Here is a 59,094-nt window from a genome sequence, read left to right as displayed (position 1 = left end):
CCAGGCAGGAAGCTAAGAAAGCCCATGTGGTCAGCCCCAGCAACTGTGAGTCCTCAGGGTGAGGGCAGGGCAACCCGGATCCCTGGGGCGCCAGGTGGGCTGCAGCTGGGCAGCACAGGCTGAGAGGTGAGGATGCCCCTGAGGGTAGCAGTCCACCTGTGCAGATGAGCTGTGAGTTGTGGTGCAGAGCCTGCAAAATCAGGAAAGTGTCAGTGGAACCCACACCCAGCTGGCCTTCGCTAACCAAAACCTTGGGTGAGCTTCCATGGGACACTGACTCAATCAGGCACCTGTCAGTCTGAGTTCATGATGAAATCAAACCCTGGATAGTGAACAGACTCATCAGTTGCAGGGGTCGGCTGGGTACCCTGCTTGTGAAGAAGACCGCCTTTGCCACAATCAACCTCATTTATGATTTCTGACCCTAGCTAGCCAAATAGGTACTTTTCTTAATGTGCATTTAATTGAAAAGTTTGCTTATCTGTGAGGCAGAGAGGGAAGTTGTTCATACCCTAACTCACACCCCCAGATGTGTGCTGCAGCTTAGGCTGGGCCAGATCGGAGCCAGAAGCCACAGACTCAGCCAGGTCTATCACGTGGGTGAAGGAAGGTGGGGACTCCATGTGGGGGCAACTGTCTCCAGCAGGCCAGGCTCCAGCTCCTCACCACCTCCTTGCAGCTGTGGTGGGAAGCGCAGGGCTTGTTTCTCTTCCTAAAGTCATCCCAATGAGTGAAATGCGGGTACAACCTGGTTCACTCCTGTGTTTGAGGGGAGCGCTTTCTGCCAAGGCTCCCTGGCCCTTACAATAAAATTGCTCACAAGTTCCCATGGGTCACAGGTGTCCAATGCACCCAGGGCGTTCAACCTGTTGGGACCAAACCAAGAGCCGGAACAAGGGCAGCCAGAGGTATCTACACGAGTGTTGCTGGGATCAGACACATAAGCTGCTGACCAGAGGAGCAGCCCCCGTCAGAAGGGTCACATGGGATCCCAGGGTAATACTAAACATGCTTCAAGATGCAGAGATGGGGAGCTGGCGCCGCGATGCAGCCATCAAAGCATCCACTGTTCACAGTGTGTGAATGCGTATCTGCATCTGTACCAATTTGTTTATTTAACAAAGATTGACTGGGGCCCGGCGACGTGGTCTAGTGGCTAAAGTCCTCACCTTGAACACCCCGGGATCCCATATGGTTACCGGTTCTGGTCCCAGCAGCCTCACTTCCCATCCAGCTCCCTGCTTGTGGCCTGGAAAAGTAGTCGAGGATGGCCCGAAGCCCTGGGATCCTGCACCCACGTGGGAGACCCGGAAAGAAGTTCCTGGTACCCAGCTTTGGATCGGTGCAGCACCAGCTGTTGCAGTCACTTCGGGAGTGAATCATCGGACAGAAGATGTTCCTCTCTGTCTACCCTCCTCTCTGTATATCTGACTTTTTAATAAAAATAAATAAATCTTTAAAAAAAAGAAATAGTCATGAAATATAAATTTATATTAAAAAAAAAAGATTGACTGGACATAAACTCTGTTCTAGAGCCTGGCAGGCCCCTAACCTTGGCCCTCGTGCTGCACAATGGCAGGACACTTTGGCCTTGGCCTGTCTAAGCCTGGCCTAGCTCCTCATCCTCACCAAGAAGCTGGGACCAGAGGGTGGCAGCCAACTGAGAAACACCAGCCTTGTGTGTCTCAGAAAAAGAGTGGGACCTGGCGCCATAGCCTAATGGCTAAATCCTCACCTTCCATGCACTGGGATCCCATGTTTGTGTCCTGGCTGCTTCACTTCCCACCAGCTCCCTGCTTGTGGCCTGGAAAGCAGTCGAGGATGGCCCGAAGCCCTGGGATCCTGCACCTTCAGATCAGCTTAGCTCCAGCCACTGCAGCCACTTGGAGAAGTGAACCATTAGATAAAAGATTTTCCTTTCTGTCTCTCTGTGTATCTGACTTTCCAAGAAAAATAATTAAATCTTTAAAGAAAAGCAAAGAAAAGGGGAGCAACACTCAGGAGTGTGAACTAAGGAATCCCAGGGGAATTGTACCTCAAGCCTGACACAGCTGGACCATACGTGTGGTTAATAGCACGTGGCTTCCTCTGAGCATCATTTCTGTAGCTGATGTGAGGCGGTGGGCAGAGCACAGGGTGTGCAAAGCCTCCAACATGGGTGATGTGGGGCAAGGCGCAGGGTGTACACAGCCCTCAATGTGGGTGATGTGGGGTTCTGGTCCTCAGTGATGTGGGCGGGGGGAGGCAGGGCCTGCAAACCTCCAGTGTGGATGATGTGGGGCAGGGTGTAGGGTGTGCAAAGCCCTCAGTTTGGCTGCACAGCTGAGAACTTTCTTCCCTCTCTCTTGTGCAGCTTGGACCTCCCTGACCGCCCTAACGTGGCACCAAGCCAGTGCAGGGTGGATCTCAGCACAGACCCTCAGGAAAGAGACAGTGCCAGCGCCTGTCCAGCACAGCCCAGGTTTCAGTCTCCAAGAATCCAGCACCCATTGCTGTGTATGGCCTAGAGAGCTACAGGCCCTGGGACCCTTCCTCTAGTCTTTCAAGGAAGTCAGGAGGACATGGCTAAGCACCTGCCTCGACTGGATCACCTGTGCCCCAACACTCAGTGTCAATTTCCTACTGATGTGTACCCTGGGAGGCAGCTGGGCACAGCTCAGCAACCTGCTTGCCTGCCACAATGTGGGAGGCCATATGGAGTTCCCATTTCTGCACTTGGGGTGTGAACTGTGGCTGGCAGTTCTTTGTTTTGGCCTCACAAACAAACATTTTTAAAGACATTGTTCATAGAAACACCACAGTTCACTGTAGATTCGTTTGTTGTAGCTGAAAACTGATAGCAGCCTTTGCTCCGCATCTCTGTGAGCAGGTGCTGCTATTGACTGAGAGGCGTGAGAGGAGGTAGCCGTGGGACCCAGGACCGGGGGTCTCTGATGCGAGGGCCGAGGCTGGGCTGTCAGGATGATGATGCTCATTGGATGAAGGTGTCCCTACTGAGAGAGAGCTGCTCACACTCGCTCTCACAGACACATACTGTCTGCTCCTCACCACTGCCCAAGTCTCTGCCACAGCCCCTGAATGAAAGCATCCTCTAGAAGGAGGGCATGTGGTATGTCTGTCTCAGCTGGGTTGTTCTCACTGCAGCCCCACTGGCCTCCGCCCTCCCTGGCAGGAAGGGTGTGACCTCCTGTTTTCTCACCTTGCCCAGGCACGCCCCTCTCTGGAAGTGGCCCCTTTTGGCCCAAGAGGAGGCTGAAGCTGAAAGAAACCACAGAGCTCATGGCAGGAAACCCCCTTGGCTAGACTGCTGTGGCTGCTCAGAGCCCGGTCCCGACAGGCCAGGCTCCTTCAGCACTAGTATGCCTTCTTCTCTTGCCCAGAAGTCCTTTCCCAGAGTTTTCTGGTCTCAGGTCCTTGTTCCCATTTCCCTCTAGCGGGATCCTGGTGGCCCTGCTGATGAGTGGCCCTACCGTGTCTTTGCCACCAGATGCCAGCCAGCACCAGGCAGGAAAGGAGTTGTAGGTGTTGACCCTGCTACTAACTGGTCTCCTTATTACAGAAGCCACAAAATAAACACAGTTATATCATGGCCCAACACACAGATATGTCAACACATAACACACACTCCAACACGTATACACACATCGACACACATGTCAACAAAACACATACATGCTGATGTGTCAACATACATACCAACATACACCTACCCATCAACACACATACACATGTCAGCCCACATGTCAACATACCACATACACGTTGGCACACATTGTCAATATACACATATATATCAACACATACAACACATCAACACATGCCTACACATCAACTCAGATAATATACATATCAATGTATTCCAACACACATAATACAGATACACACCAACACATGTGTATGTATCAGCACACATCACACACATATACATGTTGCCAAAAATTTCTTACCCTGAATAAACGATAGTCCAGTATTTTACATTCTATTTTAGCTTCACTTAGACTAATCTGGTTTAATTTTTAGAATAATGTTTTATTTGAACAACAAAGCAATAGTTTGTGTGAGAGGGAGAGAGAGGGGGAGACAGAGAGAGAATCTTCTATCTACTGATTTATTCCCCAAATTCATGCAACAGCCAGGACTGGGCTGAGCCAAAGCCAGGAGCCCAGAACTCCATCTAGGTCTCCTCAGGGGATCAGGGACCAGACCTTTGGGCCATCCTGCTCAGCTTTCCCAGGTCAATAGAACGGAGCTGGATCGGAAGTGGAACAGCCACAATTCCAATCTCCAATTGACATTCTGGTACAGGACGCTACCTAACCTGGGGCTTTTACCTGCGGTGTCCAGCCCCGGTTACACAAGGAAGTGTGGGCCCATGGGCCCCAGTCATGTACTGCTCAGGAATGTTTTTACCATGTTGTTTGTAAAATTAGTTGCGAGATGTTACAGAGTTTATCAAGTTGCCTAAGCCCACACCCTTGAGGTGCCAGATGTCTGATCTGGGAAGGGAAGTGGATGGGGTACTTTGGGGATTCTTGTCCAGCTTAGCTCCAGCTACCCACAAGTCACCACACCTGCCTGTTGTGCCGTGAGGACCAGGGACCCAGGGCGTGTTTCCCAGAGTCAGTCTGTAGGAAGCCCAGGGCCTCCACCAACGGCTACCAGGTTGGCGTCTGGGTGGGAGGCGCCCACCAAATCTCCTTCCACGGGTCTGTCCCTGTTGAAACACCCTCCCGCGCCACCCCAGCAGGTGCCCCCCCGCCCCGCACTCCCTGCACGGGGCAGAGGGCAGGCTCAGCTGTTTGCCTCTGCGTGGGCCCAGCAGAGCTGTGGGGCCCCATCCCAGCCCCGCCAGCTCCTGGGGAACTTGCAGTGCCTCTCGCGGGAGCCCCACCTAACAACTTCCCATCCAGAAGTTGTGCCTCCTCCCATACCAGCTTCAGCCTTGCAGGTGGGACCCCGCTCTTGCTCTAGCAATCCGTGTGACCCTGGTCCCGTGCCCTGGCCGAGACTCCGCTGCTTCCGGCCCCACCATCCCTCTCCAGCGCTTTTCTGCCCTCCTGTTAGCCGGGACCTGCCCTGTGACGCGCCCACACAAGCTGGATTTCCCTCAGTCACACGGAGGATGCCTTGGCCAGTTTTTCCTTGGGAACCAAGTTCTTGGAGAGGTTGCTAAATCCAACGAGTCATGAAAACGACGGGGCATTCAGCAGCGAGGACAGGTGCAACCTCCTGCCCGACTCTCCTTGCAGGTCTGCTGGCCCCACAAAAGCACCAGCACCACACATGTTAACATGGCCACTGGGTACCTATGCACACTCTGGAACCGAAGCTCAGGCTTTGTGTTCACGTTGTCTTGTGAACCCACATTCTTGACAGAATCACCAAGCCAGACGACAAGCTATGGACATCTGTTTGCTGGTGGTGTGGCACGTGTCAGGCACAATTTCTGAACCACTGACCTGAGTGGGAACAGCCAGCCTGTGCGGGTTCCAGAACTCTCTTCCAGTCTTAAGCTCTGGAGTTTTAACACATGTGTGAAAGAGCAGAACACCCGCTGCACCTCGTTTTCTGTGACTCCCAAGTTGATTTAAGGCACAAGGTTGGGATGTAAGCAGCAGAGGTAATGGTTCCACCCCATGTGGGAACCTAGGGCTGAAGCTTCGTCCTGACCTGCCACATTTGGGTATGAAAATGAATGTTCACCCCATTATGCTTAGGCACTCATGCGGATGTGTACCCCGCCATGCTCGGGCACTCACGCAGAGGTTTGCTCCACCATGCTCGGGCGCTCACGCGGAGGTTTGCTCCACCATGCTCGGGCGCCCATGGGTCGTTCACCCAGCCACACTCAGGCGTTCATGTGGATGTGTACCCAGCCACGCTCAGGCGCCCATGCAGATGTTCACCTCACCATACTCAGGCACCCACAGGACATTCACCCAGCCACGCTCGGGGCCTCATGTGGATGTTCACCCCACCACACTCAAGCGTTTACAAATCTCTTATTCAGGCCCGGCGCAATAGCGTAGTGGTTAAAGTTCTCACCTTGCATGCACCAGGATCCCATATGGGTGCTGATTCTAATCCCGGTGGCTCCACTTCCCAACCAGCTCTTTGCTTGTGACCTGGGAGGGCAGTCGAGGGTAGCCCAAAGCCTTGGGATCCTGCACCCACATGGGAGACCTGGAGGAAGTTCCTGGCTCCTGGCTTGGGATCGGCACAGCACCAACCATTGTGGTCACTTGGGGAGTGAATCATTGGACAGAAGATCTTTCTGTCTCTCCTCTTTGTATATCTGACTTTGCAATAAAAATAAATAATAAATCTTAAAAAAAAATCTCTTATTCAAAGTTCCCTTTTTAAAACCCAACCTTCCCGTGAGGCCTCAGAGCTGGTAGGGGAGGACAGCTCCGCCTAGAGTGATTTATACTTAACTCCCCAACACTGTGCTGACAGGCTTAATTCCAGGGTACGTTACCCGGATAAGCAGCCAGGCTGCTCATACTCCACAAGGTCTATGTGCCTGCTGATTCCCACGGTCATTCCCTTTACAGTGTACTGAGAAGGGAGGAATGACTGGCCTCCCGAGGCTGCCTGGGCAGCCAGGCCTGTAGAAAATGCAGGACATGAGGTCCTCCATGCCGTGAGGCTCATGCCACACACCTAGGCCTGCGTCTGCGGTATCTGCCTGCAGCAGTGCTCTTTCCTCTGCTGAGGGCGGCCCCAGACCCCTGCTGAGACCATGAAAGCCGACAGAGACTTCACAAGACAACACAGCATGGGGCTGACTTGGCAGCAGCCAAGAAACGGGGCAGCAACATGGCTCTAATTTGCCTATTTTCTCCCCAAGAAATAAGGAAGAAGACAACACTCTGGGGACACACACACTTCTGTGTCAGTGCATCCTCTGTCTGCTTCTCTTCCTGCAGCAGCTTGCCTCCAAGCAGAGACCACAGGGGAGACAGCCCCAGCCTCCCCAGGCATGTGCTTGCTCATCTCAATGCCACTGGGCTGAGCGCAGGTTCTTGCTAATTACACATTCCCACAACCATGTGCTGATCTATACCAGCTGTCTCCTCCTCATTGCTGGTGCCAGGATTTAACTGGGCCCAGCAGTGGGTGGGATCCCAGCCTGGAACCAACTGCAGCTCCCCAGATGCTGGGGTGCAGGACTGGCCAGGCCCTGCACCCTAGCTGTGCCACCTACGCCCATGAGGGCAAATGGCCAGTCCTACCCAGAGTCAGGCATGCCAGATACTGGACTCCAAGCAGTTTCTAGGTGACTCTTTGAAGTGTCAGGTTGAATGATTAGGGGAGTCCTAGAATGTGGACATTGGTTTTAAAACAGAAGTGGTCCTGGGTCCTGGGTCATGTGGAGCAGGTCCTCACTCCTGAGACACACACTGTGCTACAGCAGGGAGCAGCATCTGGTCTGGTGCATCCACCACAGTGGTAGGACTTGGGGTCCAACAGCTAGGCAGACCTTGGTGCCTCCACAGCAGACTTCCTCCCCCGAGATGCCAAACACTGGAGAGGTTGGGCATGAGGCCCAGCACTGCACCTGGCTTTTCCAGATTCATTCAGCTTTTTTGAGGGCTTGACAGGTTCCTCAGGAGGAAAAGAAGGTAGTACAGGCTCATGGACAAGATCAGCCTCCCCTCTGCTTCAGTGTCTGGTGAGGGTGAGAGTGGCAGAGCGCTGAGATCAGCCTGTTTGCGGTGTCTTTTCCCACCATGGCAGGGGCCATCTTGGCTCCAAGAGGTGTGGGGGATCCCTGTAGCCACTGGCTTCTTGGGCCATGGGCATCCCTCGCACCAGCTCTGTTTCATCTCGGTCAGTATAAACATAGTGCTGGCTCTGTCTGATCATGATTCATCTGTTAGCAATGAGCCCTCCCCAGACGGCGGGCTTATGAGAGGTTCATGGGGGCTATGCATAGGGGCATCAGGGCCAGGTCTGGCAAGCAGGAGCCCTCACGACAGTGGCCTCCCTGTTTCAGCTCCATGCTGTGGCCTGTCTCCCCAAGGTCTGCTCCCTGCCCCTTGGCTCATCTGTAGACAGTCCAGCTCTGGTTGTGCCAAAAGTCCTGAAGACACCCCCAGGGGCAGCCCCTGCCTCCCCTCAGGGACTCAGCACCCCTAAAGCAGTACCAGTGCCCTTCCCCTATCTGCTTCACCTGCCGGGGCCTCTGGAATCCAAAGGGACCAAAGTGTGTCTTTTTCATGTGTTTCTCTCTGCTTTGCCCAGCTTCCCCTGGAGGGACAAAGGGAGCAACAGCCCCTTCCCTGCCTTCTGACGTTGTACTGGCAGCTCTACCCGACCTGTTCCTCCTTCCTGTGGGTGCCCTGGCTGGGCCTGCTGCCCCGGCCTCAGCGGCCAACACTCTGATGACTCACCCTCTTCCTGCACTGGGAACACATCCCTGCTATTTTAAGTAATCGCTCACACTCTGTTTTTCCGCTGGAACTCCTATCAGGCGCTGGCTGCTCCACAAGCTGCCCGCTGCTCTCTCTTCTCCCCTCCCTGTTGTGCTACAAGTCTTCTTGGACCCCAAACTCTGTGTCCTGTATGGAGTTCAAGATCTTGGCTTATGCTTCAACTTTCTCTGCTGCTCTCAGTCATTTTCTTACGATGTTCTTATTCGTTTGAAAAATAACGTCATCAGGAGAAGAGAGAAACAGAGGAAGAGATCTTTTGTCTGCTGATGTATTCCCCAGATGGCTACAACAGCCAGGGCTGGGCCAGGCTCAACCAGGAGTCAGGAGTTTCATCTGGGCCTCTCACATCTGGGTTCCTCCTTCTTGTGTGAACAGGCTGTCCTCCCCTGCTTTCCCAGGTACATTAGCAGGATGCCGGAAGGGAAACAGAGCAGCCAGGTCCTAAACCAGTGCCCACAAGGGAGGGAAGTGTCACTACACCATGGTACCCACCCCTCTCGGCCATTTTTCAGGCTCCCACTCCCACAGTGTGGACGTACAACATTTTCAGTTTTTTGGAGGGAAGCGCTGAGGCCTGTGTTCTAATTTTCTCTTGTTTATCTGTCTTTGGTGTCCCCTTGAGGCCGTGGTCACCTGCAGGGCCTCCCTTGCTGCTTTGCTCATTTTCTCCTGAATCATGGAAATGGCTGTGTGTTTCTGAGAGCTGCAGGAGTCCATCGACTCCCCTGAGTGGAAGTGGGGGTCCATGTACTTCCTAGAGTGAAAGTGGGGGGTCATGGACTTCCCTGAATGGAAGTGGGGGGCCATGGACTCCCCTGAGTGGAAGTGGAAATCCATGGACTCCTTGCATTTAAGTCAGGGGTCTGTATACTCCCCTGAGTGGATGTGGGGGATCTGTGGACTCCCATCGCTTCCTTTCAAGCCTATCTCTTCCTACTTGCTTGTCATTGTCCGGCCCTGAGCCTGGGTTACATCACTCTTTGCACATGTGCAGAGCCCTGTGCATGGTGTTCATTGCCTCCCTGAAGCCCTCCTTCCGGGCTGGAGCTCAATGGTGTCCTGGTCCCAGTAGATGTTCTCAACCGGCCTTGGGCTCCCTGTATGACACAAGTGTTCAGCAAAGTCACTTGACTTAAACTTCTGCCACCAGCTCTGAGGCCCCTGAGCGCACGGTATCTACCCGGGGCAGAGAGATGCAGCTAGAGCATCCAGGCTGGGTCCAGACAGGGTCTCCTTGGGGCGGGAAGAGGCATCTCTGGGATCTAGGTGTGCTCCAAGCTGGTCTCACTGCCATGGCAGCTAGGCTGCAGGACCAGGTGTCCCAGGGAGGGTTATTCCTGGGTCAGGCTGGCTGTGGTGACTCTCCTAGAAGAGGCCCTGCATGTAGGTTTGGCTCTGACCTTTCTGGATGGCCGGTTGGATGGCAGTTGGTCTTATTCCTTAGCTGCTGTCTTACTGGCAGAACTCACCTGAACCTGGTGCCCAAATGCCTGGTCTTTTCCGGATGCACTTTCACCCTGTGAGGTGGAATGAACTCAAAATACAAGTCGTTTAGACTTTGTTCTAAATGTGAAGCCTCCTCTTCCATATGTAACAATAGAATCTGTGGAACACTGGGTGTCACCACCTCCTACAGTAAACCGAGGGCATCACCACGCCTCCCCTGGGAGCATCAAAACAAAGCAGGCAGCTGAGCTCCAACCACTGCAGCTGTCTAGGAAGTGAAGCCAGGGGTAGAAGCTCTCTGAAGGTCTGTCGTTCAAGTAAAAATAAATAAGTAAATGTTAAAAAATAAAGCAAAGCAAAACAGATTTCTTTCTTTATTTGAAAGAGTGGTGAAGAGAGATCTTTCATCCACTGATTCGCTCCCCAATGACTGCAACATAGGAAGATGGGCCTGCCTGAACCACATGGGTGTAGGACCCAAGGACCTGGGCAGTTCTGCTTCCCTGGGTATGTTAGCAGGGAGCTGGACTGAAATGGAGGACGCAGGACTCAAAGTGGCCCCATGTGGCATGCTGGCATGCTGAGCCATAATACAATGCTGGCCTGTCAAGGCATTTCTTTCTTTCTTTCTTTCTTTTTTTTTTTTAAAGATTTATTTATTTTTATTACAAAGTCAGATATACAGAGAGGATAAGAGACAGAGGGGAAAATCTTCCATCCGATGATTCACTCCCCAAATGACTGCAACAGTCGGTACTGCGCCGATGTGAAGCTGGGAACCAGGAACCTCTTCCAGGTCTGGCCATTGCAACTCTGGCCATCCAACTCTGGCCATTGCAGCTGCTTGGGGAGTGAACCAGCAGATAGAAGATCTTTCTCTCTCTGTCTGTCTCTCCTCTCTGTAAATCTGACTTTCAAATTAAAAAAAAAAAAAAAGATATGTGGGAATCAGAAACTGGCATGCCAGCAGACAAGGTCTGAGACTTATACATGGGCATAGATGGGCCCAAGGTAGGCAGACAGGGAGGCCCCAGGCTTGGGGATCTGAATGCTCACGGGATCAAGGGGCTATGGATTACTCAGGGAAAGGGGTATGGTTGTGTGGTAGGGAGGATTGCTGAGGGAGATTGTTGTAGGTGAGGAATGATACCTGGGGGGCTTCCACCAACCAGGCACTTGCAGGTAAATGAGGGGGTTGAGACAGGGTGGTTTGGAGGAGGGAAACCAGAGGACATGTCTGTGTCAGACCAATATACCTGCTCATGTGGGAGACCTGAGTTGGGCTTGTTGGTATCAACCAACACCTACTGTTGCACATGAAAGCCATGGCTGGGGGCCAGCCTGTCAGGGTTTGACCACAGTACCCACCAGTGAGTGTCGCAGCAGGGTGTGGACCATGTTAAGCTGGGCCAAGACATTAATCAGCATGAGAGAATACTGGGTCTGGGAGCAGATTCTGTTGGGGATTGTGGGCTCACTTCTATGGGACAGCAATACCTGCTAGTTTGATCAAGGGTTGTGGATGGTGATGGGCTGAGCTAGACATAATCTTGGAACTCACTGACACTCACGGGTACTGGGGTTGGGAACAGGTGGGGTTGGTCCAGCTTGTAGCACCTGCAGGTATACCGGAGAATTGATTATAGGTGGGCCTGGCCACAACATCTACCAGCACACACAAGGGATGAGACTAGGGACAGACCATGCTAGGCAAGGATCTACCACCCACTGTTATGTGTGAGATCTGGGTCTGGGAGTGGGCCTGGTGGGAGAACTTAGGAAACACCCCTCGTGGTTTGTGGCTCCTGTTGATAAGCATGTAAGTTGGGATTGGGTGTTGGTCCAGCCAGGCAGGGCTGCTTCACTTGTTGGCTACTGTATGGGTTGGCTCGGGGGTGCAGCCAGGGCAGGGCTGAATCAAATGTAGAACACTGGCATGCTTAGGAGGCAGGATGGAGTGAGGACCATACTGCACTAGGCTAGACTATCACACTTTCTGTTTTGCATGAAATCCAGGGATGGAGACAGGCAGGGCAGGGCTAGGCTGCAGCACCCACCAATGAAGAGCTGGGACTGGGGGCAAGCTGCAGCAGGCCAGGCTGCAGCATTAATGGCAAAGGCCAAGCTGGCTTATGGGTTACGCCAGGCTGGGTCGGATCAACCACCAGTAAGCACAAGATCTGTGGCTGGGAGTGGGCCTGGTTGGGGAGCTAAGGGGACGTCCCAGCTGGGGTTTGGTTCCCCTGGTGAGCACAAGAGCCAGAATGGAGGCAGTGAATTGGACTGGACAGTTTCACTGGACAGTGAATTGGCTGCAGTTTTCCTTGGCACTGGTGATAACTAGGTCTGGGGTGTGCCAGATTGGGCTAGGCTCCAACACCTGCTAGTGCTTGTAAGAGCCAGGGTGGATGTAGGATAGGCTGGACTAATCTCAGTACATACTGAACCATGCAATAACTGGGTCTGAGGATGGACCAGGCAGGACTGGGCTGAAGCACCCAACAATAAAAGCTGGAATGAGTGTGCCTGATTGGGCAAGGCCTCTGTACCTGCCAGAAGAGGAGGTAGGCCAAATCAAGCTGGGACAGGAACCCACCAGTGTTCACAAGCTCTGCCACTGGGAGGTGACCTGATAGAGGAGCTTGGGAACTCCCCTGACAGATGCAGTCCTGAAGGTGAGCATAAGAACTGAGAAGCCCAGACCAGATTACAGTGCCCACCAGCAAACCAATGGGTCACGTCTTGCAGTAGGCCAGGTTGGGCCAGTGCCGGAATCCAGCTCCAGCTGAGTTCGGAACTCGAGAAGGGTGCGTGGATGAGGCGTAAAGAGGAAAGAAAGAGACGGACCACTAGGACTTCATGATCATAATGGACCATGCATGAAAGCTGTCCGCTTTACTTATGCAAAATCAGTCAAATTCTGGCTCAGACTTTTTACCAAGTGGGTGTTTCTAAGGATAATTCTGCCATTAGTTTTACCTAGAAACAATAGAAGTTCCTGCTAACATTACCTAGAATTTCCTGCTACAATTCTTATCCTACAACTCAATCTTGTACCACAAAGAAAAGGGGAACTTAAAGATCAAGGAAAGAATGAAAGCCTAAATACAGGTCCCTTGATTAGCAAAGGTTCAATGGGGACAGCCAAGACAATAGGAATGATAAAAGGCCCCATATGAAAGACATTGATCTCCAAGCTCAGGCTGAGCAAAAGGTTAACCTCCCAGTAGCAAATGCCAGGATGGATTAGAATTCTTCCGCAGGGTGGTCCAGTGTCCATGCAAAAGAAGGTGGAGTTGCATTCAGGTGGTTGTAGAGACATCCGCCGGGTGGGCCCTGCCGAACAGCGGGAAATTCCTTGCGGCCCTGCCTGCAATGGAACACTCTTCACCCCCTCATGTCCCCCACATCTACTGCACGGACCCCAGCAGGCCAGTTCACAGCACCCATTGTCAGATGTGACAACTAGGACAAAGTGCAGGACAAGCCAGGTTGGACCACAATATCAGCCAGTTTACATTAGGGCTGGGACTGGGGGCTGTCCAGGCTGGGCTAGACTGTAGTACCCACCGGTGAATGCTGAGGTGAGGCAGGCCATACCAGATTGGGCAGCAGCATTCACTAGCACACGTAAGACCCAGGAAGGAGGATGGGGAATGAGCCTGGTAGGGGAGCTGTGGGGGCTTCCATGCTAGGCCATTGCTACTGGTGAGCATGAGAGCTGGGATTGGGGATGGACCATGCTGGATAGTGCTGCAAAACCCATTGGCCTGCATTTGGACTGGGTTAGGGTAAAAGTCAGTCTGGGCTAAGTGACCACTTCCACTGGTGCATGCATGGGCAAGAGTAAGTGCAGGCAGGTTGGATTTTGCTGCAGTGTCGGCTGGCAGGTTCTGCGACTGGGAGCAAATCTTCTCAGGCTGAACCGCAGAATCACCTGGAAAGTGCAAGATTAGGGGCTGGGAATGGGCCTGGTGGAAAAATTGTGGGTGCCCCTCTGATGGCCTGTAGATCTCACTAGTGGGCATAGGAACTGGGTCTGGGGACAGTCTTGACTAGACAGGCAGTAATACCTGCCAGCATGAGTGTGGGTTAGATAGTAGGGTCTGTTGAGCTGAGCTAGGCTCCAATACCCATTGATGTATACGAGAGCTGAATGGGATGCAGGATGGACTGGATCACTTTGCTGCAAATGCTTCCATGCACAGAAACTAGAGCTATGAGCAGACCTGGGTGGAGTTACTGGGGGTTGTTCCAAGTAGGCTGTAGCTCCCACTGGTGTGTGTGTGGGCCAAGTGTGTGGTGGGCAGGGATAAGCTGGGCTGTAGCAACCATTGGTTTGCGTGTGAGATGGAGCTGGGGACAGAACTTACTGGGTGACTGCAATCACCAGTGTGTGTAGGCTGATGTGGGTGACAGACTAGGCCACACCCTGCACTGATTGGCATATAGGAGTCAGGTCTGGGGTCAGCTCTGGTGAGGTTTCCTTGGGAATTCCCAGTTGGACCACTGAACTCAGAACTCCACCACAAGAAAACACACAGGATCTGTGATCTGACCATGGAGTGCATGTGTCAGCACTGGGTCTCAGGCCGGGCATGATGGCTCAATGGCTAAATCTTGGTCTTGGTCTTGGTCTTGCAAGTAAGTGCCAGGATCCCATATGGGTGCTGGTTCCTGTCCCAGCGGCTCCATTTTCCATCCAGCTCCCTGATTGTGGCCTGGGAAAGCAACAGAAGATGGCCCAAACCCTTGGGACCCTGCACCTGCATGGGGGATCCCGAAGAAAGTCCTGGCTCCTGGCTTCAAATTAGTCAGCTCTGGCAGCCATTGTGACCACCTTGGGAATGAACCAGGGGACCAGATCTTTTTCTCTGTATCTTTTTCTCCCTGTAAATCTGCTTTTACAATAAAAATGGATAAATATTAACAACAATAAAAAAAGAACTGGGTCCCCTCAGTTGCTGCAACTTGTGTAGTGGGCAACATGCCTGAATGCACATGGTGGACATGAGTCATTTCATTGAGACTTGAAGAGTCTAGCACCATGGAGGGCAGAACAAATTGGACAGCTCTCCCAGTTAAGCTTTGACAGCAAGTGTCTAGCTAAAATGGAGACTCTGAGGTGGACTAGATCAGCCAATGGACCTTGGCAGGATTTCCTCAACCTTGGAGCAATGAAATCAACAGCATCTCAGAACTATCAAAGCCACTTGAGCAGACCCTTCGGAACATGCTCCACCTCAGGAACCGTGGGATGACATCAGGTGGCCATTCCCCATCCCAGGTATTGATATGATTAGGCTGCTGGGAATGTCCCCTTCCAACTCTCTTCCCTACTTACCCCAGATACAAGAAGAAAAAAGCAGATTGGGAACAGTTGCCTCATCTGCTTCTCCCTATTCCTGGACCCTCCCCACCATGATCAGTGGTCCACATGAGTGTGCATTCTTCTCAACTGTAAAAATCATCAAAACTAAAAAATGCATTAAAAAAAATATGAATCCTGGGCTAAGCATGACAGCCGGGCCTAACTTGGTTCTTATTTCTGCTGCACTCCCAAATCCAGTGCAACAGTAACCTGAAGACAAATCCAACACACACCGCAGGGCTGTGTCGGTAGTCCGGAGCAGAGTGCCTAAGTGTGAACATTCTAGCCCTTAAGTGTGTGTGGACCTCATGTTCACCGCATGCCGCGGGAGCCATGACTGCATGTGGACCTTGTTCAGCCTGTGCTCGGTCCTGGTGGGTGTGAGTAAACCACAGCAGAACAAGACCCTGCTGAGCACCACTGGGCATATGGGGGTGTAAAATGAGGGAACAGACTCCAGGAGAGGAGGAGAGGACAGATCCCCGGTCCAGCACCCTGTGGGGACAGCAGCCAGCCACAGCTCTGTTGTCTGCTGTTCTCAGCTGATACTTGTGGAACTGCTGGAAGCTGGGATTGCTCCAGTGATTTTTTTTTTTTTTGACCAATGACAAAATCAGGGTAAATGAAATTATCTTGATGTAATTCCTCTGAATAGGACATGTAGCTTTTTTTAGAGGCTTATTTATTTATTTGAAAGGTGGGAGGCAAAGAGAAAGGGAAAGAGAGAGGAGAGAGAGCTCTTTCATCCACTGATTCATTCCATAAAAGGCCACAAGAGCCAGGGCTGGGCCACGCTACAGCCAAGGCCCATGAGCTCCACCCAGGTCTTCATGTGGTTGACAGGGCCCATTGGCTCCTCCTCAGTCCTGGATCCTGAACTGGTGCACCGGCGACTCCAGCAGGCATTCCCACACGGATGCTGGTGTAGCACTCAGTGCTTAACCAGCTGCACCATGGTGCCAAGCCCAGCATGCAGTTTTAATCTGCTAAGAATTCTAGCTCAGGTTTATGCCTGAAAATGCTGGCAATATTTGAAGTGACAGCTTCACATCCATATCTACTGTGCGGCTTCCTCAGGTCAGTGGGAAGTTTACTTGTGCAAAAACACATACAACTTTGCATCTTTAGCACATCATCAAGTTTATATCCCATTGAATCTCCCACCAAAATTGAGGACACCGTGGGGTGCCAGACTGCACCACAGGAGCTTGTGCCCCCCACACTGAACCCAGGGAGATTGTGCCTCCACGCTGTACTCCAGGACACTATGACCCTACACTGCACCCTGGAAGGCCGTGCCCCTCACACTGCACCCTGGGAGGCTGTGCTGTTAACACTCTCTCCCATCCCTGTTTTGCTTTCCTCCACTGGTCTAGTCTCCAGGACTGACACTGTGTAAGCTTGGCTCATCTGGCTGGCAGCCTTGGCTCTTCAGGGTGCTGTTGTCTGGCCTTTGCTTGGGCAGGACAAGCCCCTGTCTTCCACTGGGCACTGCAAAGGTTCAGGGAACAGAGACCGTGGTGTTGGGAAGCAAATGGGACAGAGCTGCCTGTCCCCAGCCAGCTCCTTCAATGGCACATCTGGGGCAGACACACATGAAGTGACTCAGCAACTCCCCAGCCTGGCTCACTTCCTCTGTCTCCGGAAAGGCCACTCCTATGGATCAGGATGGTGAGGAGGGCTGGAGGCTCTTTGTGTTGGTCCTCATCCTCAGAAGAAAGCCCCAGGACTGCCAGGGTTCACAGCAGGGGGAGGGGCATGGATCTGAGCCACTTACCCCAGAACTGCTGGCTCCCTCCAGTGCCGCCCTCTGGTTGCCTTGGTGACCATCACGTGGCCCAACAAACAGTCCTGGCCCACCGGCACCCTGGGAGGCAGCAGGTCCAGTGCTGACTCAAAATGCACCGAGTCCCCCGGACTCCGCTCTCCTGCACCCCAGCCTCCCAACCGCGCTCATGGGACAAAGCCTATCGGGACCATAGGACAAAGGTGGGCGGCCTGCTGGCCAGGAGCATTCCCTGGGGAACCCATAGGCTGATACAGGGCCTGTGGGAGCAGCTCCCCTCTTCCGAGACAACCAAAGGGCAGGACTCTCCCACTTGGCCTTGTCTCCATTACAGCAAACATGGACAAGCACCAGACATGGCATCAATGAGTCTGAAGGATACCTCACTGCTGTCAGAGGTGCCTCTAAGGGCCCCACAGGCCCCCTGCCTCCAGGATATACACTGCTGTCAGAGGTGCCTCTAAGGGCCCCACAGGCCCCCTACTTCCAGGATATACACTGCTAGCAGTTGCATTGCTTGTGGTGTGCTTGCCAACCAGCAGTCGGGCCTCACTGAGTCCCCAACTCATTGTGAGCCTCCGGGGTGAAGGTCGGAGCAGCCCCAGGTCACCATGAGTGTCTTGGATCAAGGTCAGAGCAGCCCCAGGTCACCATGAGCCTCTGGGATCAAGGTTGGAGCAGCCCACCTTACTGTGAGCATCAGGGGTTAAAGTCCTCTGCCCCCCTCTCTGTAGGGAAGGGGCTGTGCTCCACTCTAGACATGCGTGCTGCCCTCTGAGGACCAATGCTGTTACCCTAGTGAGGATCCTAAAGTCCCACTCTTACCCTCTGCTTGCAGCTCTGGGTGGGTTGGGAGACCCTGCTCCCTTCTCCCCTCTGTTCCTCCTGGTGAAGCTGCAAGCCTGGGAGCCCCTGGGGTGGGGGATGGGCTCAGCCTTAGTCCTGAGGGCAGGGGCAATGTTGTGAATGACAGGACACCCACACACTGATTGGATGTCATTATCTGCCCAAAGTGATACAGGATGGTGACCCAGATGCACTCTAGGAAGAACCTGCTTGCCTTATAGGCTTGGGGCCACACCCTGCACCTGCCTCACTGGTGGCAAACAGGAAGCTGTGGGGTCAGGGCTTCCTCCCCGCTTCCCCGCCTCCAGCTTACTCCATCTCTGATCCTACCCAGCACAGTGCGAGGCTTGACCACTCTGACTGTCACACCCCAAGGCAGGAGGGTCTCTCAGAGCTCCCAGACCTCTTGGGGTGGGGCGTGTTGCTCCATGGGCCCAACCCAGGGATCCCCACCTCCCCCCAGGCCTCCAGCCACCATTGGGATGGGCGTGACGTCACTCAGATTCTGGGTGGCATTACCCAGCTGCCATTCCTTATCAACTGACAACCCAGGAACCCCTGTGGGGAATGTGCTGCAGACAGTGGTGGGGTTATTGATTGTGCCAAGGTGCTCAGCAGGGCTGAGCAGTAGAATACAAGGTTGCCCTGAGGTCAGAAATTGATGACCCCGGCCCAGTGTTCACTCTGCCTGACCATGACAAGGATGGCCTCTCTTTGGGTATAGCTCCTGAACCAATCAGAACCTTGCACCATTGGAATCCTTAGTGCTGAGAGCAAAGCTCTGTGAGTGTCCCCACTGCAGGACCCAGAGCCTGAGCCTCTGCCTGGCTGTGCCACAGGTGCTAACTGCCCGGCCACTGGTGGACACGCAGGCCCCGCCCACCTTCTGCCACCTGCGCCTGAAGGTCAAGAGGCTGAAGGTAGGTATACAGGTGCTCCCCAGTGCAGCCACATGCTTAGGGAGGTACAGCAGCAGGCATAGCAAGGGGCATACAGGGCACTGGTGAGGGGCACACAGGGCATCAGTGATGGCACACAGGACACAGGTGAGGGGCACACAGGGCATCGGTGAAAGCACACAGGTGGCCCTGAGTTCCCCACCCAGTGACAGGTGCTCAGTGACAAGTCACACAGTGTGGTCTGCTGTGTTGGTCAACATCCTGTTGGCCTTTTGCTTTCAGTTCCCTCAGAATAAACTTTCCCAGCTCCAGGCCCCATAATGAGAGGGGGAACCATGTGGCCTGCAGGGAAGGGCCTGAGCTGTCAGCTGCAGACAGCCTGCAAACACCTCCGATGTAGGCTTGGGTCTTCTAATCAGTGGGAGACTCTCTTGGCTCAGTCCCCCACCAGTGTCATTCCTTGTCAGCAGCTAGCGTCAGCAGCCCTGGCTCCTTTCCTGGCTGTCCCTCTGCCAGGGTGGGTGGATCCAACAGTGATTGGAATTCCAAACCTGGACAGGCCATCCAGGTTGAACCTTGTAGTCGGTCTGGAGAGCAGGCTGGGCAGAGGGACAGGAGGATCCAAGCATGGGGATGGCCTCGTCCTCCACCACCCCAATCTCTCTGCAGCTGGAAGAGGAGCGGCTCCACGCCATTGACAGGGAGAATCGCCTGCTTCTGGAGAGGGTGGCCCGGATCCTGAGGACCAAGGGGAGCTTGGCCGGAGACATGACCAGGTCTTGGGGAGCCTGCCCAGCATACATGGCTCCCATGTATGCAAGGGCCCCTGCCACCCCATGGTCCATACCTAGCCACAGGCCTGGTTCCCATGGCAGAGATCACACTGGGAGCACCCACGTCCCTACACATCCTGGAACACGAAGCTGTGGGTGTCCCTCCAAGGAGGGTGTCGCTGCCCCATGTCCAGCTCCAGGTCCCTGAGATCCCACCCAGGAGAGGTCTATAATCCACTGGCAGGGGCGTGGGGGGACATGAAGGCTAAGAAGGTGCCTGATCTTCAGCCACTACCTCCCATGGACTTGCTGCGTGCCTGTGCACTAGACCACTATGCCCTGGCCTGGGCCTGGCCATCCTGGTTTTTTAGGAGTCGCTGATGCAGTGACAGGAGCAGTGACCCCGGGGACAATTTTGGTGGTGACTGGGCCTGGGACAGACACCCTTGAGGGATGCAGGTACATCCCATGGGTCTTTCCTGAGTCCAAGGGCCAGCATCCATGACCATGCCCTCATAGTAGAAGGCACAGGACAAAGGCTGCTCAGATGGGATCCTCCCAGACTCAAGGAGCTCAGCTGAAAGATTGGGTGGAAATAGGGACTTGGCTGTATTGTGAGCCCACCCCCAGTCAGCCATCCCATTGGTTGCACGGTGTGTCCATCCCAATTCAGCTCTCACTGACCACATCATATTACCACTGACTCAGCCATCCCATTGGCTGTCCCACACAGAACGGTGGGACAAGGGTGGCCAAGGGTTTGCCAGATGCAGTAGATCCTGGACTCACCTCCTCATCTTCCCTGCTTTGCCAACAAAACTGCAGGAATGCGTGAGACATCCTGACTGTGAACACCCAGTGACTACAACACAAGTGACTGTATGGACCTCACATCTCCAAGACGCAGGTGGCTTTGGTTTGGTTTTTGCTGCCTGATTGGCGTGGCCGGCTGCCCTCTTCCAAAGTGCCTCCACACGCGCGCACATATGTAACTTCTGTTCGTACATGCATCCTAACACAAGGCACAGATGAGTACAGTCGATCTCTCAGCCCTCACTGAGGAGCTGTGTTCGACTCCTTCCCTTTGCCAGCACCAAATGGTACTTTCATGTGCCCAGAGTTGCTTTTGTTCTTGCTCCCTGCACTGGCCATGTCTTCTGGTCAGGCTCCTGCTGGGTGCTTGTTTCCCAACAGGTGGCGGCTGTGACTGTGTGATTTATCACTGACGGGTGTGTCTTCTGCCATGCTCGTCATTTCACCTGAATTTATTTTTAGTAAAATTGTTCGCACTTTGTTCTGTGGGAACAAGATCTTTTTCATTGTTTTTAAAACTTATTTGAAAAGGAGAGAGAGCTGAGTGCCTCCAACATCCAGGACTCAGCCCAAGGTGGCTAACTTGGAACATTACTTGCTGTCTTCTGTGGGACACACTGACAGGCAGCTGGAAGGACATGGCGGCACGTGTGCTGCTTCTTGGATTAGCTGTCAGTCTGTAAAATAATTCAGTAACTATGGAGTTTCTGTATGATATACAAATTAGAGATCGAATTTTATTTTTTCCAAACTTATTACCAATTCAACAGCCTTCACTATTCTTCATACTTCACATAAACTGCTCTCCAGAGTCACAGCCATATTCACACACATGTGCTGACACACTCATTCATACATATACATTCAATCACACAAACACACACATGTAATCACACTCTTACCTGCACTGACACATTCACATGTTTATACACTCCTATTCTTAAACTCATCCAGAAATTCACACATTTACACACACTCCTATATTCTTTTTTTAAATTTTATTTTAAATAATTTTAATTGGAAAGTCGGATATACAGAGAGGATGAGAGACAGAGAGGAAGATCTTCCATCTGTTGATTCACTTACCAAGTGGCTGCAATGGCCAGAGCTGAGCTGATCTGAAGCCAGGAGCCAGAAGCCTCTTCTGGGTTTCTTATGTGGGTGCAGGTCCAAGGCCTTCGGCCGTCCTCCACTGCTTTCCCAGGCCACCAGCAGGAAGTTGGATGGGAAGTGGAACCGCTGGGATTAGAACCAGTGCCCATATGGGATCCCAGTACTTGCAAGGTGAGGACTTTAGCTGCTAGGCTACCATGCTATCCACATGTTCATACATTCACACGCTCCTATATTCTTACACTCACCCACACATTCACATATACACTCAGATATTCTTACATACATTCACACATTCTGGCACTGTCTCCATTCTTTCCTGCTCCACACCCAAGTAACTCCTCTGGGCTCCTCAGTGGCTTGCACAGTGCCTCTCCCTGCTGGATGAGAGTTTGTGTCTGAGCCCCTGCTCCATGGGGTCTCACTGATTCCTGTGGCTTCTTTGGGAAGCTACCTCCAGTTGCATGTGCCTGGGCCACGTTGTAAATTCACTTTATTTTGTTTATTTTTAAACCCATTTTGCTGTAGGTTGCCTCTGACAGCAGATTATAGTTCTGCTTATAAACCTGGTCTCTGCTGAGCCCTCGCCCAACTCTGTGTTGTCTGTAGTCAGGGATGGGTAAAGTGCTGGCTCCGTGTGTGTTTTTGTTTCCTTGCTTTCCTCCTCTTGGTGTCAGGTTTTTCTTTGCAAATGTGCAGAAGATGGTTGGAAACTGGGTTCTAGCCCTGGCCTCTCCCTCTTTGTTAACAGGAAACAGAGGAAGCCCTACAGCAAGGGATGGAGTGTGAGATGTTGAACAAAAACACAGGAAGCAAAAGACCCAGAGAGAAGGGGGAGGCTGGACAGGCCTTGGTGTGCCAGCTGGCCACAGGCCTGGCCCCACACAGGCCTCTCTGAGGACATGCATGCCCAGCCTCTGTCCAGCCAGGCCCCTTTGTGAAAAGGCAGAAACGGAAAGCATCAAGCTCAGGAGACAGCTGCCAGATTGCTGTCCCTGGCTGCAGTCCACTCAACAGACATTCCTCACTGCCTGAGGGACTTGGGACTCTTCCTGTGACTGTGGGGGAGGAGGGGACACCTCTGAACCAGTCTCCTTCACTGGGGCCACGTCATGATGGACTGCTGGCCCTGCAGCGCCTCCCAGTGTCGGTAGCAGGGAAGTGAGGAAAACAGATCCGGTTGTTTGAGAAATATGGGTTTAGGAAGGAGCACCCATCCTCCTCTGCTTTCCCAGATGCCTCAGCAGGGAGCAGAATGGACATTGAACAGCCAGGACAGGAACCGGTGTCTGTGTGGGATGCTGGTGTAGCAGGTGGAGGCTTAATGCACTATGCCACTACACTGACCCCAACAAATATCTTTTGAAAAAGTCGTATTAGATTCTTCCATAATATAGGCGATGATCTGATGCCAGCATCACAACCTAAAATGGAAAGGGGCAGTCTCCACGAGAGAAGGAAGGGCCCTCTGGGAGCCAGGGCCCATCTACCACCTTGCCACCCCATAGGACTCCACATTGAGCATTTGACCCATAGCTACTGCATCCAAACTGAGTCTAGGTGTGCTGGCCACTTCCAACCACTCATCCCCCACAGATCTTTGTTTGTGCCCAAGAGTTGAAGATACAGGAGGGTATGGGCCAATGGTGTTGTGGAATCTGATACTCTCTGCTATGTAACTCCCATGGTCGAGTGGGCAGAACAAAGTCTGGAGATTTCACTGCTTGCCGAACCCCAATGATGCCCCTGAGGGTAGATTGTGGGTCTCGCTCAGGTACTTGTTTCCACACTGCACCAGATTTTTTCCCAACCATGACGCAACAAAGCTGACAGCCTCAAAATGATCAAACCACTCAAGGAATACCCATGTTAGGCCTATTGGCTCAGTGCATCCACAGATCCAAACACTTGCTGCAAGGCTGGCCAGGAGAGTTGTCCAATCTGTTCTGCTTTCTACTCCCTGACAAGGTACTTGACATCCTCTGTTGGCCTAGATGGGCTGGATGTCATGTCCTCCATGTGTGCATCTGTGCATGCTGTTCACTGTACAAGTATCAGCACATGGGAGAGCCAGTCCTGATACATGTACCCCATTGTTGAACCTTTAAGCCATATGGGCGATGTTTGGCTTCTCTGCTGCCTCACGAAGTGACTTGGAGCAGATTCTCCAACCTCACATATACAGGAGGTTAAGCTGGAACTTGTCTCCAGGAGGGTAGAGGGGTCAGGCAGGGCACAAGCTCTGCATGGTGCAGCCTTGGCCAAAATGCTCACTTCATGACCTAAACCCTGTGTCTGCTGGAGACCCCAGCATGGCCAGCACCTTCACCAGAAGTATAGATCTGTGCCCAATCTGGTGCAGTCAGCGCTCAGCAGCAGGTATGTCCATGGTTGACAAGCCTTGTGTCTGCTCTCTTTGCTATCCATAGCAGCTTACTGTGTCCGCCGCCCCCCCGTACCCACCTGTGCCTGGCCTCATTTGATGCCCCTGTTCTTAGTCTGTGAGCTTGAAACACTTCTGTGTGGTTACCGGACATCCCTTTCTTTTCCTAGCACTTCCTGAAAATCAACAGTTTGTGAAGACTGCCAGATGGCTCCTGCAGCCACAGTGGGAGAAAGCCTCCCCAGACTGGGTGGCTTATGTCCTTTCATCCTCTGGTCTCCCACATGGGACAGTAATGTCATTCTGCCGTCTGCGGCTGCCAAATTGGTCAAGCGTGACTCAAAAGGTCCTGAGGGGTGTGAGTGGCTCGGTGTGCCCACGAGAGCAAGGCCAAAGCATCGGAATGGTTTAGAACAGCAGGTGTGGGTAACTGGATGCACATGCCAAGCCCCCAGGCTAAATCCTATGATTCCCAGTGCACATGGAAGCTTTACTAAAGCAAACACCAAGCTCACAGGCCAGAGGCAGCAGGAAACAGGGTCAGCTGGCCTCAAAGATGAGAGAATATCTGGAGATGATGTCTCCAGAATCAAGGTGGCCACTTGTGTCAACCCCAACAAAATTAAATGAAATCAGAAAGTGGTCAGGGTCAGGTGTCCTGCTAGATAACTGAACATGGTGACTGGACACGGTCATGCATGTTGACTAGACACTGTCACACATGGTGATTGGGTGGTGTCACACATGTTGACTGTGTAGTCACACATGATGAGTGGATAGTGTCACACACAGTGACTGGATGGTGTGACACACGGTGACTGGATGATGTCACACATTATGACTGGATGGTGTCAGACATGATGACTGGATGGTGTCATGCATGTTCATTAGACAATATCAGACACAATAACTGGATGGTGTCACACATGACTAAATGGTGTCAAGCATATTGACTGGACAATAACACATGGTGGCTTGACGGTGTCACACATGGTGACTGGACAGTGCCACACACAGTGACTGGATGGTGTCACACATGGTGACCGAATGATGTCATGCATGTTGACTGCACGGTGTCACACATGGTGGCTGGATGACCACACTGCCAAAGACACAGCTATAGAGGCTACTTCTCCCTGAGAGACAAAGTGTACCAGGCCAGCTACTGCTTGTCCAACCCAAGTTCAATGTTCCTGCAGTTCCTCAAAGATGAGGTCCTTAGGCCTCAGACAATTAATTAAAGGAGACTCATGGAAACAACAATGATTTATTGGAGCAAGGAAAGCACTTGGGGACTCGGCTCAGGTGCACCCAGAGCCTAGAGGAGGCCAGGTGCTCTCTGAACTGCTAGTCTTCAGAGGCCTTAGGAGTTGTTGCCAGGGCAAAGACATCCAGGAGACCCTGGCCTGTGCGGTGCTGCTGTCCTGGGCTGGAAACTATCTTGGGGTTTTCCTACACAATGACCCATTTCTCAAGATCAGCCGTAGCTACTCACAGCCTGGGGTGATGTTTATCTCGTGCATTTCAGTAGGCTGTCTCTGAGCTGGCTGCTTTCTTTTCTTCTCTGAAAGATTTATTTATATGAAAGATAGTTACAGAGTCAGAGAGAGAGAGAGAGAGAGAGAGAGAGAGAGAGATATCTTCCATGCATCAGTGCACTCCCTAAATGGTTGCAACAGCTGGAGCTGGGCCAGTTCAAAATCTGGCGCCAGGAATTTCTTCTGGGTCTCCCATGTGGGTGCAGGGTCCCAAGCCCTTTGGCCATTGTCTGCTGCTTTTCCAGGTGTGTTAGTGGGAGCTGGATTGGAAATGGAGCAGCCAGGATTCAAGCCAGCATCCACATGGGACACCAGTATAGCAGACGGCAGCTTTACCTGCTACACCACAGCAGTATCCCAGAACTAGCTGCTTTCTAAACTGACATTTTCAAGCAAGTAAAATAGTTTTAACCTTTTCCTAGCTTTCCTATTCCTTGGTGTTTCCCCTGAACTCTCTTTCCTGTCTCATCACTGCAGTTGTTGTGGACAAAAACTGCTTCCAATTATCTGATGGACTCTTCCTCCTGCCCTCATGCATCTGAGCATTTCCTGCCACAGCCTATTTGAATGCACCATGCTGAGGGTTGGGGGGCCCACTGCAGAGCCTGGTCACGGCTGTGGTGTCACAAGGACAAGATGGTGTGAGGACATCTGCCCAGAGTGCTTTCCCAGTAATGAGGGTCGGCTTCCTCTGCTCTGTCTGTAACTTTTCATAATTTTAAAGTAAAGGCATGCCTAGGATGGTTGACTCAGCATTATAGGGGCAAAGTAACAGCCAATAGATAGCCACACATGAAGCAGGAACATGTTCCTAGCTCCTTGCAGGTGTGGCTGGACAATGACTTAACTGGGTGAGTATCCTGGGCTGTTGGAAGCATACCCACCAGGATCCTCCTAAAGGAGAGAGGGAGACAGGGAGGCCAGAGAGATGCTGCCAGGATGGCTATGAGCACTAAGCAGGAATTGGATTTGCCTCCTGTCCAGCTTGTTGCCTCAACAGCTGCTGGTGCCTGAACCCTGCCCTAAGCCCAGATACCCAAGTGGCCTACAGAATACCAGATGTTCTCTTTGCTTCCCTCTAATTATAGCGAACATGGACAAATGAGTGGGTGATGAAATCGTGATTCAGGGTGGGCACATGGCTCAGGACTCTGCCACCTGTGTCCTGGTTTAGACCCCCCTCTGCCTGCTAAGGCACACCTGAGAGGCAGCGGCAGATGGCCCCCAGACGTGTGTTCTTGCTACTGAGGAGGAACACCGGGGTACAGCTCCTAGTTCTGGCTTTGACCTGGCCTAGCCCTTGCTGGGGAAGGATTGGAACAAGTCAACAGATTATCTCTCTCTCTGCCTCCTATTAAAAAAATTTTTTTAACTAAATCTTTAAAAAAAAATCAATAAACTTTAGGGCCCAGTGCGATAGCCTAATGGGTAAATCCTCACCTTGCATGTGCCAGGATTCCATATGGGCGCCAGTTTGTGTCCTGGCTGCTCCACTTTTCTTCCAGCTCCCTGCTTGTGATCTGGAAAAGCAGCAGAGGATGGCCTAAAGCCTTGGGACCCTGAACCCACATGGGAGACTGAAAAAAGCTCCTGGGTTGAGATTGACTCAGCTGTGGCTGTTGCTGTCACTTTGGGAGTGAATCAGCGAACGGAAGAACTTTCTTTCTGTCTTCCCTTCTCTCTATAAATATGACTTTCCAATAAAAACAAAAAATCTTAAAAAAAAAATAAATTTTAGAAAATAAAACTGGTGTTCCCATGAGGAAATAGAGAGTCTTCCTGTAAGGACAAGAGGGACACAAATGCCTAGGCTGGAACTGGGCTGGGTGCTCTGGAGATAAACCAAGAGCATGATGAGACCAAGTCCCTGTTTTCATGAGAAAGCAACTTCTGTCACCACGGAGGCTGCGAAGTCCCTGGATGCCAATTCAAACCAAGCTAAAGCCTGATGTTCCAATTCAGGCAGGAGATCACTTCTTTCTGCCTGTCTGTTGCCTGTGATGTCAGCTACGCTCACACAGGACCAGGGAAATAGGGGTCCAAACGTTGGGGTGTGCTGTTACTGACCAAGGGTAGGACTAAGGCACTGGTCCTACTCAGCCTCACAGCCAGTCAGGGCCAAGTGAGACATGATGCAGCTTTGTAGATCACCACGGGTGATGGCAAGAGAACTGTGCGTGTGCCTCACACTGCGGACTCTTCTAGAAAAGGGAGGAGTCCACAGGTACTTCCTGACAAAAGACTAAACTCAAAGACACAGGATACAAGCAACCTTAGGGACCCTCACTGAATCAGTGTAAGCTCGTGGACACGCATCTCACCAGGGCTGTCCCTGGGCAGTGAGGAACAAAACACAAACCATCAGAACAGTTCATGTGCACAGCTGGACAACGTCATTCCAGTAATGGGGAAGGCCTGAGGTGAGGAGGACGCAGGGAGTGGTGGTGGTGGGGGCCTGAGGTGATGACAACAAAGGGGTCACTTCAGGAGTGGCGGGCATTGCTGAGTGGATAGCATTCCTTCTTTCAAGTCACAGGGTCTTCTAGAGTCCCTACACTTTTTTAGGTTTTTACATTGATAACAGTTACACTTAAGTCTTACACGCCACTACGTCTGGGGATGGAACACAGAGACCCTGGAGTCCTTGGGGCAGTGGGCACTTTGCAGTGCCACATTAGCTCATGTGAAAGCCAAATCCTAAACATTGGAGCTTGTTCATTGAGCACTATTTTAAGCAAGTTAGAAGCACATTCTCACGTCTGTGCACAGACAGCAGTTGACTGCGATCTCTCATGATTTATTTTTATTGTAAAAGCAGATTAACACAGAGAAGCCTCAAAAAGATCCTTCATGTGGTGGTTCACTCCTCAAGAGCCTGCAATGGCTGGTGCTGAGCCGATCCAAAGCCAGGAGCTCCTCTGGGTGGGTGCAGGGTCCCAAGGCCTTGAGCCCTCCTCCACTGCCCTTCCAGGACACAGGGAGCAAGCTGGAAGGAAGTGGAGCAGCCGGGACGCGAACAGGTGCCCGTATGGGATCCTGGCGTGCAAGGTGAGGATTTGAGCCACTACGCTACCGCGCCAGGGCCCAAAGTCTGTCTTTTCGAGATACAGAGGGAGAGACCGTGTGTGGACTGTGCGCGTCTATAAATATATTTCATGTCCCCCGATCCGTGTCTCCCTCGTGCAGGGCCAGGTCACTTCCGAGCCAGGATGCTCAGGGCGGACGGCGGCGTCTCGGAGCACGCCTTCCTGCAGTTTTTCACGTTTCGGCTCCTGTATTTCTCAGCTCCTCTACCAGACGCGAAGGAAAGACGCTCTCCAGGGTTACTGGGCCGCGGAGCCGCTAGAACTCCGCCGTCCCAGTGCCCGCAGCCGCGGAGACCGGAAGCCGCGCCGGGAGGGACGTTTTGGCGAGGGGCTTCCGGGGGCGGGCGTGTGTGGGAGCGGAAGTGCCGAGTGGCGCTCGGGCCCGGGGCGGGGTCGGCCGAGGGGCGCGGGTCGGCCGAGGGGCGCGGGTCGGCCGAGGGGCGCGGGTCGGCCGAGGGGCGCGGGGCGCCCCTACTCCCGCCATGAACCTCGAGAGGCTGCGGAAGCGCGTTCGGCAGTACCTGGATCAGGTGGGCTGCGGGCCGCGATCGCGGGCCTCGCGGTGCCGTGCGAGTGGCCGACCAGGCTGTGGTTCTGAGCGGCGGACGCGGGGCCGCCGGGGCTGCTGGGGAATCTGCACGCGCTTGTGGGCGGCGAGGACAGGCCTGCACCGGCGGCCAGGGGCTGTCAGGGGCGGTCAGGGCGTGGGGTCCACGTCCAGGCAGTGTCCGGGTGGCGAAGACAGGCCTGCACCGGCGATCAGGAGCGGCCAGGGGTGGTCAGGGCCGGTCATGGGCAGTCAGGGCGGGGGCCCACATCCAGGCAGTGTCCGGGCGGTGGGTGCGGCGGTGTGTCAGTTCCAGCTTCCGCCTGGGGTCCGCGTGCGAACGTGGACGCAGGACTAGATAGTGAGCAATAGTCACTTAGGTGGCTCCAGTTTGCTGACCCCCTTCCAGGTGGCTCCCGGTCCAGCTCCCTGCAGAGGGCTAGCGGATGTTGTCTCCAGCTGGTGGGTCTTGGCTTCAGGCTGACGCAGCCATGACTGTTGGTCAGTGTTTGGGGGAGGAACAGCCATTGGAAATCTGTGCCTCCCCCCAACCACCTTTTTTTTAAACTAACGTTTATTTGAAAGTCAGTTATGCGGTAGGGAGGAGAGAGAGACACATTTTTTTCCGCCCACTGCCTCATTTACCACGTGGCCTTAATGACCAGGATTGAGCAGGACTGAAACCAGGTGCTCCATCCAGGTCTCCCAGTGGGTGAAAGGGCCCAGCACTTGGGCCATCTCTGCTGCTTTCCCAGGGCTTAAGCAGGGAGCTGGATCTGAAGTGGAGGAGCTGGGACTTAAACCAGCACCTGTAAGGGGATGCCAGCACTGCAGATGTTGGTGTTACCTGCCACACCACAGGGCCAGCCCCTCTCTCTTTCAAATGAAAGGAAGTGTAATTAAAAAAGCCTCAACGGATTGTGCAGGTAGAGATTCTGCAGGTCCCACTGCAGCACTGGCCTGGCCGGCTGAGCTGGAACACTGGGCTGCGGGGAGGTGTCCCGGCACAGCACACTCACCACTTTGCTTTCCTTTCTTGTGCTCAGCAACAGTATCAGAGTGCTCTGTTTTGGGCGGATAAAGTAGCTTCCCTCTCTCATGGTAAGTGACAGTGCCCAGCTGTTTGCTTTGTCCTCTGAGCTCTGCCCTTAGTGCCTCTGACATCACTGTCTCTCCCCACAGAGGAGCCCCAGGACGTGTATTGGCTGGCTCAGTGCCTCTACCTGACCGCGCAGTATCACAGGGCAGCCCATGCACTCCGGTCCCGGAAACTGGACAAAGTGAGTGCAACTGTGGATGCCACAGCTTGGATTAATAGTTGAGGGGCATGTTCCATTGATGTCAGATTGTTTAAAAGGATCCAGTATTTTGGATGTGATAAGAAATTTGACATGTCTAACCCTAAGTTGTACAGATTCTGTGTTCTCTCTAGCCCTGCGATCCATCCTGGGTCCCTTCCCTCCCCAGTCTCACCTAGCGTCCTGCGTTTGTCTCTTTTGCTGGGTTTTCTGCCAGGTCTCTCTCCTGTACCAGCCCGGCCGCGGTCCTTGTGTCCATTCACTTGTTGGCCACAGGGATGGTCCTGCTGCAGCACAGATGAGATTGCGTCCTCCTCAGTGCCTCTTGGTAAAGTCAGGGAGCCCTCTAGGCCCTCTCTGCTCTGGGTCTAACCCACTGGGACTCTGGTTCCTGGGGCTGATATGCGATACCTGCTGGCCAGAGGTCCCTGTTTGGCTCTTCCTCCAGTTGCTTGATGCTCAGTGTCCATTTGTTTAAGCTCTGCTATATTCTACAAACAGTCTCAAGACCTTCCTGAACCCTTTGTGTTTAGAGACCAGAATAATAACTCAGGATTTTAAAAGACTGAAACTTTTTTACAACTGAAAGGAGCGGTTATGAAGCTAGCTGTCTATATCCTTATAGTTTTTAAGTGAGGGGAGTTTTGACGGCTTTCTTTCTTTCCTAGCTCTATGAAGCATGCCGTTACCTCGCAGCTAGATGCCATGTAAGTGTTCCCAGTTCCGTGGTTCTTCATGACTTTGGTCCCATGGTGTTAGGCCTTGTGCATGCACATGTGAGAATTCCCGTGGTGGTGCTTGGCTAGTCTCTTTTGTGCACCGGTGTTGAATCTCTTACTGCTGTTGGGTGTGGACACTGGCAAGCCTGAAGAAAAGCCTCTTGCAGACATTATAAAATCAGTGGATGTAACCCTTTGATTCCCTCTGAGGCACACACTTGTGTTCACTGTGAAAAGCTGTGTGCATGACCAGCGTTTCTGTTCTCTGTACAGTATGCTGCGAAGGAGTACCAGCAGGCACTGGACATTCTTGACATGGAGGAGCCAATAAATAAAAGATTATTTGAAAAATACTTGAAGGATGAAAGTGGCTTGAAAGACTCCTCCAGTGACTGGGAGATGTCACCTTCCTCGGTAAGTGAGGTCAGGAAAGATTCACAGGACCTGGCGTACTTGAGCCAGGAGGCTTGCCAGGATGGAGCAGGCCCCTGTGGCCGGTTCTAGAACATCTAGCATACTCACAGGGCAGAGCAGGTCCTGCGGTCAGTTCTAGAACATTTAGCATCCTCACACTGGGAGCAGACTATTGGATTAGGCCTATTTAGTGTATTTTTTTTAATATTTATTTTATTTGTATTACAAAGTCAGATATTCAGAGAGGAGGAGAGATAGAGAGGATGATCTTCCATCTGATGATTTACTCCCTGAGTGAGCACAAAGGCCGGTGCTGTGCCAATCTGAAACCAGGAGCCAAGAACCTCCTCCAGGTCTCCCACGCGGGTGCAGGGTCCCAAGGCTTTGGGCCATCCTCAACTACTTTCCCAGGCCACAAGCAGGCAGCTGGATGGGAAGTCGCCAGGACTAGAATGCACGCCCATGTGGGATCCCAGCGCGTTCACGGTGAGGCCTTGCTAGGTCACCGTTTCGGGCCCTATTTAGTGTATTCTTATAGTGATTTAACAAGTGGATTTAACTGAATCTTATAGTGTAATAAAAACCTGGTGGCAGTCTTGTAGTCATGGTAGAAGGTAGATTATGGCATATTAGTAAGTTGATGTGACCGTATTTTCCACAGATAAAGAGCTCCATTTGTCTTTTACGCGGGAAGATCTATGATGCCCTGGATAACCGAACCTTGGCCACCTACAGCTACAAGGAAGCTCTGAAGCTTGACGTGTACTGCTTTGAAGCATTTGATCTCTTGACATCGCACCACATGTTAACAGCTCAGGAAGGTTTGCCACCTCTGGTGTTTTTCTGTTTTTTCTTGAAATCTGGAGTCAGGTGTGAGTTGTGCCACATTTGGGAGTGACTTGATACCTCAGGTGGCTTGCCAGATGTGGTGCTGTGTCCTGCCTTTTGCGTTGGTCCTGCAGTGCATGTGAGAATTTCCATGGTGAACAAACATGAGCAGGTGATGTGATATGGCTATCTTTTTGAGGTGTGGTTTGAAGTAGAGCACCTGTAACCTGTGGAGTCAGTGTGACTGGCTGTCAGTCATCCCCAGACCAGCTCAGCCTGAGTCTCCAGAATAGAGACCTGTGCCAGGCAGCTCTGGGCTCCCATGACCCTTCCTGTGCTGCGAAAGCTGAGCACTCACCTTGACGAAGTGGGTGAGCAGCAGGGACAGAAAGTGGGGTTCAAGCATTTCCACATACTGCAATGGTTCCTGTCCAGTGCTCTTTTTGTCCTTGGCGACACTGGTAGTGTCTGGAGACTGGTTGTTACAATGGGGGCTAGGGATAAGAGGTGGGAGGATGCTGCTGGAATCCAGTGCCTGGAGGCCAGAGGTTTTGTGAACACCGTGGGATGTGGGGTGCTCTTTTACTAGTCTGTAGGGCTGGGCCTGGAGGTGGTCTCTCACTAGTCTGAGATTAGGGCTGGGGGTGGTATGCTCTCTCTTTGGTTTGTGGGGCTAGGGCTGGGGCTGGGCCTGGGGGTTGGTCTCAGTCTATGTGGTTGGGAGTGCTCTCAGCAGACATGGGTTGAGGCAAGAAGCGGCTGCAGGCTCTGTCCTCTGGCTGACTTACCTTCAGCATCTGGACCACAGCTTCAGCTTTGTCCAGAGCCTGATCCGATTTTCTTTTTTTAGTTTAATTAGAGCAAGAACTATGGAAAAAATTTTTAATTGCTTTTTTCCTCTCTGAACATTATGAGAAACTCTTTTTTTTTCTTGCCACTTTTAAGAAAAAGAACTTCTTGACTCACTACCTCTTAACAAGCTTTGTACCGAAGAACAGGAACTGTTACGTTTTCTATTTGAGAACAAATTGAAAAAGGTAAGGAAAAGCAAAAAATCACTAGTTTATGTAAATATCTTGTTTCTTCCACTAAATTTGGCCTCCTGTTTGTGAAATTTTTTTTTATTTGTTAAATTTTTAAGAATAAGAAAATTAAGTGAGAAAATTTGTAAGAATACAGTTAGATGATTTAAAATACATGATATGATTCCCAAAAAAGCTTCCAAATACATCCTTGTTCCTCTCAAGGAGCCCTTATGCTAAACGACTGAACTGTGAAGTAGCCGGGTAGAGTTGCCAGTGAAATAGAGTGGTAGAATAGCCAGTGAGAGCCAGTGAGAGCTTTGCTCATGCTGCCTGAGCCCCTGCTTGGTGGAACACTTCCTCTCTTGGTCCTGTGCGATGACATGGAGAGGAATGTTCAAGTCAGTGCTTTTCAGAGGCTCACCAATGTTTGCTTGTGAAAATGCTGTAGCTACTTGGGCCAAACATAAGAGGAGTTTGCTTGTTGGTCTGTGGTGGCTTGTTGGATTTACATGTGCATTTCCAATTTCAGTATAATAAACCTGGTGAAACTGTCGTTCCGGAATCTGTAGGCGGCCTGCAGGAAAACCTGGATGTGGTGGTGTCTTTAGCTGAGCGGCATTATTATAACTGTGATTTTAAAATGTGCTATAAGCTCACTTCTGTGTGAGTATATCCATATGTTTCTTTGTGGGGCTTGAGGTTTAGCCAGTCTCTAAATAACTGATAGATGGGGCTCCCACTCCTTCTGGGACTGGGAGGGGTGGCTGAGGTTTACTTTGCTGAGCATCAAAGAGGGTGCTGTCCCCAAGAGAGCGACTAATAGACGCACGCCTGCATGTTGTAGCTGTGTGATGTGAACTTGGGAGTACTGCCCCTGTCCTCCCCAGTGTTTGTCATTATTGGTAGGTGTGAAAATAGCTGTTTTGGTGCATAATTTCATCAGATGTTCCTTTATGCAAGTGGACTAAAATAAAATAGCCCTGTGTGCCCTGAGTGCTTGGGCTGGCATACTTGCTTGGTAAGCTGTCTCACACACCAGTGTTCTAGTGTGCATAAATCAGACTTCCCTTTAGCTGAAGTATATGTGCTGTACTTTGTTTATCTTATGAGCTGCTTGAAATCTTTAAATCACAAACACTTAATTGTGATTCATTTAGTATTTCATATTGGTTTTGATCCTTTTAAATAATTGTAGTATTTACATATTGTAGTCTTTTAAATTTAAATATATGTGATAATGTTTATTTTTGTTCTTTCCAAATACACTAAAATGTTCCCTTTCATCTCTAACTTAGCTGTTGACTTACTGCACTGCCCTCAGGGTTTTGGGATGAGGTGTCAGGTGCTGTCACTGTTTCTGCTTTAACTTTTAGAGTAATGGAAAAAGACCCTTTCCATGCCAATTGTCTGCCTGTACACATAGGGACACTTGTGGAGCTGAATAAGGCAAATGGTAAGAGTTTACTTTCTTATTAAAACAGTTCTCAAAACAGAAAATACTTTCTGTAACTCTTGAAACTTGGTGTCTGCCCCTGGGTAGTTGGAATTGCAAGGGGTAGCATTGCTGAGTTCTCAAGTGTTTACCGGACTGGCCTCTGTCCCGTGCGCCCAACTCAGTGTTTGGAATCTGTCCCCTTTCCTGGGATGGAATTTGTGGCTCCAGATCTTTTAGGGTTAGTGTAGGGAGTTGGTTTTCTTTTGTAAATTTTTTAAGAAAGCTGACGTGGCAAGTTAGTGTTGGGAGCGGACTGTGTGCTCGTGTTTCCTGTTTCAGCATTTCAGGAACAGTTGTATTTTAGGCTGTGAGAGAGCTTCAGGGGAAGCCCAGGCACCCACAGAGCCTGCTGCTTGGTGAGGTCTGGGCCACATCACTGTTTCCCCTGAGCCACAGCTGCCCAGCCCTGCTGTAGGAAGCCTCAGTGTGAGATACTGGGGTTTAAACAGCTTATCTCAAACCTCAGTTTGCTTAGCTGTGTTGGTGGTTAAGGCGGTGTGCCACAGGCTTGTGCTGAATGGTAGAAGACCCTAGTGGGGACCTGTGCCCACACCGCAACCCCATGCCCCTTGTCTGGTTCCCCTTCACTCAGTGAGTGCTTGTTGCCCGCCGTGGGCCTGGTACCTGGTAAAGTGTTTGGGCTGTGTCTCCTCATGGGATTTCTCTGCCTCATTAGATCAGTGGGGGATGAATGTGGAAAGAAGGAAAACTGAGAACAGAGTTTGTGTCATTGTGAGGAGCTAGAACCGGGGGAGTTGATACTGGTTTTTTTTTTCCCCTCCAATGCAGAGCTTTTCTATCTTTCTCATAAGCTGGTGGATTTATATCCTGGTAATCCTGTAAGTATATCTCTTTTCCAACATTATGTTTTCTTACTTGAACTTTAAGAAAATACTTAACCAGTATTTAGATACACATTTATATTTAAGTTTAAGTGAATTACGTTTTATTAAAATATGGGACTGGAACTCCTAGTACCTGGGGTATTTAAATGTCAGTGTTAACTTTGAGTTCATGAAGGTGCCTGTTCATCAGACTGAAGTAGTAACTTACAACTAAAACCTTTATGTTTTGTGATTTTAGATCTTAACACACTTTAACTTTTTAAAACAGTTTAAAAGTTGTTTTAAAATACTTAGCCTATGGAAACATGAAATACTGACTGTGCCAGGAGCCATTTCTCACTCTTGGATAGTTGGTAGCCCGGGGACAACGAATGCCTTCATCCCCTCTCCGAGTCCTTGGGTTCCATCCCTAGGTTCTGCTTCTAGCTTCCCGCCAGTGCAGACCCCGGAAGCACTGGGTGATGGCCCTGTAGGAGACCTGGGTTGAGTTCCTGAATCCCAGCTGTAGCCTTCCCCAGTCCTGGCTGTTGAAGCATTTGGACAGTGAACCAGAAGATAGGTGTACATGGGTGTTCTCTGCTTCTCAAATAATTTTTTTTAAAAGGCTTCTTTTGTTGTTGTTGGAAAGTCAGATTTACAGAGAGGAGGAGAGACAGAGAGGAAGCCTTCATCCACTGATTCACTCCCCAAGTGGCCACAATGGCCTAGCTGAGCTGATCTGAAGCCAGGAACTTCTTCTGGGTCTCGAATGTGGGTGCAGGGTCCCAAGGCTTGGGCCATCCTTGACTTCTTTCCCAGGCCACAAGCAGGGAGCTGGATGGGAAGTGGAATAGCTGGGATTAGAACTGACGTCTATATGGGATCCTGGCACATGCAAGGCAAGGACTTTAGCTACTAGGCTACTGCACCAGGCCCAGATAATTTTTGTAAACATCAGTGGTTCACTCAGACTGTGTAAGATGATTTTCTGGCTTACTGCTGACTGAATCCATGTGTTTTTGATAATGCCATGGGAAAAGGCAGATGGAAGTGGACTCGGGAGCTGTGTTCTTAACAACAGTCCAGAATCGAGCTCCAAATCTTAAGATATGCAACCTGGCCCAGTGTGAAATATGGAAAGAAGCCAGCTGAACAACGGTCTGACCCAGGTCGGGAGCTGGAAAGAGCCAGGAGACCAACAGTGCCCAGGAGGGCTCCCGCCCCCATCCTGACCCCCACCCCTGGTGTTAAGGCTGACTGGTTGCGGAGCAGCTGTGGATCTAGGACCGTAGTGGATGGATTGTCTCCGACATGTTTCTGACTTGAGCAGGATGTGTGATGTAGGAATGTAGTCTTATTTTTGTCTGGTCTAATTTGTTAGGAATTCTCATTCATAGTTAATTTTCTTTGGTCATGGTAAATTTTGAACATTTTAGGTATCTTGGTTTGCGGTGGGATGTTATTACCTCATGGTTGGTCATAAAAATGAACATGCCAGAAGATATCTCAGGTATGCGTTTTGTCTCCCCCCTGTGGTGAACCTGTCCCCCGTGCAGTGAGCACTGCTGAGTATGAGGGAAGAGTGTCTCTCCCTCAGCAGCCGCAGATCATGGCAGAAGAAAGAATAAACTGGTGCTCATGTAGTTCACAGACACATTTTAAATAGAGTCGTTTGAGAGCCTCTGATCTTCAGAGAGATACTGCTAAGCCTTTGTTTTCGAGACTTACCCTTACATAACTGACTCGCGTGAAGCTTCACCCAACACTGGTGTTAGTGGAGGTGATTAGAAAGCAAAGCTGTTGAGAAGGAACTTGTTGCAGATCTGCTAAAGAGGCAGCCTCCCAACCGGACAGGTGCGCAGGTCATATGGCGATGTCCGACAGCTGAAGCACTGGGGTTCCTCTGATCCCCGTGGGTAGAGCGTGCTCACTGGGTTGGACTTGAGTTCTGATCCAAGGTCTATGACTTGACAACAGACGCCTTAGCAGAGTTAACTTCTGTGACTGTCCTCCTGTAATGGACTCCGCTTCCAGTCCTGCTCCCTGCTGCTGTGCCTGGGAAGGCAGCAGAGAATGGTCAGCGTGCTTAGGGAGACACCTGGATGGCCTTCTAGGCTCCTGGGTGTGACTTGGCCCAGCACCCAGCCAGTGGGAGGAAGATCGATATATTTTTTTTTTCTTGTCATTACCGCATTCAAATAAAGAAAAACTAATTATATGCTTTAATGATGTAGGGACGATGTACTTCTACCACAGGATTGTTAGGAAGTTGATAAGATGGTATGAAAGGACCGTGCACTGCGAGAAAGATAGCACTGTGTGTGTCGGTGTTTCAGAGAAGCTGCAGGCTTGAGCCATCTCCCTGTGTGTTGGTTGCAGACTGCATAGCCGTCCCTTTGTCCAGGGCCAATCTCTCAAGACCATCTGTAGCATATCACAAGCTCTTAGGCCTTGGTGTAGTTGGTTTTATTTATTTATGAAAGATTTACATGGATTTATTTATGAAGGAATTACAGAAAAAGAGATCTTTCATCTGCTCGTTTACTCCCCAAAAGGCCACAAGGACCAGTACTGGGCTGGTCCAAAGCAGGGAGCCAGGGCTGCTTTGGTGTCCCACTGAAGCCCTGGCCCATCCTGCACTGCCTTCCCAGGCCGTTAGCAGGAGCTAGATCGGAAGTGGAGCAGTCAGGACTTGAACCAGCGTCCATATGGATGCTGGTACTGCAGATGGAAGATTAGCCTGATAAGCCTGATAAGATACTGTGCTGGCCCTTGATGTAGTTGTTTTTAAAGTGAGTTATTAGGATGAAGACAGGCATCTGAGGTAGCTGGTAAGGCACCTAGTGTGAAGTGGGCCCTCAGTAAGAGGTTGCTGCTGTCCCCATTTGTCTCCTGGGTTACACCGTAGAGCTGTGCTGAGTGGTTCTTGCAGCTTTTGTACGGAGTATCAATGGGTTCAGTATCTGGAAACTTGTGGACTTGTCCAACTTCAGTTAGATTTTGCTTGTGCTGTTATGCATTGGTTCAGTTCAAATCAAAGAGTGCAAGTGTTTAATGTTACTAATGAATGTCTTTGAAGCTGTGTACTTGTGTAAAATTAATGTCAGAACAAGAGTGTTGACTTGAGTGACTCTTGTTGCAGCAAAGCCACAACGCTAGAGAAGACCTACGGGCCTGCGTGGATTGCTTACGGGCACTCGTTTGCTGTGGAGAGCGAGCACGACCAGGCGATGGCCGCCTACTTCACGGCAGCACAGCTAATGAAAGGGTAGGGCCGTGCACCTGGGCGCCGTGCTATGGAGGGGATTTTGATGCTAAAATGAAATAAAATGTTTGTGATTAATGTTCCTGTGTGGTTGCTGAGCCATACAAGAACGTTAGTGTTGGCTTGTGGTGGTTGTGCACTGCCTGTGGCTGTGGTGTAGCTAGGAGGCTCACCACGTTTTATCTCATTGTAGCAAGGAACCAGTTAAAGAAATGCTCCTCATCCCATGGTCCCTCCAGTTACTGGCAGCTGTTCTGTCGGAGTAGTGCAGGACTGTTCTGGTGTGGGTTGTTGTCTCGTGGGCAGTCCTGCGGGGATGTAGGTGTCTGGGAGTGTGTGACACTGGAGAGTGTCATATTGCTGTTACTGCCTCTTTTGGGCTCTCCATTGGTTGCTCTTTGCAGAATTTGTGTGAATTTCTGCCGGCCAGAGACTCTCCTTGCATGGAGAGAGACCGCATGCAGGTTCGGAGGGTTGGTCTGGAGTTGCTGCCTGGACTCACATCCTGGCTCCTCCATGCAGCACCATGTGGTCTTGGGCAGTGCTTGCCCTCTAGAAACATAGGACTAGTTGGGCCCGGCATGGTAGCCTAGCAGTTAAAGTACTTCCTTGCATGTACCGGGATCGCATATAGGTACCAGTGTGTGTCCTGGCAACTTTACTTCCCATCCATCTCCTTGCTGGTGGCCTGGGAAAGCAGTCGAGGGCTACGCAAAACCTTGGGACCCTACATCTACATGGGAGACTCAGAACTTCTTGGCTCCTGGCTTCAGATTGGCTCAGCTTGGCTGTTGTGGCTACTTGGGGAGGGAATCAGTGGACGGAAGATCTTCCTTTCTGTCTGTCCTGCTCTCTGTGTATCTGAATTTCCAATAAAAATAAACAAATCTTAAGAAAAGGAAAGATAGGATTAGTGGCAAAGCTTGATGTATGATTCTGGACTAGCTGAGGTAATGCTGAGAGCACTGATTGTCCTTGCTTGTAGTGCTGCACTGTGGGATCAGGAGTTCATATTATTTTGCATAAGGTTGATTTCAGGTGATCAGACAAAAGTCTGATGATGCCAAGTTCTCCATCCATATGACTCCTCCAGTTGTATAGGGTACTGAGTTTGACAGGTGGGGTTTCTGGGTCTCACTGGTCATCCCTGAAAGCACTGTGAAGGACACAGCTGCCTGACCGTGGCTTTTGCTTTACTGGCAAAGCAGCCTAGCAGGTGCTCTCCCAGTTCTCTGGAGGCTAAGTTGCTAGCCAGGATCTTCTGGCTTGTGGGTGGGGCTATTCTTGCTGTGTGCTCACCTGCCTGAGAGAGCAAGTGTTTCTTCCTCCTCTTGTCAACTTGCTGGCTCCTTCGCTGCCTCCTCACAGGCGCTCTCTCCCAGGGGTCTTTTGAGTCCATAGCTGGAACCTCGCTTCTCACAGTGGCCCTCCAGGTTGTAAGCGTTGGCTAAGTGCTCTTCATACTCGGTCCAGGATTTCCCACCCCATCTGCCAGGAAGGGAGACCTTTGCTGCTGCTTTGTTGAGGCTTTGTTCTAATCTCTGAGTATCAGAAAAAGTTCCAGTAACACAGTGTGAACGTTTCCTGTGGCCCTTTGCTCGGGTCTGGTCATTTTTGTTCAATGTCCTCAATGCCCACAAACCCAGAGTAGTTGTTCACTTCCAGCCAGGAGACGGAGTCAATTACTAATGACACCATAATACCTGTTGGGTTTTCTAATCTGACAGTCTTATGTTATTAAATCCTCATGTCAGTTTCTCATGATGAGCATTTTTCCTCCTTTTCACTTTCCCTGCAGAACAACTTTATATTCTTTTGACCTGCCTGTTTTGGGGTGCCCAAGTCACCGTTATTAAGTTTACTTGGTGACGTCTTTGAGGTGCTGGATATTGGACTATGTTTATTTCCATATACTGTTACTAATGTCTAACTTATATAAATCTTATTAGTTGTTTTATATGATGTTAGTTTATGTAACTCTTATTGTTTTGTATAACTCTTATTAATTGTTTCTCCCTGAAGTTCTCATACTTTTTTCATATGTATTCTGAGTCTCTTTTTTGGGTGCATCTCTGTTTATAATTGTGTCATCTTGGTGTATGGGGCCTTTTATCATTATTAATGTGAAAGGCAGAGTTATATAGAGAGAAGGAGAGATAGAAATCTCTCATCTGTATTGGTTCACACTCCAGATGGCCATATTGTCCAGGAGCTAGGAGCTTCTGCTGGATCTCCCATGTGGGTGCAGAGTCCAGGCACTTCAACCATCCTCTGCTGTCTTCCCAGAGCATAAGTAGGAAGCTGAATTAGAAGTGGAGCAGCTGGAACATGAACCTATGTCCATATGGGATGCTGGTGCTGTAAGCACAGATTTAGCATGCTATTCCACCACATGAACCCCTAAGCCTTTTATTATAAAATATCCTTCATTGTCTCTGCTATTAATGCTTATCTTTCAGACTACTGAAAGAAAGAGATTCACTTTTTTATTTGAAAGGCAAAGTTAGAGATTTTCACCCATTGGTTCATTCCCCAACATCTAGGACTGAGCCAGGCTAGAACCAGGAGCTTCTTTCAGGTCTCTCACATGGATACAGGGGCCCAAGCACTTGGCCATCCTCTGCCACTTTCCTAGAGACATCAGCAGGGAGATGGATCCAGAAGTGCAGCAGAGTAGCTGGGACTCCAGTTGGTGCCTGTATGGCAGCTAACCCTCTCTGCCATAGTGCCAGCCCCGAGAGCTCCTTTATTTGTTGGTTCCGTGGTCAGAGGTGAACCAGGCTGAAGCAGGAGCCAGGAGCTTCTTTCCGGTCTCCTACATGGGCGCAGGAGCCCATGCAGTTGGGCTGTCCTGGCTGTTTTCCCAGGTGCATTTGCAGGGACTGGATGGGAAATAGAACAACTTGGACTTGCCCATCTGGTATAATGACATCATAGGTAGGGTGTTACTTGTTATGGCACGGTGCCAGACATATGTATGTATGTGTGTATATATATATGTATTATCTATCTAGATAAAAATTTCTTTATTTTAAAGTCATAATTACAGAGAAAAAAGGTGAGGCAGAGATAATTAATCTGCTGGTTCACTGCCCAGGTGTCCACAGTGGCCAGCACTGGACCAAGGATCCCCCATATGGGTGCAGGGCCACATGGGAAGTGCTGCTGCCTTTCCCAGGCCATCAGCAGGGAGCTGGATCAGAAGTGGAGCAGCTGGGACTCAAACCATTGCCCATAGGATGCCTACATCTCAACTTGCTTTTTTTTTTTTTTCAATAAATAAATCGGGCCTGGCGCAATAGCATAATGGTTAAAGTCCTCGCCTTGCACTTACTGGATCCCATATGGATGCCAGTTCTAATCCTGGCAGCTGCGCTTCTCATCTAGCTATCTTGTGGCCTGGGAAAGCAGTCGAGGACGGCCCAAGGCTTTGGGACCCTGCACCCACGTGGGAGACCTGGAAGAGGCTCCTGGCTTCGGATCGGCATATCATTGACCGTTGCACTCACCTGGGGAGTGAATCATCGGACGGAAGATCTTCCTCTCTGTGTCTCCTCTCTGTATATCCGCCTTTCCAATAAAAATAAAAATAAAAATAAAAATAAATCTTTAAAGAAAAACTTATTTATTATTAGTTTTAAATTATTTTTCTTCTTTTTTTTTTAAGATTTATTTATTTTTATTGGAAACATGAATATACAGAGTAGGAGAGACAGAGATGAAGATCTACCATCCGATGGCTCACTCCCCAAGCGGCTGCAAGGGCTGGAGCTGAGCCAATCTGAAGCCAGGAGCCAGGAGCTCTTTTGGGTCTCCCACGCAGGTGCTGGGTCCCAGGGCTTTGGGCCATCCTCGAGTGCTTTCCCAGGCCACAAGGGAGCTGGATGGGAAGCGCAGCTGCCAGGATTAGAACTGGCGTCCATATGGGATCTCAGTAAGTGCAAGGCGAGGACTTTAACCATTATGCTATTGCGCCAGGCCTGATTTATTTATTTTTATTGAAAGGCGAATATACAGAGAGGAGGAGAGACAGAGAGGAAGATCTTCCGTTCGATGGTTCATTCCCCAAGTGGCCACAACAGCTGAAGCTGAGCCAATCTAAAGCCAGGAACGAGGAGTACTCTAGGTCTCCCACGTGGGTGCAGGGTCCCAAGGCTTTGGTCCGTCCTTGACTGCTTTCCCAGGTCACAGGCAGGGAGCTGGATAGGAAGCAGGGCCACCGGGATTAGAACCGGTGACTATATGGGATCCTGGTGTGTGCAAGGTGAGGACTTTAACCACTGTGCTATCGCATTGGGCCCCATCTCGGTTTGCTTTACCTGCTGTGCCACAATTCTGACTCCTTTTGCGTTACTTACTTAACGGTTATCTTGGGAATTAGAATTAACTTATTAAATAATGTAGTTGGGTGAATACCGATCAGCTTCAATAGTTAATCAAATGTTTGTTTACTCTAATTTATCTCTATTCTTTCCCACCTTTTTACTGTTATTCTGCAATACCTTATACCTTACAAACCCATCAACACAGATTTATAGTTAGTTTAGTCATCTTATAAATCATATACAAGAGTTGTAAGCAAAAATGCATTTATACTATATATGGATTTTTAAAAAAAGATTTATTTATTTTTATTGGAAAGACAGATATACAGAGAGGAGAGTCAGAGAGGAACATCTTTTTTCCAGTGATTCACTCCCCAAAGTAGCCACAGTGGCTGGATCTGGGCCAATTTGAAGCCAGGAGCCCAGAGCCTCTTCCTCTAGGTCTCCCATGTGGGTGCAGGTCCCTAGGCTTTGGGCCGTCCTCGACTGCTTTCCCAGGCCACCAGCAGGAAGCTGGATGGGAAGTGAGGCTGCCGGGATATGAACCGGCGCCCGTATGGGATTCCAGTACATGCAAGGTGAGGACTTTAGCTGCTGGGTCCACATTTATACTGTTGTTAAGCTCATGTTTACCAATGTGGTAAAACTTCTACTAGATTCTTTAATATCTTATCTTAGCTTCAAGTTGCTCTCTGTAGCTTTCTGCTTTAGTTTAAAAACTCCCTTTAGTATTCTTGCTGTACATGATAGATTCTCTGTTATAAACTGTTGTAATTATTACTGATTCTTCTGTATTTTCAAATTTGTCTTAAATTCTTTCAATAAATTGATGAATTTTTGTTCTGTTACTGTGCTTCTCAACTCCTGAAATTTGAGCTCTTTTTTATTTATTATTAAAATTTTTAAGTTATTAAAATTGTAATTTATTATTTGTTATTAGTTTGTATTTATAGTTTCTATCTGTTGCTCTTCTCTGGTTAGCAGAAGATTATTTTCATACTTTATTGTTAACATAATTTCCTTTAGTATTGTTTATTAGCTTATTTAGGGTGTTGAGGAGGCAAGCATCTGGGTCTCTGGTATAGTTTTGTTGGATGTTTATTTGTTAAGTCTCTCGTTGAAAATAATGTAGTTTGCCATTTTGGGAGTCAGATTTTTCTACCCACCTGGGATGTCTCATGGTGCTGTGTGTTTAGGGACCTTGCAGATTGAATTCTGTGGTTTGTACCTTCTGTCCTGAAGCCAATGAGACCTATCACCTGTAGACCTTGTTGTGTTTGGACCATACAGCCTCCTGTGGCTGAAGGACCTGCCTTTGTCGGGGGGTGGCAGCTCTGCCTATCCCTTTACCATCTTTTCAAGGCCAGGCAGAGGGCCCGGGTAAGGCCTTCCCATTTTAGGTCAGGTGGAGGCGATGGGTAAAGTCTTCCCAGTTAAGCGAAGGGGACAGGTGAGGCCCTCCCAGTTAGGTCAGGTGGAGGGGACTGGTGAGGCCCTCCCAGGGATGGATGAGGCCCTCCCTGCTCTCCCAAGCATGCTGTTCACCCTGTAACTCATGGGTGGCCATTTGTTTCTTCAGGAATGTCCCCTAAGCCTTTGTGGGTGCTTTACTCTTTCTAGGGTCATGGCTAGCTCTTCCTTGCCCAAACACTAAATTATTGCTGCTAATTGTTGTCGAGGCCTCAGTACAGAGTTTTCTACGTCAGGGGAACTCTGTGAGGCACTGGACTGGTCACGTGCCAGGGGCTCCAGTTCTGTGAGGCTGCTGCTTGTCAAGGCTGATGGCAGGCTAGGGAAGTAGACGTGGGAACAGGATGAGTGAACGCTTGATGACGGCTGCTCTTTTATTTATTTTTTTGAAAGATTTTTCGTTTTCATTGGAAAGTCAGATCCACAAAGAGGAGAGACAAAGAGAAAGATCATCTACTGGTTCACTCCCCAAATAGCTACAACAGTCGGAGCTGAGCCTGTCTGAAGCCAGGAGACTCCTCTGGGTAGGGTGCAGAGGCCCAAAGCCTTGGGCCATTCTCCATTCCTTTCCCAGGCCATAAGCAGGGCACTGGATGGGAAGTGGAGTAGCCAAGATGCGAACCAGTGCCCACATTGGGTCCCGACGGATGCAAGGTGAGGACTTCAGCCACTAGGCTGTGGTGCCTGACCCAGCTTCTCTTACCAGGATCCAGCCATTCTTGATATCTGTCCTTGCCTGCTTTCATGGTACCAAAGAATTTTTGTCACTTTTTTTTTTTTTAAGATTTTATCGGGCCCAGTGCAATAGCCTAATGGCTGAATTCTTGCCTTGCATGTGCCAGGATCCCATATGGTCGCTAGTTCACGTCCTGGCTGCTCCACTTCCCATCTAACTCCCTGCTTGTGGCTTGGGGAACCAGCAGAGGATGGCCCAAGGGCTATACCCTATACCTACATGGAGACCTGGAAGAAGCTCGTGGCTCCTGATTGGCTCAGCTGCAGCCATTGCAGCCACTTGGAGAGTGAACCAGTGGATAGAAGATCTTTCTGTCTCTCTTTATCTCTAAATCTGCGTTTCCAACAGAAATAAATACATCTTTTTTTTTTTGTTTTTAAAGATTTTATTTACTTTAAAGGCAGAGAGATTGAAGGGCCTTCCATCTATTGGTTCACTCCCCAAATGGCTGTGACAGTTGTCGCCTCCCACAGGAGTCCAAGTACTTTAGCTGTCTGCTGCCTCTCCAGGAGCATTCACAGTGAGCTGGATTGGCAGTGGTGCAGCCAGGAACTGAACCACCTTTGAGATAGGGGATGCTGGTATTGGAGATGCCTGCTCGAACCAGCTGTGCCACATGCTGGTCTTGTTGCACCTGTTCCTGTTGTTTTTGTGAATTTTGACCTTTTGAAAGTACTTCCTCAGGACAAATCTGAAGGACTGTGCTACAGTCTTCCTTTGAGTCTTGACCCAGGTCAGGACCGGTACCCATACAAACCACCCAGTGGGTGTCTGTTGGTGTTTTGGGTTGTTATATCATGTTTGCTCTGAGGCAGTCACTGATGTGGTGTGAAAAGAGAAGACTTGAAGTGATAAATAGTACTGACCACGTGCCCAGAACTGTCTCAGATGGGAACAGACACTCCATTGTGTGCTGGTCCTGATGGAGTTGTCAGCTGCCATAGAGAAATGAGATTAGCAGAGCTCACAGTATCAGTGTTCCTGAGTGGCCACAGGGAGCCTGGGCCTGACGCTGGCCCCCAGGAGGAGGGGACCTGGGACTCTTTTACTTTTTAACTTTGGAAAATGAAAAAATGCTGGTGGAGTCCAGAAGGTTAGTCTGTAAGTTTTGTTAGCTCATTTATCAATTGACATCTTAGAAAAAGACAATCTATATTTTGGGTTATGTTTGACATTTCACAGATGGAATTTGAAGTTGACAAGTTAATTTCTGCTGAATTACCTAGTTTTTGATGCTGAATATGTAACATTTTTCAATACTTTTAGGTGTCATTTGCCAATGCTGTATATTGGACTAGAATATGGTTTGACCAATAACTCAAAACTGGCTGAAAGGTTCTTTGGTCAAGCCCTGAGCATCGCTCCAGAAGACCCCTTTGTTATGCACGAGGTTGGAGTGGTTGCGTTTCAGAACGGAGAGTAAGTTCTTCCCCCTTCCGCTCACTCTGTGGGTCGGCAGAACCTGCATGAGTGTTTACTGCCAAGTGCACCATTATTGAAGAAGGAGCTAGACCCTGCACCAGAGGAAATGGAAATTGTTTTCAGGATTTCCTTGAAAATACTCAATCTGGGATGTGGCTGCTGCAGGCTCTGTGACCTGACTCAGCATGGGGGTCGCTTTCTCACTGGACATGTCCTTGGGCACACCTGGGAGTGAAAAAGCCGAGTTAGGGTGCCTGATGTCCACCACGTCAGTGAATTGTGTTTTCTGAAAAGCATCCCCTGTGCATTGGATGATGCATGCTTCAGTGTGTTGTAAATAAGTGTTAGGATGTAAAACATCCAGTCCATGTTTGAGAATTACCTCTGCATGGCAGTCATAACCCAGGTGTCTTTTTCATGTTTCTGTTCAGTGTCACACTTGTCCAATTCTTGTGTTTTTATGAGCAAATTCACTGGTAAAGCCCTCCCTGAGGGGGTGCTGCCTGCTGTGCTGTGCCTTAGATGTGTTGGGTGACCTTCACGCAGTAGCACAGTGCTACTGGCTGTGAATTCAAAGGTAGCGAATCAGCAGGATTTTAAGTCAAGAATCTGTAAACAGAAACACAAATGAGGCAGGGTGGCTCATGATTGCTTCATAAACGTGTCCTCAGGCTTGTGCAGGAATCCCAGCCCTGAGACTGGCTCGTTTAGGTAGTGATCTCATGCATACTGTGGAAGTCCTCTGCGTCTGACACGCAGGTTAGACTAATCCAACAGTAGTCATTGCATACCTTTACCCAGTTTACTTTAGTACTGCTAGAAAGAACCAACTTTCTCTTGTCTGTGTATACTTGCAAAGTTTGAGTAATCAACAACATTTTGTCCCTTCTATTTTAGGTGGAAAACAGCAGAAAAATGGTTTCTTGATGCTTTGGAAAAAATTAAAGCAATTGGGAATGAGGTATCTATGTGGTGTTTGCGAATGAGCTCCATGAGAGTGACCAGTTGAATCCCTAGCCCAACTCAGAGCCCAGCGGCTGTGGGTGTCAGGTGGTCGGCCTAGGGGCTGTGTGGTGGGAAGTGGGTGAGCTTGGGTAGATTTCAGTGTTTGAAGGGAGCTCTGACCCTGGCATGGGAAGACCCAGAAGGTGTGTGGGCTGCTAAGTGTTTGTGCAGAAACAGAATTAAAAGATGTTTATTTTGATGCAGAAAATTTGGAAATTCATGGTTAGAATTTTTGTAACATGCCTCTTCTGTGAGGTGTTTGAAGACTCTTTCTTTGAAGGGCACCATTTAAGTGGGAGACATCTTAGAATGGCCAAGAGCTGAGGCCGTTCCTGAAGGTTGGTGGAGTGAAGGGGCAGGGCAGGTGCTGTTTAGGTTAGCATAGCCAAAGAAGATGCTTCTTTTCAAGGGGCTTTGGTTCCTTGTTCCTCAGCTCCACAGGCTGCACTTCCCAGGGCGGGGCTCAGGGTTAGAAGGTGTGGCTGGGTCTGCTCATCCATTGGGTTGACATGTAATTAATGAGCATTAGCTATGTCCAGGCTGTGAGCCGTGCAGGGGTTTTTGACCATTCCATATCATGCTCCTCAGATTCATTGGTGAATTCAAGTGAGTGAGTGCCAGTAACATGAAGATGTGGCTGAGGAAATAGAGGCCAGGTGCTGATCAGTAAACCTTTGGTCCTGATGGTGTTTGGGTGAAGGCTAGGCAGAACAGAGGGAGACAGGTATTTTAGGTATAGGGGCTAGTGTCTGCCTAGAGTGGAATTTGTTTAGTATAGTCCTGAATTTTGAAGTTGGCAAAATGTAAGTATGCATTGTGAAGGGTGGTAAAATGATGTTGAAGGATTGCACTTAACTGAGGACAGTGGAACACAGAGTGGGCTCGTGAAAGAGACAGTGTGGTCAGACTGTGTGACCGGGAAGGTGAGAGGCCTTGGGTGCAGCATTTAGGATGCCAATTTGGGATGGCCACATTCCCTGTCCTGGCCCACCCAGCTGCTTGGGACGTTGCCGTTCATATGGGACACCTGGATAGTTTGGAACTCCTGCTCTGGCCCGGCTCTGCCCTGGGTGTGACAGGCATTGTCATTGTCATTCAGTAGATAGCAGGTCTTCATGTGCCTGCCCTTCTCTCCATTTTTAAGTAGCATTGAACAAACAAGTCAGGATTAGTGGGGAAAGTAAAGATTAGATGGATTTGGAGTTTGCCAGTAGGTACTGTGAAGAAGCCCTGGTCTGCCTGAAAGGGTTGGGGTGGCCTGGTTGTCCCTGACTTGTCCCGTCCAGCAGGACAGTCAACGGGGGTCGCAACCACCTAGGAGAGATTGGGGGACAAGAGACATGAAGAATGGACAGCAAGACAGAATGTCTGATCAAGCTGTCAGTTTATTGATTTTAATTGAGGGTTTTTATACTCTTCAGTAACTAAGGCTCAGGGAGGAAAGGAGAAACTAGGACGCAAGCCATGGTCTCCAGACCGATTGTTCTTGAGCAATCACCATATCAACAATAGTAACCAGCATATTAACAATAGCATAGGTAATCAATAACAAGATGTCGGCAGGTACAGCATAAATCACATTCTGAAACAGTTGCTAGAAACAATTGAAGCTAAGCGTGTGATTAGTTTCATAACTTCTTTCCCAAGCATCTAGCCAGCGAGGGATTTTCCACTGGCCCATAGTTCTATATTCAAAATGGCTTCAGTGTGGCTATAGTACACGGCTCCTAACACTGACTGACTCCAAGGACACTTGCCGCAGGGTCAGAGCGAGGAGCAGGGAGTGGCCGGGCAGACTAAGCGAGTCGCAAGTGCTTGTGGCCTCCTGGGAGAGAACTGCTGAGCCAGCACATGGCTCTCAGTTGCCATAGCCTAAGGTACGTGATGGGAAGTTGCTCAGTGTGGGTGCACTTTTAGACAAAATCTTGGAGTTCTCAGGAAGTCTGCTCTGGGCCGAAAGGAAAGTGATGATACAGCACACTCTAATCCTGCCTTGGTGCTGGGGCTGAGGTGCCCCCAGGAGGCAGCCATCTTGCCCAGAGCACAGATGTCTAACATGGGCTTGTTTTTGTGTTTTAGGTCACAGTTGACAAATGGGAACCTTTGCTGAACAACTTGGGCCATGTCTGCAGGAAACTGAAGTAAGTGGAGGAGAGGTTGGCAGTGGCAGAAGCTCTGTTTTTGTTTTTGTTTTTTTAAGATTTATTTATTTCTATTGGAAAGTCAGATATACAGAGAGGAGGAGAGACAGAGGAAGATCTTCTATTTGCTGGCCACAGTGGCGGAGCTGTGCCAATCCAAAGCCAGGAGCCCGGATCCTCTTCCAGGTCTTCTATGCAGGTGCAAGGTCCCAAGGCTTTAGGCTGTCCTTGACTGCTTTCCCAGGCCACCAGCAGGAAGTTGGATGGGAAGTGGAGTTGCTGGGTTACAAACCAGCTGCCATATGGGATCCCAGTGCTTGCAAGGCAAGGGCTTTAGCTGCTAGGCTATCACACTGGGCCCAGCTCTGTTGGTTTAAAGCCTTTTCACTGTCTGCTTTGTGTGACCTCTAGCTGCTTGTACTTGGCAGCTCAGGTACACCCAGGCACCAGCATCAATTTTATTCATATATATAATTCTCACAATATAGAGAGGATTATGGTAATGTTTTGTATTTAGTTTTTGGTGTTCAAGATTGATTGAGAAGAATTAGGGTGGTAGGGTCTGGTTAAAACTGTTCATACTCCTCCATGAGAGTTTTTTGTCTTGGGGTCCCAGTGGCCGTGGAAGGCAGCCTCAGGCCGGTCTAGGAAGCTCTGAGGAGCAGATTGGTTACTGGATGTCTTTAGAGTTTACATTATGGGCTGTAGCATTTCCAACACCTCAGTTAAACATAAAACCTTTTCACCAAATATGTCCTAGAACAAGTATTTCCGAGAGCCTTGGGTTTGCCATGGTAACTGTTAGACTCAAGGTTTTTGGCTGCTTGGCTGCCCTGGTGAGGGGTTTCCTTTATGCAGAAGGTGAGACTGTGGCTCTGAACATTCTTCCCTACGACAGGGTCTCTGAGGAGTCTAATGACTGTCCCCCATCCTTGGGTGCTGCTGTAGTTTGATAGCAAGCACCCTTTCTGCAGACACAGAAGGAGAAACATTTGTCCCACCCATCTTCCTTCACACCTTGAGCCTCCGCACCCTATTCAGAAACCCACATCTCTCAACTATGTAAACTGTATTAAAAATAAAATAGAATTTTTAAATTTTAAAAAAGAAAGAAGCAAAACACACACACACATCAAAATAAATGGCAAGATATCCAGAAAAAAAAAAAAAAAGAAAAGAAAGTGAGGGTGTGGTAAGGCAGAGGCTGAGTTGGGGATCTGGTTCTGGGGTTCTGACCAGAGTGATACTGCACATGCAGAGCATCAGTGGGGCAGCATGCCAGGGAGTGGACGTGGACCACTGACCCACAGTAGTCTGCCAGTGCAGATAGTCACTCAGCAGACAGTGAGTGCTGGTTACATGGAGGGGAGGGCTGCTCATCTTTTGTTGCATATGTGAGATGTTCCCTGTCTTTACCCTCCCCTTCTCTTGCCAGGAAGTACGCAGAAGCTCTGGATTACCACCGACAGGCCTTGGTGCTGATCCCTCAGAATGCCTCCACTTACTCTGCCATTGGATACATCCACAGTCTGATGGGCAACTTTGAAAATGCTGTGGACTATTTCCACACGGTACATGTTGTTTGTGCCCAACTGAGATTCTAGTTAGCATTGATCACATCTTTCATGGAAGACATTGTACCTATTTTAAAATTCTTCTGGCAGCCTCATGGAAGAAGCATGTGTATGTGCCCAGTATTCATCAGATTGGCAGCGAATGTGAGAGGGTGCTTCATGGGCAAGAGGCACACTCAGTTGGCTGCATCTAGTGTCAGCAGGGGCTCCCAGCGACATCCCTGAGGACTCTCCGCACCCATTTCCAGAGCAGTGTAGGAGCTTGTCACAAAAAGAATCCCTATCCCACATGTGTCTCCTCTGCACGCAGGCTTCAGTGGGTTGCTCTGAGGTAGCTTTCTATCCTTGAATGAGTGTTGGATTTCAATCCTAAGAAGATAGTTTCTTTTTTTTTTTATTGTTGTGTTGTTTTAGAGATTCATTTTATTTTGTTTTTTTGGAAAGGCAGAAACACAGAGAAAAGGAGATAGAGAGAGAAAGCTCTTCCATCCACTGGTTCACTCCCCAAGTGGCTATAACAGCTAGAGCTGAGTCGACCTGAAGCCAGGATCCAGGAACTTCTTTGAGGTCTCCCACTAGGGTGCAGGGTCCCAAGGTCTTGGGCCATCCTCTACTGCTTTCCCCAGCCATAAGCAGCAAGCTGGACAGGAAATGGAACTGCTGAAACACAAACCGGTGCCCAAATGGGATACCAGCGCTTGCAAGGCGAGGATTTAGCTGCTAGAGTTGCATGAGTAGCCTTGTGACCTGTCACTCTATCTCTCCTAACAATCCTAGGATTCTTACTATCTTTTTTTTCCCCATTCATGATAATTATCTTTTTAATAGAATATTTATTTATTATTAGAAAGGCAGATTTACGCAGAGGAGAGGCAGAAAGATCTACCGTCTGCTGGTTCACTCCTCAAATGGCCGCAGTGGCCAGAGCCGAGCCGATCAGGAGCCAGGAACTCCATCTGGGTCTGCATATGGTATGCAGGGTCCCAAGGGTTTGGGCCATCCTTTACTGCTTTCCCAGGCTATAAGCAGGGAGCTGGATGTGAAGTAGAGCAGTGGGACATGAACTGGTACCCATATGGGATGGCAGCACTTTAAGACAGATCAGCTTGTTAAGCCATTGCATCAGTCCCTAAATTTATTTTCATTTTATTTGAAAGACAGAGACAGATACAATGGCTTGATTGTTTAATTTTCCCTCTTCCAGTGCAGGGATCCCATGTGGGCACCATTTTGTTTTCCAGCTGCTCTGTTTCCCATCCAGCACCCTGCTTATAGCTGGGGAAAAAGCATCAGAAGATGGGTCAAAGCCTTGAGATCCTGTACCCACATGGGAGGCCTGGAAGAAGCTCCTGGCTCCTGGCCTCAGGTTAGTTCAGCTCTGGCCATTGTGGCCATTTGGGGAGTGAACCAGCAGATAAAAGATCTTTCTCTGTCTCTCCTCTGTGTAGCTCTACCTCTCCAATAATAATAAAAAAGAGATAGGACAGACAGGGGTCTCTCCTCTGTTGGTTCACTCCTCAAATCCCCACAGCAGCCAGGGCTGAGCCCACGTCCCCTCCCTGTGTGACAGGGACCCTAACCTCTGCCTCCAGCATGAACATCAGCAGGAGCATGGATTCAGGCAGAACCTTGACTGAATCAGGCGTCCCTATGCGGATCTCGCGTCCAAGTAGTGTTCATTAACTGCTGCTCTACATGCATACTCTTGAAGTCATCAATGCGGAAATACTTAGAAACACAAGAATTCTTCCTGTGTTAACTGCACTGAACCTTCCTTCTGCAGGCTCTCGGTCTTAGGCGAGACGACACATTTTCTGTTACAATGCTTGGTCATTGCATTGAGATGTACATTGGTGACTCTGAAGCTTATATCGGTAAGATCATGTGCACTCTGTGTTTCGTTGTAGCTAGTATGTGTCTTTTGAGGTTTCTCAGAGTCTCATTTACAACTATATCTGGAACCATTTTAGATACACTAATAGCAGCAAACTGTACTTTGTTGGAATAATGCTGAGGGAATGGTCAGCAAGAAAGTACCTGTTCAGGCTGGGTACCAAAGGAAGGGACTCGACCTCCAGGCCCCATGGTGCAGGGACTCAGCCTTCGTGTTCCACTGGCACGCTGAGATACCTTTCTTCCACATAATGGTGCTTTGTGCCTCTAGGGATACATCGGGGTCAGGACAGATGGGCACCCACTGGCTACAGTCATTATTAGCTGAAGCAGCACTTGAGTTGAAATCTTGATAGTTGGACTTTGGGATAAGCCAGGATATAAAAACAGGAACAATTGCTAAAAACTTCAAAATTAGCACTAACCCATTGTGTCCCATTGCTCTGTGTATTGGATATCTGTGGACTGTAAGTAGTGCATACACCAGTGATGGTGACATTGAAGCAAATGTTGGAGTATTTATAGAATTGGGAACGTGACATTCATTGGATTAAGAGTGAAGAGTATGGGAGAAGCGACTCATGGTACATTGCCTCATTGAAGAATTCTTGTCTGGCATGCATCCTACAAGTCAGTAGGAAAACAAACAGGGATCCAAAACAGGCAGAGAAGGCTCAGCAGCATCACCTGCCAGCAGAATGGGATAAAGCACATGGTGCACACACCAGACTTGCCACTGCACACCCCAAAGTGTCAGCTACCGGTGGCATCTGATGGTGGTGACCACTGGGGGATGGATCCCATACTGTGAAGCCAGGCCAGTCCCCTCAGCTGTCTGCTGTGCCTCAAAACCTTCCCTCCCCAGAGACATCCCTCCAGCGTCGTGTGAGTCGGCTCTGGGAAACTTCAGTGTGCACCGCTGGTCCCTTCCATGGCTTTCATCTTACTTAGAGTTTAAGCTTTAGGACCTCTGACGGGTGGAAGTTACACACCATTACTCCCATCCTGGGCCGTTCATCAAAGCAAGTCTGTGAAGGGGTTGTCACGGGCAAGGGTATTGGGACTTAGGATTCACTGGGAGTGTTAGGGCAGCAACTGACCACACAGAACTAGATTAACTAGATTAACAGAACATGGATTAACTGGTGTCATGTGATGGGATGTGTCACAACTAAACATGACTAAACCGTGCAGTAACATGGATGAATTAGATTTTGACATAAAGAGTATGTGCTGATGATTTCCATTTGCGAGGTGACTAACAAGCACAAGTAAAGGGGGGGGTGGCATAAAAGGCAGTGATGAGGGCTGCAGCCACCACTGGGCATGATCCTGTCTGCCTGCAGGAGTCAGGTGTGGCCTGAGACTGTCTGCTGGGGGCCTAAGGGTTATGTCGGCAGCCTGCTTGGTGTTACCCAGGTGAAGAACAGCATGAGCTTCAGCACCCTGAGGAGTCAGACCGAAACCACGTCTGGGCCTGTTTCCCCTGGTGCTGCCCTCTTGGGGATAATCTTGGGATTTTAGCATTTTGTTTTCAGAAGGTGTGTCTATTGCTGCTGGCGCATGCATGATATGGAATGCTGTTAATTAGAATGGTGTGAAATGGGCATTTCCATATATGTTAATCTGGAGGGCTTTGAAGTACAAAAAATGTGTTTCATTTCATAGTGGATTCTGTGTGTGTAATGTAGTGACTGTCCCACTGTCTCTAGCCCTTGTGCCTCTCCCTGAGAAAGAAATTGCCCACAGGGGTGGCAGTGTCCTAGGGGACTCGGCTAGGAGATGGTGAAAAAAAAAGAAAGTCACGTTTTCCTTCTGACCTATACTTGTGTTCTTGCACAGTCTGGTGAGGATGGGCAGGGTTATGGTGCGATGGGATGACATGTGTGTTGGAATTTCTAATTGTGGTGTTTCTTTTTAGGAGCAGACATTAAAGACAAACTAAAATGTTACGACTTTGATGTGCATACACTGAAGACACTAAAAAACATTATTTCACCTCCATGGGATTTCCGGGAATTTGAAGTAGAAAAGCAGGCTACAGAAGACACGGGGCTTGCTCCACCGGATACCTCAAGGAAGACTCCAGATTCCAGGCCTTCCTTGGAAGAGACCTTTGAGATTGAGATGAATGAGAGTGACATGATGTTGGAGACATCCATGTCAGACCACAGTGCGTGACTGTGGCTGTGGTCCTGTACTTAAGTGTGTTAGCGTAGGTCAGTAACCCTCCTGTCCTCGCCGAGTCCCGCACGGCCCACCTACTCACACCAGCCCACGTTGCCTCTCTCCATTCAGGGCCAGAGGCCTGCCTGGAGACTGCAGAGCAGCTCTGCGTCGATGCTTTCTGACGCTGAACCTACACAGTAGTTGTATGTAGTAGGGTAAAGAAGGTAGCCCGTCTGTCTTTTTCTTTAGACTTTCTGACAAGTTGTACTACAGACCCTGTGTCCCCCTTGGTCTGCATCATTATCGCCTCAGATTACCACGTTTTTGCACCAGAATAAAATGACTTTTAATGCTGTTTTCCATGAACTTGCAGTTTATTTATTTTTTTAAAATAACATTTAGTATTCATTTACATTTTTTTTATACATTTATTTTCATTTTTATTGGAAAGGTGGATATACAGAGAGGAGAGACAGAGAGGAAGATCTTCCGTCCGATGATTCACTCCCCAGGTGAGTGCAACGGTCAATGATATGCCGATCCGAAGCCAGGAGCCTCTTCCAGGTCTCCCACGTGGGTGCAGGGTCCCAAAGCTTTGGGCCGTCCTCGACTACTTTCCCAGGCCGCAAGGGAGCTGGATGGGAAGCCGGGCTGCCGGGATTAGAACCGGCGCCCATATGGGATCCCGGGGATGCAAGGCGAGGACCTTAACCACTGCACCACCGCACCGGGCCCGCAATTTATTTTGTGACTTAAATTATTTCCACTTGAGCCATTGGAGTTTCAGCTTGGCACCCTTGTCCCTGTGGCACACCCCGATCTATTTGGTTTGTGCTTTTCTTTTTCCTTTATTGTAGGAAAACACATAAACTGCCGGTGTTGTTTCTTCTGGTGTAAGCATACCAGGGTAGAATGCTGAGGGGGAAGGGGGAATGTAAAAACTGTTGCCATCCAGACTGCTCCATGAACTAAGTTTATTAATCAAAGACACAAACACGTAGACATGCAATATCACCTGCTGCTTAAGAAGTCGCAGCTTAGTGACATTAATGATGTTCCCTTGTCTATCCATCCTTTGTGTCTAAGAGTTCATCATCCCAGAGAGAAACGGGAACTGATACCCACCCTAGGTAAGCATCAGAACTTTGTAAATGTCTGGTCTAGACTTTTTTCCTTTTTCAAAAATTCATGTGTTTGAAAAGCAGGAGACAAACAGGGAGAGATCATTTAGACACTGGCTCACTCCCTAAATGACTGCCAGTTCCAGGGCTGGGCCTCCCATGTAGGGGGCAGGGCCCTGCACTATTGAGCCATGCACTGGCTCCCAGGAAACTCACTCAGATACAGGATGCAGGCGTCACAAGTAGCAGTTTAATCCACTTTGTCACACCTGCCTCTATAGGATTTCCTAAAAGTGGATTTCTTTTGTGGCCAGCTTATTTTTTGGAGTATTTTGGCACCAGCATTGTGGCATAGTGGGTAAAACCACCCACTACCTGTGATGCCAGCACCTCATAAGAACGCCAGCTCAAGTACCTGCTGCTCTGCCTCCAGTCCAGCTCTCTGCTAATGTCCTGGAAAAGCAGTGGAAGATAGCCCAGGTGCTTGGACCCCTGCGCCCATGTGGGAGACCTGGACAAAGCTTCAGCCTGGCCCAGCCCTGGCCATCAGGGCTGTTTGGTGAATGAATCAGTGGATGGAAGATTCCTGTCTCCTTTCTAACTCTGCCTTTCAAATTAACAATAAATATTTTAAAAATGTATTTTAGGGGGCCCAGCGCAATAGCCCAGCAGCTAAAGACCTTGCCTTGCACATGTCAAAATCACATGTGGCGTCGGTTCTAATCCCGGCAGCCCTGCTTCCCATCCAGCTCCCTGCCTGTGGCCCGGGAAAGCAGTCAAAGACAGCCCAAAACCTTGGGACCCTGTACCCACAGGGGAGTTTCAGAAGCAGCTCCTGGCTTCAGATTGGTGCAGCTCCAGCCATTGTGGTTGCTTGGGGAGTGAATCATTGGATGGAAGATCTTTCTGTCTCTCCTCTGCATATCTAACTTTCCAATAAAAAAAAAAATAAGAAATCTTAAGAAAATGTATTTTAGGGCCCGGTGTGGTAGCTCAGCAGCTAAAGTCCTCGCCTTGCATGTGCCAGGATCTCATATGGGTGCTGATTGAGTCCTGGCGGCCCTGCTTCCCATCCAGCTCCCTGCTTGTGGCCTGGGACAGCAGTCGAGGATGGCGCAGCCTTGGGACCTTCACCCACATGGGAGAGCTGGAAGGGGTTCCGGGCTCCTGGCTTTGGATCAGCTCAGCTCTGGCTGTAGCAGACACTTGGGGAGTGAATCAGTGGACAGAAGATCTAATCTCTCTCTCCTCCTGTTTATCTGACTTTGCAATTAAATAAGTCTTTAAAAAAATGCACTTTAGGGCTCAACAAATCTTTTTAAAATTTACCTCAAAGGCAGACTGATTCGTCCATCTGGTTCATTTCCAAATGCCTACAATAGCTGGGACAGAGCCATGTCAAAGCTAGGAGCTGCTACTTCGGCCCAGGTCTCCCATGTGGGCCCAACTACCTGAGCCACCCATGATGCCTCCAGGGTGCAAGTTGACAGGAAGCTGGGTTGGGAGCAGAGTAGCTGGAATTGCAGTCACTCAATGTGGGATGTGGTTTCCCCATTTGGCGTCCTAACTGCTGTGCCAAATGTCCATGCCCTATTTTTTGTTATTTGGGAAAGTGACATCAGTGGAAACTTCCATCTGTTGATTCACTCCCTAAATAACTGCAACAGTTGGAGCTGGGCGATCAAACCATGTCTCTCACTTGGGTGGCTGGAGTGAGCCTGGAGCCGCCACCAGCCGCTTCCCAGGGTGTGCATGGCAAGAAGCTGGCTCTGAGGCGGAGGTGGGCTCTTCGCACTCTAATAAGGAGGGAGTGTCCCAGGCCTTGACTTCACCCATTCTGCCACTTTGCGTTGTGTCCATGTAGCATTTGTCAGAAGGCAGTTCTTTTTAAGGCTGAAACTCAGAGGCTCCCCCCTCCCTCCTTCCCCATTTTCATCCAAGTAGGCTGACACTGGTGGGCATGGAGCCGCTGGTTTCATCTTCTTTGGGTCTGAGACCAGGAGTCAAGTTCTGTGTGTTGCGGGGGTTCTGTGCCCCCGCCAGCTCTTCTGCAGCCATTCCTGGCTGTGAACACCAAGTAGCAGCATTTCTGTGTGGTCATACTAAGTATTTTTACTGTAGTATTCTACACTGCGTACTGTAATACTGTACTGAGTATCCTGCGGCAAGCACCCTACCTTAGTATTCACTCAGTCCTGCAGCCCCTGACTCTGTCCCCTCACCTCAGGCCCCTCGTCATGGTCCTTGCTGAGCACGGAGCACCGAGCTCTTCAGACAGGACCAAGCCCCTCACGGAGCACCGAGTACCTCAGGGAGGACCAAGCTCCTCAT

General features: G+C 50.0%; 1 protein-coding gene across 3 annotated transcripts; it reads left to right on the top strand.

Annotated features, from left to right (window-relative positions):
* Positions 1 to 28,924: 28,924 nt before the first annotated feature.
* Positions 28,925 to 56,008, top strand: CDC16 (cell division cycle 16). 3 transcript variants are annotated; one of them, XM_040991097.1, is made up of 18 exons: positions 28,925 to 29,022; positions 30,086 to 30,140; positions 30,222 to 30,319; positions 31,006 to 31,044; positions 31,330 to 31,470; positions 32,132 to 32,291; positions 33,244 to 33,335; positions 33,853 to 33,986; positions 34,697 to 34,776; positions 35,608 to 35,657; positions 37,079 to 37,152; positions 38,785 to 38,910; positions 46,705 to 46,857; positions 47,758 to 47,821; positions 49,945 to 50,006; positions 51,442 to 51,577; positions 53,364 to 53,454; positions 55,395 to 56,008. In XM_040991097.1, exons 1-18 carry the CDS (start codon positions 28,975 to 28,977, stop codon positions 55,652 to 55,654), a joined length of 1,863 nt encoding a protein of 620 aa, XP_040847031.1. In that variant the 5' UTR covers positions 28,925 to 28,974; the 3' UTR covers positions 55,655 to 56,008. The 3 variants fall into 3 exon arrangements, with proteins under 3 accessions (XP_040847031.1, XP_040847032.1, XP_040847033.1); XM_040991098.1 differs by lacking the exon at positions 38,785 to 38,910; XM_040991099.1 differs by lacking the exon at positions 46,705 to 46,857.
* Positions 56,009 to 59,094: the final 3,086 nt, after the last annotated feature.

The sequence above is a fragment of the Ochotona curzoniae genome, unplaced genomic scaffold, assembly GCF_017591425.1.
Source record: "Ochotona curzoniae isolate NIBS_2020 unplaced genomic scaffold, NIBS_Ocur_1.0 contig_64, whole genome shotgun sequence".
Classification (NCBI taxonomy): Eukaryota; Metazoa; Chordata; class Mammalia; order Lagomorpha; family Ochotonidae; genus Ochotona; species Ochotona curzoniae.
This window is presented reverse-complemented; position numbering and strand designations above follow the sequence as displayed.

Excerpts from the sequence above, each read along its gene's own strand:
- CDC16 (XM_040991097.1), top strand. The coding sequence starts at position 28,975 with ATGAACCTCGAGAGGCTGCGGAAGCGCGTTCGGCAGTACCTGGATCAG. Across the intron at positions 35,658-37,078 it reads ATTTATATCCTGGTAATCCT|GTATCTTGGTTTGCGGTGGG; the intron begins GTAAGTATATCT and ends TGAACATTTTAG. Across the intron at positions 47,822-49,944 it reads TTAAAGCAATTGGGAATGAG|GTCACAGTTGACAAATGGGA; the intron begins GTATCTATGTGG and ends TTTGTGTTTTAG.